The sequence below is a fragment of the Lactuca sativa genome, chromosome 3, assembly GCF_002870075.4.
Source record: "Lactuca sativa cultivar Salinas chromosome 3, Lsat_Salinas_v11, whole genome shotgun sequence".
NCBI classification, from domain to species: Eukaryota; Viridiplantae; Streptophyta; class Magnoliopsida; order Asterales; family Asteraceae; genus Lactuca; species Lactuca sativa.
In genome coordinates, this window is record NC_056625.2 from 183,992,389 (window position 1) to 184,064,477 (window position 72,089).

The window sequence follows — 72,089 nt, forward strand, 5'->3', positions numbered from 1 at the left end:
AGGGGGAGCATGGTGTTTGTGTATAGATCTATACGGGCTTGACAACCCGCGCCCTGACTGTTAGCTGCAGTCCACCGTTTGGGGTGACAAACGTCATAACATTCCAACGCTTGAAGAACGTTGTGTATAGGCATTCAGAGTCAATAGTATGGTTATAAAACTCACAAGGGGTATTAAAAATGCATTGATTTACAAGGTTTTCAAACTCATTGGTTATTTTACATTTACATACATTTTGGAAACAAACATTGGTCTTGAGTGAAGGCTACTTTTATACTAGTAGAAAATATAGGATTTTCTAAACACAAACAAACAAAGATAAAACATTTCATTTCATTCAAACGTTGTCACTTAAATACTTATGAAATTCACCAGCTTAAATGCTTATCTACTCTTTCAAAATTTCTTGTATGTCCCAGGAAATCAGTAAATTTCATGTATTCATTTCGCTTTTGATGAAGGGATGCTGCGGCGCCAGTTTAATCTCGTATTTTTGACATCATATTGTAATTGAGTTTTGAACATGTAACTTTTGACAAATGTAAACTTTCAATTATATATATGATGGTTGTATTGCTTTCTTTACTATGTATTCATTCGTTACGTTACCACATGAAGTCATCCGCCCCCGAACGTTTCCGCCATTCAGGTTTGGGGGTGTGACACCAATGCCCTTGGATAGCAAGGGTATACATCCATGTTCATACGTACCAGTTATATTACTAGTAAGCTACCATATGTGTAGTTTAGGAAGATATTAGAACTATTACTAGAACTATTACTAGAACCCGATATCACACAATGAGTCAGTTCATTCATGAGTCAATACTTGCTAGATAGAGAGAACATACATTACAGCTAGAACATTACAGTACATTACTATACAATTACATTATTACGTTTACATAGAGATTTTATTATAAGCATGCCGATATTTGTATAGTTATAAAAGTAATGTTTAAAAGACTTAGGAAGGCTATCCATCCTATTTCCTTTTCATGCTTGAGATGTGGTCTGGTGGGATATCGGGTACCGTCCGAAGGTCGTTTAAACATTAGTTATATATCATGTATACATATATGGACATAATAGTTCCTTTCAGTCAGTTCAGTGCCTTTGGGTAGCAAAGGCATACATTCATATACTTTTACATGATTACGCTTACATAAGTACATATACATGAATACGTTAACAAAATTATGATCCACTGTATCGGAGCATGCCTTAAATGTCATGGACCGAGTTGTAGCTAGAGTCTCTTGGAGGGAGAGCGTGAGTTTGCATATAGATCTATACTGGATTGACTATCCTACACCTTGCTGCTAGCTACAGCCGGACCTGTAGGTCTGCGGGTGCCAAACGTCATTTCATTTTTACGACCATTCATATGTCGTCGTTACCAGTCAATAGTATGGTGCAATTTATCACATGATACCTTAATATAAATCCGGTTTAAGGTAGTTAGTACAGCAGTAGTTCCTATAATACAACACTACAGTACTACATTAATTTCCCCTTTTCATATATTTAGTGATCATTTCACTTAAACATTTAATGTAAAAACTATATTTTGATAATGATAGTTACACTTGGGAAAATTATACACTTTTACGAGAAACAAACATTTAAAACAGTTAAGTCTTGGTAGAAGACTACATTGAGAACAGTTAAGTCTTGGTAGAAGACACCTTTATATAAAGTAGGAATTATAGGGATTTCTAGGGTTTTTCAAACATTTACAGTTTCTTTACAAACATTTTTATACTTACAGTTCATCTACATTTTTCCATACTTACAGTTCATTTACAAACAATTTCTTACATACAAATTAAGACACTAAAATACTTATGATCTCACCAGCTTCAAAGCTGATACTCGCTTTCAAAATTACTTGTATCCTCAGGTCATCTATAGACAGGTACCGATGCAAGGATTAGGGAAGATGGAGCTTGTTCAAGACTCATCTTCCATTTTGATTTATGCTTTAGTGTTTATCAAAATTTGACAGAACACACTTGTATAATAATTCTATTTTTAATGCAATGGATGATGTTGTTTCTTCTTTACTACTTTACATTGTTGTGATACTGTACATGACGTCCTCCGCCCCAAAACGTTTCCGTCGTTCTTGGTTTTGGGGTGTGACACTAAGGCTCTCGATGAAACAAAGTTTCAATACTTCCTAGGCCGTCTAGGAATGTTAAATCCTGATAACATCCATCCTTAAACTTTTGCTTTTTGCTTGTACAAAAGTGTGTTTACTTACATTCAAAAAGAAAATTCAAAAACATTTGAAAATTGCTTTCTTTTCAAAAATACCAAAAACATTTACATAACCAATATTTCCAAAAACATTCAAAAAAACAAATCATTAAAAGTATAATAAAAGAATTGCCAAAACAAGCATTCATAGAACCTTGTGATTAATCGTCTCTTGACTAAATTTCCAGATGCTTATGCTCGATGAAGATTTTAAGTCATATTGATTCTCAATTAGAACGAAGGTTCAAATCTCCTACTTTTCATAATGTATATAACTTTATTTCCTTCGATTTCATTTCATTATTGAAAATTTTAAACAATCAAGGGACATAAGGTTAGGAGGTTCAGATGTAAACAAAAACCCATGTGAGAATTTGTGCCTCGTCAATCTATATCACTGCAGAATTCATTTCTTGTGAGCTTAGGTGTGTCACTATTTCTTATAAGGTATACCCGATTATACCTTGTCACGGTCTCATTTTTGCTTAGATATCAAAATAACCATGGCCGATACATTCACTTCTTACATACTAGACAAACTGTCTTTTATGCCACCAATCCCTACCTAGATATAAGCCAACCAAAAATGAAGTCTTGAGATCCCATGATCCATCAACAAGAATAGACGAAACGAAAAGGATTTCAATAATCACTTATCAAAGAAAAACAAAGATCTATCCACATTCAATCTTCAAAGACGAATCAAGATAAACACGAATCAACAAAAAGGGCCAAATCATTCACCGAAGGAATACCAAAAGAAAACAAAAATATTCTACATTTGGTATTTTCATACAAACTTTTCAACAAAATGGTTATTTCAAAATGAACATCATAAGATCCCGTGATCTATTTTCAACCATTTTTCACAAAAGAAGATATCTTAATCTCGCAAGATAAATACTCTCAAAAACCCAATTTTCTCAAATGTATCAAGTTCTCAATGCTAAAACAAAATATCTTTTTACAAAAATCGATATTGATCAATAAACAGAATACCATCAAAGAAGAAACTACAACAACATTGGATTTCCCAGGATACTGTAGCCTTCATCACTGAAGATTCATAGTTGCAAACTGCACTATGAAAATTGCTAAACCCCGCTACATGTATTTCCCGACGAAGAGAGAGTGAACTTTAATGGCATGAATGAAGAAACCCTTTGAGTAATGTTGAAACCAGACTTATATGATTTATTATCTAATAATGAGACTAAGTGACTTTCAGGAAAAGCATAGTTGAACACCTCGAATATGAGTGTGAGTCGTCAGAGAGAGATATCACTCATTTTTAGTGATCATTAACTTGTTTTGCTGCCAGAACAACCCAAACACCCAAGTGAAGTGTGAGCTATATCTATTAGCGTTCCTCTGATCGACCTGTTAGACCACTTTTCGTCGTTAATAATGCTATAAAATCTTAGGGAATTTCTTTAGATACATATATGGCTACCCTTTGATAACCAAACCCGAGACTTTGATTCGGAAACAAATTTCTGAAAATCTTTTACATAAGATATGTTAAACCAAGTCACAAACTTTCAATCAATTACTATGGTTTTATATATATCTTATCTATTGACAAATATTTTATTTCAAATCTTCAAAAGTTATACTGTCAATGTGATTATATCATACCTTATTTAAGCAAAGATCACATAGGGGGAAATTGTTGAAAAATGTTTTTGTATGTGACCTTGTATGTGACCGTCACTGAAATAAGACGAATTGTTTTAGCATTATCTAAAAAATATTATCAGTTATTTCAAGTTGCATGAATGCGTGATCAAAACGGAATATACAAAAACACGCGAATGACAGAAAACCCATAGACGAGAAAATTTAGTTGTGTGACTAAACAGTTTCAACAACATATATATATATATATATATATATATATATATATATATATATATATATATATATATATATATATATATATATATGTTTGTGTGAAAAGTCAACAAAGTGGAAAAGTCAAGGAAATGAAGTAGAAAATGAAGACCCACGTTTTTTCTCCTAGCCTCTACCACAACTTGCATCACCAACTATTACTCTTTCACTAATAACTCAAGTGCTACTAGATATTTTTTTCACCTCATTTATGTATACGTGAGTATGTAGTGTGTGAGAGCGTGTTCATTTTGGTGTTTTAGTAACACTTCCTACAACATCACCAAATACTCCCAAGAACATGACAATCCTCATCTTCTTCAAGAAAAAGATAAATCCCTAGAGAAAGTGAAGAACACCAAGATCAAACAACAATGAAGTAAACAACACCAAGATCATCAACAAGTGAAATGAAGAACACCATCAACCATCTTCATCTTCTTTATTGAAACTCAAGGTTCTTCATCCTCAAGATCTTTGTTCATCACACCATTCACCACTAAAACACCTCCCTTACATCAAAACACCAAAACACAACCATGAAACACCCAAAACCTTATGCATCAAGATCAACAACAAAACCCATCACTATTCATCATCATCTTCATAAAACTTTCACCACCTTATATCAACCTCTAAAAAAAACCTAGAAAACATCCTCATAACACCATTACCTTAGCCAAAACATCACAAACAAACCTAATCATCAAACCACAAAAATCCCGAAATTGACTTCTGCGTGAACACAGCCAGTGTTCAGCATGCCTAAAATCAGACACGGCATGTGTACTCATCTGTTTTCCTCTGGTACTTCAACACAGCCTGTGTTAATCCAAGCCTAAATCCAACACGGCCCGTGTTCAGGACCCTGATCAAGAAAACCCTCCTAAACCTTCCTACACAACCCGTGTTAGTTGTGCCTTATCTTACATGACCCGTGTGCATGTTTTTACCAAAAAAATACCTCAAATACAAATACATAAACTCATGTATTTTGTAATTTTATGTAAAAAAGTTGTTTTACATAAAACCAAGCTTCGAATGAACTTTTTGTTACTTATCAAACACCGTATTGATCTTTGAACAAATAGAAACAAAGTCTATTAAGATCCAAGGGTCCAAATATCGACTAGTCGTTCCAAGAGTCCAAATATCGACCAGTCGTTCCATTAGTCCAATTCCGTCAATTTATTGACGAACCTACTTGATATATATTTATATACTTATATACTTTATTATAGCTTTATGTCATTTAAATACAATCATTTATATTATTTATAGCTTTATGTCATTTAAATACAATCATTTATATTATTATAGCTTTCCGTCATTTATATTTTTCATATTTATACTTATTCCACAATTCTTATTCTTTATATATATATATATATATATATATATATATATATCCGCATCTTATCTCTTTAAAACTTATATATATGTCACACAGTAACTGGTATCAGAGCCTTTGTTGTGTTGATCAATTTCTTATATTTCTAATAATCGGTATCTGAGCTGTTATAAAAAGAATAATATCCAACACAATTGGTAGATCTAGACTCAAGTTTGCTGGAAGTCTCTTGTCTAACATAAGCTTCGCATCCCCAAACTTTCATATAAGATAAGGATGGAGGTCTTCCATGCCACATCTCATAAGGTGTTTTCTCTACCTTCTTAATTGGTGCCATATTCAAGATACAGGCTGCGGTGAGTAAAGCATAACTCCAAAATGATAAAGTAAGAGTAGCTTGACTCATCATGGATCGAACCATATCAAGTAAGGTCTGATTTATCCTCTCAGAAACACCATAAAGTTGTGGTGTTCTAGGTGGAGTGAGTTGTGAGATAATCCCACGACTCCTTAGATGGTCTTGGAACTCATGGATCAAGTACTCCTCTATCCGGACAAAGGATTTAGATTGTTTTGTCGAGTTGATTTTCAACTTCACTTTCAAACAATTTAAACTTTTCAAATGCTTCATGTTTATGTTTCATCAAATACATATAACCAAAATGACTGAAGTCACCAGTGAAGGTGATATAATATCTCTCACCATATCTTGACAGTGTTTTGAAAGGTCCACATACATCGGTGTGTATGATGCCTAATAAAACACTTGCCCATTCACTTGTTCCAAAGAAAGGGGATTTTTTCATCTTGCCAGATAAACACGATTCACATATGTCAAAATGACTCAATGTCATTTTCCCCCAAAAGTCCACTCTTTTGGAGTTGAGATATGCGCTTCTTGTTTATATGACCAAGGCGACAATGCCATAGATATGTTTTGTTTGAAATCTAGTTTGGGCCTTTTGGTGTTAACATGATAAAAGGACTTATTTTTTAAGGTATCATCTAGGTTAAATTCATAAATTCCATTTATTGGTCTAGCCTCAAAATAGAATATTCCTTTCAAGAAGGAGTGAATGTTATCATTAACAAATTTGAAATCATAACCATATTTTCTCAAACGCGAAACTGAAATGATATTTCTAGTAATAGAAGTAATTAAACACACATTGTCTAATGTCAAGTACAGACCATATGGTAAACATAAATCAAAATGTCCTAAAGCTTGGACCGCAACACGTTCTCCATTGCCAACATGTAATACCATCTCATATGCTTTCACTTCTTTTCTCTTTCTGAACCCTTACAACAAATTACAAATATGAGTTCCACAACCAGTATCTAATGCCCAAGTGTTAGATGAAAAAGTAAATATTCCCATTTCAATTATGAAAATGGATATACTTGAAGGGCCTTCCCCGTCCTTCTTGTTTTTCAACTATGCAAGGTACTTAGGATAGTTCCTTTTCCAATGCCCCACAACTCCACACTCAAAGCATGTGTCATCTTTGGCAACCTTTTCCTTCTTCTTGGGTGGTAGGTTTTGAGGAGCTTTCTTCCTTTTTCCTTTGCCAACTTGTGTCTTTCCCTTGAAGTTCTTGCCTTTGTTCTTCTTGAATTTTCCCTCCCTAATCATGAGCACTTGGGGAGTTTTACTTGGGATATTCTTCTCTGCATTTTTTAGCATCTCATGCCACTCAGAGATAGGTTTCTACCACCCATTCATGTTGTAGTTCATGATAAAAGCGTTGTGTGACTTTGGCAAAGAGTTCATAATGATATATGTAGCCAAGTCTTGTGGGTATGCAGAGCCCAATCTCTCCAATTCATCTATATAGCTTGTCATCTAGAGAACATGTGTGATCATATTCCCATTCTCCTTCATTTTCATGGCATGAAGTGCTCTAATGTCAAACCTTTCGGTTCAAGCTTGTTTTCCAAACATATCCTTGAGATGTTCAATCATGTCAAAGGAAGTGTAGTGTTCTAGGTCCCGCTGAAGATCGGGAACTGTAGAGGCAAGCATAAGACATGAAACATCAAGTGAATTAACTATATGCTTTATCCATGCATCATGTTTAGCCTTTAGGAGAGCAGGTGGTTCCTCAGGGGTTTGGTTTTCAAGGACATAATCTTTCTTTTCATGCTTCAAAATGATTTTTAGATTTCTATGCCAGTCCAAAAAGTTGGAGTGGTTGAGAATATATTTGTCAAGAATTTACCGAATGTTATTTAGGTGATGTGTTACAGTAATTGGTAGATCCATCTACAAAATTTAACACGGTTTTCATTTACTATTTAATTCTTTAAATAATAATACTGTAACACCAGTCAAATTTAGGTCAAAAATAAATTGTTCAAAAATCTCAATTGGGTTAGATAAAGTGGTAGAGATCATAACTAGGTTTCCAAAAATATAAAGAACACTGAAATCCGAGTTATAACGAAGAAGTTATGACCGATCGAAGATCCGCGACAATATCGGTAAAACACTGTTAAGCGTAAAACGTGAAATTTCAATAAAATGCTTTATATCCTTAGGTATCCAAATGAAAGTCCTAGATAACATTAAACCGTAAACGTACATAAAAAACGTCCAAATCTGACTACGTATAAAGAAGTTATGATTTTCCTAAGTTTCAGATATAGCAGTAGATAGCTAAAAATTCGAAATAGAGATCGAGTGACTTTGAGCCAACAAAACCTAAACGAGAATCGAAGATCTCGACAATAGTAGTACAACGGTGAAAAGAAAGATGAAAACAGACGTCGGATGAAGAAGATATGGATTTTTAACGGACTTTTCCAGTCCCGACCTGTAAAAAATATAACATTGAAAATAAATTCAAAATTAGCCGACAGAGTCTCAACGAAAATTGTAGAGCACAATCTCACCTACGCATGGATATAAAGAACGTCAAAATCGGAGCTCATATGCGAGTGATATGAGTTTATGAATCTCGGGACACGAATTCCCACATTGTTAGAAGACTCACGACGTGAGCCAGAAGCTCACGACTTGAGCTAGTGATGGATGGGTTCCAGAGTCGGGCTGTCAGAAGTCGAGTCAACGGATGGATAACAACCAAGTTCACGACATGAACATCATCATGTTCACGACGTGAACTCCAAAATTACTCACTGATAAATAGAAACTGAAGGTCTCGGGTTTAGGCTGCTCAATTCTACTCTCCTTTCAAATTTTACTCTGTGTTAAGCATCCCGAGACTACCCCAACGCCCTGGTTACGTGTCCAAGCCCTGACGGAAGCCCGAAGTCCCGAAGTTCCCGAGAAACGTGCGTATTTCCAGTCGAAGTACTGCCCGAGTTAAACATCATTTTCATCAAATCGTCACTTCTACCATGTGAGTTCATACCCCTATGACTACGCTTTTAAATTCTTTTTAACCGCTTTTAAACAATTTTCAGGGGGGGGGGGGGGGAATACAAGTAAACACATGACAAAAATCATGTGAAACATTAATCTTTTGCTATACGTTTCATACTATTGTTATAACTATCATATGAAGTTGTTAACATGCAAAACATCACACATCACAACTTTACCCTCATGTGATACAATATGCTTTATAAATAGAAATATGTTTTATTTATATGTTTGCATACTACATCATACCAAGGGTAACCATTTCAACTATAACATTACGTTTATACAAGAAAATACAACTCATTATTATGCCTTTGTCAACACTATAGAAAGGGTAATCATTTTAGAAATCACTCATATACATTTTAAGAATACGTGACTTAATTGAGAATCCATGTGACATTCTTCTTCACTATACATATCAAGGTACCACTAGAAAGCACTGTTTTATAACCAGAGTCTCCCGTCCGGAGAACGTGATAAGTGTGTATAGATTTATACGGGACTGATGATCCCGCACCTTGCGTGTTAGCTACAGCCGGACCGGCAGGTTAAGGGTTACAAGTGTCATAACATTTCGACACCTGAAGAACGTCGCTACAGGAAAATCCATCATAGTACGGTTATGAAAACTCACAGGATAGACAATTATTATCGTATTATGTTTTTATGGGAAAAGTAATATTACAGTTATTTTTAAATGAAAATACAAGCTTCCTATAGTTTTGTTTACTAATAAAACTATACATCATCACTTTAAGTATGACATATTTACTTACAAGTTACACTCTTGGGCATTTAAGACTACTTCTCACTTTTAGGAAAATATAGGTTTTTCTTCGTTGAATACATTCATTTCATACAAACAACGATTCATAGCTCATTTATTAAGAAAATATCGGATTTTTTGGAAAATAAACGTGAACTTTCGAATGGCATACATTTACACAAATATCTACTTATGAACTCACCAACTTAATTGTTGACATTTTTCTTTGAAATAATTTGTATTCTTAGGGAATCGCTAAACACCTGGTTAGCAACGACTTTTGGGGACTAATGCTCTGGCGTTAGTAACATCATTTGGAGCATCACATTGTATTTGACTTTTGAAACTTGTAATACAACAATCATGTAAACTTTTCAAATATATATTATGGTGGTGTGTACTTTCTTTACTATTCAATTGTTATGATATTGTACATGACGTCCTCCGCCCCCCGAATGTTTTTGCCATTCAGGTTTGGGGGTGTGACAGATTGGTATCAGAGCATTGTTTATAGTGAACTAAGTATATCAAAACCATTTTTGATATACAACTATAAACACAAATGGGCAAAAACACTTTGATTAAGAGATATACTTCTAAAAATATAGTTTTATTGAAATTATACATGCATACATTTGATAACAGTAACATTATCATAAGGAAAAAAATATAGATGTATTAAAGATAAGTTGTACACTATATGTATGCCTTTGAATATGTAATCGGGAACTGGGATGAATATAGCCTGATGAACTATATTTATCCGAGAGCCGACTAACGTATGCCAGGGAATAGTTGTAGTGGGCAACAAGTCTAAAACTTACCAAACATATAAACTTTTGAATCAAACATAACATTTAAAATACTATAGGAGTATTTTGTAAATAAAATAGTTTAAACCTCCATGTTTGAATTTAATGCCTTAGTTCTTACACAATTCTCATATACCTATTCTCGCGTAGACACAATGGTCGGATTCCATCTACCAGGGGACTCCTACTACCCGAACCAAGACAATGGAGGATGGATAGAGGATGATCCGGAAGAGGATCCATAAGAAATTATGGACGAATAAGAAAAAGAAGAAGAAGAGGTCAGACCGAAAGAAGAATTCAAGGAAGGAATGCAAGAAGACTCCAACTCAGATCCCGAAGGCAATAACCTACCCTTAGTGGATCCGATCCAAAATCCTATTCCGCGACCGTGATTTCAAGTCCCGACGCCTCTGTGGGCAATGAACCTGAATAGGTGGAGTCGTGAACAGGGTTAACCCCCTTCGTACAGTGGAGACCGAAGCTTCTACAATATGAGCGAGGGACGCTTAGCAGATAGATTTCTTCCTATACTGTTTTGCCGGATAGCATGCAATGATGAGCAAGGAAGGGCAAATATCCAACGAACCGAGGAGAATGATGCGAACACCAAAATCAATACAGTTCACATCCGACAGTTAGAATCGACTCATGGAACAACCATAAATGAAAATGAAGCTTTGAAGAGAGAGCTAACTACAACTCAAACTGAAGTCAAGGAACATCGAGCACGCCAGGCAAGGTATGAATTATGTATGCTCGAGACGGAGCGTTAGTTGGCAGAACCCAAGGCTCATCTGAACAGTTCACGTCGCAAGTAGAGGATAATCAACTCACTTCCCCCTTTGGGTTGTGAAATAACCTTAGTATGTACTCCAAGTAGTACTCTTTTCATGTAAATATTCCTGTCTAGCAAGTACTGATTCACTAGATCTCTATGATGTCAAGTTTCCCCTATGTGGTATATTGTAGACCTACTCTAAGGTCAAAATTTCCAAATTCTATGTTACTCCTATACCGACTATTATAACAGACCTCTTGTTTCCTTTAAAGATCATCACCATCAATTCATACTTTGGCTATGTAAATAGTTCATGTCATAAACTGTTATAGCAACTCACTACACTATCCTTTTTGATCTAATATATTGTAGTTCAATGTTATTGAACTCGACAACACTGTCGAAGTCTTACCACCGTTTCATATTTAACCCTATAGCTGGAAAATACCGCCTCGCTAATCAAACAGACCCAATCCTTCGATAAATCCAACTTTTCTATCACCTACACCCTTTAGAGAAAGGGACAGTTACCATTGGATAATAAATCTCTACAACTTCAACTAGGGCCATCAAAACAATGACGGAGATTCAACATGCCTGAGAAAAATCAAGGACACCCTATATAGATACCAGGAGATAACAAATCGTTACCACCAAAAATAGGAAAGAGAACGGAGCAAACCACTCGTGAAGCATGCGAGGTGGTAGAGAACATGTTGCGTTAAATGTATAATTAATAATTAATATTACCTAGTGAGTTGGTAATTATATTACTCGCGCTATGAGATAAGAATAGGACATCCTTCTTCATAACTAGAAATAGTAAGAGAGATACCCTTTTCCAAAACCCATGAAACTAGATCAACTTAAGATTTCAACATCTATACCCTAATTTGCTAAAACTTAACTTAAATATGATACCTATTCCAACCCTCATTCATAAATACATCATAAGGATGTAAGTCAAAACAATAGAAACCGAATAACAGGATGAGAAAATTATACTTATAGAATCCAACTAACAACGATCATAGTTATCTAACCAACTCCTTCCACATCATGTAAAAGAATCATGTCTTCACATGGAAATAACCGACCAACCAACGAAACACCACTCCTGCATATAGACTCAGCTACTTTTCAAACTACGGTCACAGTCGTCGTGACAGTCATCATGGCACATCTCAACACAAGTAACGCTAGTAAAAATGGGAACGATGTCGACAATTCAAATTTTTGTGACAACCAAGTAAACCAATGAGTGTCTACCAACAAGGATACTTCGAACCACAAACCTAGGAACTCGAAACGAAAGTTCTGGAATGAAAAGGGGCAGTTCGAATAAAGGGTCTACAAAAAGACAACAACATACAACGATCCTTACCCCTACTCCTAAGCTAACAAAAAGGGACGACTATAAGCGAAAGTCATGGAGTAAGAAAGAGAGTAACCAACACAAGAGACCTCAAAAGGAAAACAGAAAGTTGTTGTTCATACTGCCACAACACCTACCACTCCATCACCTACTATTCGGTATGCTGGAAACCTTCCGAAATGTAATAAGTGTAACTTTCATCACACGAGAGCTTGTCGGAAGATGTGTTGCAGGAACTGCAATAGGAAAAGAAACACTACTCGTTTCTGTAGAGCATCGGCACAAACAACCTCTTAGATCCCTGGTTGTTACAAATGTGGTGAAACTAGATAATTCTAGAGGGATTGTCCAATAACAAGAATCTTTGGCGAAGATGGAAGAATACTGATGATCACCGTATGAGAGACTATTATGGAACCCCTGAGAACAACGAAAGGTTATACGAAGCTTAATTTTTTACTGTAGGGATTATATTATGAACTTTCATCATTTTAAATTATCAAAACACCCGTATGATAGTAATCGATAAACGAAGTACAAGGTTCGCAATAGCAATAGCAAGGATAAACTAAAAGCACTGAAAAACATACACATAGAATGTACCATCGCGTTAACGGACACTTTTTCCTAATCGACTTAACACACGCTACGGTGGGACGTTCCGACATCGTCATTCGACATGGATTGGCTTGGTGCTTACTATACCAGATCCATGTGCTACAGAAAGACCCTTCGCGCTAACCACCAACTAATGAAACTCTTCCAATCTATAACGACAAACCCGATACAAACTTCCAAATCGTCTCTTGTTTCAAAATTCCAAAGTACTCATTTGAGGATTACTATATATTTTGCAATCTACCCGAAGTATTCCTGACAGACCACTTTGGAATAAGCACGCGTATAATGAGTCAAGTTCAAACGCAGAGGCTAGGAATGAATATGGTTAACCTATCACTACAAAGTGTGTATGTGACTTGTATACACAAGGCGATGATAGATGCACCAGGTATGAATTAAACCATGAACTCCAAGACAAAGTTGACCTGTATTACGAGTGATCAATGCTAACATTTAGATGAACATAGACAAATAAACCCAAATCCACACGACGTCTACCGATCAAAACAACAGACGGAATAATGAAGGCCCACTGGAACACCCACACTAGGATCCAGATTCACTAGAGAACAAGAAGATCAAATGCAACAGAATTACACTCACCTTTACTCAACCATTGATGTCCCAGTCAAAATGCAAATTTCGGAACAAAATTCTCTTTAACGGGGGGATAATGTAACACCAGTCAAAAATAATTTCTTCAAAAATCTCAATTGGGTTAGATAAAGGGGTAGAGATCATAACTAGGTTTCCAAAAGCATAAAGGACACTGAAATCCAAGTTATAACGAAGAAGTTATGATCGATCGAAGATCCGCGGCAATACCGGTAAAACACTATTAAGCGTAAAACACGAAATTTCAATAAAATCCTTTATATCCTAAGGTATCCAAATGAAAGTCGTAGGTATCATTAAACCGTAAACGTACATAAAGAGAACGACCAAATCTGACTTCGTATGAGGAAGTTATGATTTTCCTAAGTTTTGGATACAGGAGTAGACAGCTAAAAACTCGAAATAGAGATCGAGCAACTTTTAGCCAACACAACCTAAACAAGAATCAAATATCTCAACAATAGTAGTACAACGGTGAAAAGAAAGACGAAAACGGACATCGAATGAAGAAGTTATGCATTTTTAATGGACTTTTCCAATCCCAGCCTGCTAAAAATATAATGTTAAAAATAAATTCAAAATTAGTCGACGGATTCTAAACGAAAGTTTTAGAGCATAATATCACCTACGCATGGATATAAAGAATGTCAAAATCGGAGCTCGTATGCGAATGATATGAATTTTTGAAGTTCGGGACACGAATTCCCACACTGTCAGAGGACTCATGATGTGAGCCTGAAGCTCACGACGTGAGCCAGTGATGGATGGGTTCTAGATCCAGGCTGTCAGAAGTCGAGTCAATGGATGGATAAGAACCAAGTTCACGACATGAACATCATCATGTTCACGACGTGAACTCCAAAATTACTTACAATAAATAGAAACTGAAGGTCTCGGGTTAGGCTGCTCAATTCTACTCTTCTTTTCACTTTTACTCTGTGTTAAGCATTCCAAGGCTACCCTAGCGCCCCGGTTACATGTCCAAACCCTGACTGAAGCCCGAAGTCCCGAAGTTCCCGAGAAACTTGTGTGTTTCCAGTCGAAGTACTGCCCGAGTTAAACATCATTTTCAATAAATCGTCACTTCTACCCAGTGAGTTCATACTCCTATCACTACACTTTTAAATGCTTTGTAACCGCTTTTAAACATTTTTAAGGAGGGAATACAAGTAAACACACGACAAAAATCGTGTGTAACATGAATATTTTGCTATACTTTTCATACTATTGTTATAACTATCATATGAAGTTGTTAAGATGCAAAACATCACACATCACAACTTTACCCTCATGGGATACAATATGTTTTATAAATAGAAATATGTTTTACTTATATGTTTGCATACTACATCATACCAAGGGTAACCATTTCAACTATAACATTACGTTTATACAAGAAAATACAACTCATTATTATGCCTTTGTCAACACTATAGAAAGGGTAATCATTTCAGAAATCACTCATATACATTTTAAGAATACATGACTTAATTCAAAATCCGTGAGACATTCGTCTTCACTATACCTATCAAGGTACCACTATAAAGCCCTGTTTTATAACCAGAGTCTCCCATCCGGAGAACGTGATAAGTGTGTATAGATCTATACGGGACTGATGATCCCGCACCCTGCCTGTTAGCTACAGTCGGACCAGAAGGTTAAGGGTGACAAGTGTGATAACATTTTGATGCCTGAAGAACGTCGCTAAAGGAAAATGCATCATAGTACGGTTATGAAAACTCAAAGGATAGACAATTATTATGGTATTATGTTTTTACGGGAAAAGTAATATTACAATTATTTTTACGTAAAAATACAAGCTTCCTATAGTTTTGTTTACTAATAATACTATACGTCATCATTTTAAGTATTATTTACTTAGAAGTTACAGTCTTGGGCATTTAAGACTCCTTCTCACTTTTAGGAAAATATAGGTTTTTCTTGGTTCAATACATTCATTTCATACAAACAACAATTCATAACTCATTTATTAATAAAATATTGGATTTTCTGGAAAACAAACGTGAACTTTCGAATGGCATACATTTACACTAATATCTACTTATGAACTCTCCAACTTAATTGTTGACAGTTTTTCTTTGAAATAACTTGTATTCTCAGGGAATCGCTAAACATCAGGTTAGCAACTACTTTTTACTAATTCTCTGGTGTTAGTAACATCTTTTGGAGCATCATATTGTATTTGACTTTTGAAACATGTAATACAACAATCACGTAAACTTTTCAAATATATATTTTGGTGGTGTGTACTTTCTTTACTATTCAATTGTTATGATATTGTACATGACATCCTCCACCCCAGAATGTTTTCGCCATTCAGGTTTGGGGGTGTGACAAATACCCCTTTTGTTTCCTAAAACATTATTTATTTAAAGTGTAGTCTCCAAGTTAGAAATCAAATAAATGGTTAGGTATCCTTTATCTCATTTACCCAATTTTAACAAGGTAAATAACTTGTATTAATTACTTCATTTATAATTCCTAGATTTATGAGACATTTAACATCCATTTGTTAATTTGACATGTTTGGTCTCATCTATGCCTTGGAATACTCTTGCTTAGGTGACCTTTATCACAAGAGGTTCCCAATCAAGTAATCCAATTAAAGAAACTTGTACAGTTGGTCCATAACTTGGTTATAGAAACCGCAAAAATACTTTGGCCATATAAAGATAATAATAATGGTTAGGTATCCTTTATCCCACTAGCATGATACTAGTAATGTGCAAATGTTTCTAAAATTGGATGCCATAGACTTGCATTTTGAAAAAAAAAAAAAGGATTTAAATGTTTTATTATTCTATTTAAAAAATATGATATCATGACAATTGCATGCATCCAATATGTCATGGTATCAATTTTTCTAAAAAATCACTTTTAAGGTTCTTATAAAAAAAGCGGTTTTTATATTTCGGCTTGGTTCAATTTTAAAATTAATAACTAGTATTAAGTTTGTGTTTGATCCATGTAGAACCTTTTAAATATTTTTTAATAAAACTTCCTTTAATTAAATAATAGTTGGAGTTTGAATAAGTTATAAAAACATGATTTTTACACCAATAATTCAATATTTCAAAAGTTGTCCTAATTAACAATTTTATTGCTAGAATATGTTAGATCTTATGTCCATATTTTACCTTTTGAAATCCAAACTCCATGTGATGCTTATTTTTGTTAAATATAGTTTGAGTTTGTGGAAAACTAAGTTATCAACCACACAAAATATTTAGTTTAAAAATAAACAACACAAGCATGCATTTGACATAAACAAGCCTGAAACTATATAACACTTTTGTGAGCCAACAGAAAAGTGTTAAGTCTTTCCTAAGGGACAAAGGGACCAAATATTACAACTTTTTCTTCATGTGATCTTAAAGCTCCCACTTGCATTGACAACCACCTTTGTTGCAATTTTATAAAAACTTTATAAAAGTTATGAAAATCTTTATAAAAACTGTGGGTCTCCATTGTTCTTCAAGAAATGGCCTCCATCTTCATCTTGTTACATTTTTCATAAAATAAATCTAGTCTAAAACTAATATATTACATAAAAAATAACATGAATAAAACCTAGCTACTTTTATTACATATTTTATGAATAAAAGAATATTACAAACCATCTTCAACCAAATCATACAAACAACAACACAAATGGTCCAAAGCTTATTTATGCACTCTAAAACATATAAACATAAAACAGCCTTTGTTTTTCTATGAAAACTTTAAGTGACAAAAATGCATGTAAGTTTTATCACATAAAATAACGATTATAAAGTTGCCAAAGAAAATATGTATGAACCTGTTTTTATACAAAATCAAGTTATCCATATTCTCCAAAAATAAGGTTTCCATAAGTAAAAAATCTAACCAAACATACATGGTGGCTCTGATACCAATTGTTGGGTTTTATTTAAAACTTAGTTTTAGAAAACTACAAATAATGGCAAACGGAAGACTTGAGTTTTATAAAATAACATAAACATTTTATCACCCACTAAGGGTCATCTTGCAAGTATAATAAAGATTTAAAACACAACCATAGAAGGAAGAAGTGGTAGCAACCTTTCAAGAACTTTGAGTCCTCAAGAGGAGGCTTGGAATTTGATGGAGTCAGGATGAACCCTTGAGACACCAACAATATCCCAACTTGATTAGAATGCTAGTTCTTATGTTAACACTTAGCATGGAACAAAATACCCAAGTATATATTCCAAGAGAGAAAAACAAGTAATAATTTCTTCAAGAACTCAAAGCTAAAGAAAAGATGGAAAGAGGATGAAGAAGCTCAAGAATTTTAAGGAAAAAATGCAAGCCAGAAGGTGTGTGTGATATAAGTGCAAGCTTCATCCTTTTATATCCACAAAGCATGGTCTTTAACCAAGAGGTGTTTACACTTTTAAGACTACCATGCCCCTAATTCATCAATCATGTCTCCTAGGGTGCTTACTTTTGCATTAAACAAATACAAAACTCATGGTCTCAAAAGAAGACAAATAGTTTAAATTTTGTAAACTTAAAGTTTATAAAATATAAAGTTTGTCTTTAGGTAAAACACAAAAAGACTCAACTAGTCCAAAATGTTGTACATGACTTATTAATTCATACATTATGAAATGATGTGTTACCTATATTGTAAAATAATTAATTCCTTACAATCAATATTCTCCAAATTTATTATAAGAGTTTATGAATATTTATTAATATCAATTTCCAATAAATAATCAATTGTATCAAGTTTTTGTTTGTGTGACCCTTAGGATCATATGTTATTTATCAATATCATTTTAATATGACTCTTGAGAATACTAGATCTTTCACTGATATACTTCGAAGTTCTTGTGCGCTGCATATGCCAAGAAGATGCGAGCTGATTCCAGTCTTGCAACTGGTGCAAATGTTTCTTCGTAATCAATGCCTTTTTCTTCGTAGTACCCCTTAACAATGAGTTGTGCCTTGTTTAGAATCACATTTCCCTCTTTGTCCAACTTGTTATGAAATACCCATTTTAGACCGACAAGAGATGCATCCTTTGGAGTGGGAATTAGTCTCCAGACCTTGTTTCATTCAAATTCATTGATCTCCTCCTGCATTGCTTGCACCCAATCGGAATGATCAAGAGCAATTTGAATATTTTTAGGTTCGATTTTGGAGACAAATGAGTTGAACATGAAATATTCCACTTTAGAGAATAAGGATTGTAATTTGGATCATATGTTGGGGTGATCTTTGGTCCATTTGGTCAAAGGAGGGTAGATTGGATCATATGTTGGCTCCAGTTCAACATTTACATCCTCAAATTCTGACTGTACATCCGAATCATCATTCGTATTTTCATTCTCCCCCTCGAACGATGTATGTTCTTCTTCTTCTGGAATTGGATTCTCCCCCTGGAGTTAACTTTCATGGGTCACCTGAGGAGTTGAATGTTCCCCCTTAAAAGGTGCACTAGGTGTGGAGGTTGACACATAACCCTCCCCCTGAAATGGAGCATTCGCAACTTGTGGATCTTTCGGATTCTGAGGTTCGCTTTCAAGATTCTTTGCAGCTTCATAAATAATTTTCTTCAATGCATCCTCCTTGTTATCTAACGCATTGGATTTAGTGGATATCACTTTCTCTGGCTCATGCAGATAAGTTCATGAACTCCTCGTAGAGAGTGTAGAGTGGACTTGTTGTTGGATTCGGCTTAAGAAAGATCTCCTTTGATTGATTGTCATTCTTCTGATGTTTGTTTAAATAATTGTCATCGAATGTGACATAGTAGGTTTCTTATATATTATTGGAATTTTTGTTGAGAACCCTATACACCGTAGAAGTTAGAGAATACCCTAAGAAAATACCTTCATCAGTTTTGACATCGAATTTGTTCCTTTGCTCTTTGGAATTGAAGATGAAGCACCTGAAACCAAACACATGAAATAAATTGACATTAGGTTTTTGATTATTTATAATCTAATAGGGAGTAAAAGAAAATCGCTTATTACGGATTGATCGATTTTGTGTAAATCAGGTTGTTCCAATAGCATCCGCACAGATGTAAAGTGGCAAATTCGCAAATGACAGCATGGTTCTCACATCTTCTCACCAAGATCACTTTCGTCTTTTCAACGACTCCGTTCTGTTGAGGACTATAAGGAGCCGAAAAGTTGTGAGTTACTCCTTTCGCAGTGAGGAATTCTTCAAACGCTTGGTTTTTGAATTCTAACCGTTGTCACTGTGAATGTTACGAACCATCTTTCATAGTTGAATCACTATCTGCTTTATAAAATCCTTGATCTTGGGAGTGGCTTCTGATTTCTACTTAACAAAATGCTCCCAGGTAAATCTAGAAAAATCATCAACAATTACAAGTATATATTTGTTACCACCAATGCTTTCAATTGTTGAAGGACCACAAAGGTCTATATGCATAAGTTCAAGTGGTTCTTTGACTTTTGTATTCACAACTGTTAGATGAATCTTCCTGCTCTGCTTCACCATTTCGCAGGCTGCACAAAGATGTTGTTTATCAAACATGAAGAGTGGAATTCCTCGCACATGATTACCAATGACGAGTTCATTGATGTCTTTGAAATTGAGGTGCGAGAGTCTACGGTGCCACAGTCAGCTATCATCTAAAGAAGATTTCTCAAGTAGGCAGACGGCAGGCTTCCTTTTGATGGGGTTCAGATTGAGTGGATACATCTCGCCTTTGCGCTTTCACTTTAGAAGGACTGATTTAGTCTTCTTTTCAATAATCTCTGATCCCTCGTCGTCAAACAAAACTTTCAATCTAGTACCTACAATCAACTATGAAACACTTATGAGGTTGTGTTGTAGGCCCTCCATGTATGCTACCTTGCGAATGTAAAATTCACCATTCGTGATCATTTCATAACCCTTGATTTATCCAAGATAATTGTTGCCATACTTCACTCTTCCTCCATCCTTTACTGTTGTAAACTCTCTCATCTCTTCCTTCTTCCATGTCATGAGATGCGAGCAGCCACTGTCAATGTACCTATTATCTTTTAATTTTTTATCTTTTGTGGATATTTTCTTCTCAACTCTCTTTGGTTTAGTTTCGGACCTCTTCAAAGAAATTTTGGGCTCCGAAACCATCTTTCCTTTTCCCTTAACATCTTTCAATGTCTTAGCAGAATGTGAAGCATTCTTGTTAAGACACAAATGAGATTTTGACTTCTCCGAAGGTTTCGCTTGATTTGGAAAAGAGGGTATTTGAAAAACTTTTTGTTTTGAAACCTGTGGAAACTGAGACTAAGTTCATGAAAAACTCCAAGGGTTCGCATGTGAAGAGACTTTCACATTTGGATTAGATGATTTTTCTTTATAAATGAACTTGGGATTTTTTGATCTCCATAAATGCTTTCTTTCCTTTAGTTTTTTGTTATATCTTGCATTTCTTTGACGTTTTTGAGCTGCGAACTGCTCAGAGGATTTATGAACATTAGCCCTAGATTTTGGCTTTCTAATGGGAGTTTTGGTCTGTGTTGATGATGTATCAATTGGAGCATTGTTGATTCCACTTGGACTTCCTGTTTTGTAGCTTGAGTTGACTTTTTTCAGCGGTTATGCTACATATTTGTCATTCGTCTTCCAAGACGTCATTCAGAGAGACCTTTGCTTTCATCTGCATTGTAGATAGGAGATGACCAGAAAAAATCATCAATGCCATCTTTATTGTCTTCTTCGACCAGGGACGTTAGTTCTACAGTGAGATTTTTATTCAGTCCTTTGGTTGCGAAAACCTGATTAGGAACAGTTTGATCCTTTGGGAAAACAGTTGCTTTTTCTTGTAAAACTTTTGATTTATTTTCAGAAAGACGTGCAAACTCAACTGAATTTTCAGAAATTAGAACTTTCACAGGTTCAGGTTCACTTTTAACAAATTCAGAGCAATCAACCTCATCCTCCACAAAGATTTCACTCATATCACTATCATCATCGAATTCAGATGTATTTTCAACATTAAGTTTATTTTCTAAACACAACTTAGTTTTTAATGAGTCAAACTTCCGTACAGTATCAAATTTAATTTTCTCTTTCTCGTTTTCATCCAAAAGTAGTTTCAACATATATTTTTGATCTTTAGACTGTATGTAAGATTCAATTTTGTCCAGTCCTATTTTGTAGGCATCCGAGACTTCGTTAGATGAGACGAGGGATTCGCACCTGTAACAATCTTCATCAATTTCGTCCTCTTTCTATTCAAGAAAAGGAAAAATCATCTTATGAATTTTCATTCCAATTACACAATCAAGATGTAACTGGGTAATATTAAAATTAAGTGTTTTAGAAATTAAACAAAAAAATGTTTCACTGTTTTAAAAGCCCCAAATTATTTCTTTGCAAATAAATCAACTCATCCCTAGACCTAGGCAAATCAGACACTAACATGTCAATCCATATGCGCCGCTCTTCACTTATGTTCGAAATCCTTCCGAGTTGATAGGTTAAGTTAGAATTATTTAAACAGGTTATTTTTAAACTTTCACTGAAACTAGAGACTATATATCTTAAATCATCAAATCGGTTTCATATCAAGACAGAGGAATATTTAGAGATTCAAGAACAGTGTGTACCTTATTAATCACCTTCTCACACTCACCCATATGCTCAGGGACTGGTTTCGCAGTGAAACAACTGCGGAGACACGGCCGCCATCTGTAGCATATCCTTTTAGCTCTGAACATTCATTGCTCACTATTAAGCATCATCCACTAACCTACAAACCATCATCTTTCTCTACAAAGCTTCTCCCGTGAGTTGGTCTATGAACTTCTTCGTCCTCAGAGTCAGTCAACCATACTTTAACTCTGCCAAACTCATATTCATCTTCCTTCACAATTAAAGAAGGCATGGAATTATTAACATTTTTCTTCTTCTTGATCTCCTCCAGCTTTCTAAGATAGTAGGTCTCATCATCCTTCTCCTCTTTCTTCTCGTTTATTCTCCTCAACATGCACTCCTTAGCTAAATGATTTTTACCTTGACAATAATTGCAGTGATATTCGAAGTCACCCATTAGCTTCTTTTCCTTCTTCATATCTTCCTTTTAAGAGTTGTTAGAACTCTCATTCTTCACTTCTCAGAATTGTAGCTTTCCTGCTGGTTTCGGTTCTTATTGCGTCCAAATGTGTTCTTTGCGAATCTTTTAGGATTGGACACCATCATTGCATGCTCATCCTTTCAGAGTTCACAATCGGAGAGATTAGAATCTGAAGCTTCTTCCTCTACAACCTTCTTTCCCTTTGCAACTAGGGCCAACGATCCCATCCCAGACACTACCTTTCCTTCCTTTGTCACTTCATCCTTGTGTGACCTAAGAATACCAACAAGCTTTGCCAAAGAGTAATTTTTGAACTACTCATGCGCTTTAACCATCGACACCACAACTTTCCATTCAGACCTCAACCCATTCATGAACTTGACTTTTTGTTCTATCAATTCCTGTCCAATTTTGTGTTTCATCATCTTACTTAAAAAGATGATTGTAACGGTTGAACGTTTGATCAGGACACTCCTCTGGCTTCTGAACAAAGGATCCAAACTCTGAAAGCATGATTGTTTGAGTAGAGTGCTCAAGATCTGCATCACTTGAGTAGAGTTCTTTGAGCCTATCCCAAATAGCTTTTGTTGTATCAAGGGAACTCACCAGACGAAACGTGTCTGGAGGCAGAGCAAACCTAATAATCCTCATCGCTTTGACGTTGCTGATTAGCTTGTCTTTCTCATCCTATGGAACGTCTTTGACCTGAAGAAGAAGATTATTATAATTAGCTTGAGTTTTTATTTCCTTTCTTGTTCCAGTACGAGAGAACGTCTGCATAGTCATGGCATCCCATATCAAAGAGCCATTATCTTCAAGACCAAGGACATAATCTTCAAAGTGTAGTGCCCACACATCATAATCATTCGGAAGAGTATAGGGATCCTTGTTGTAAATCCAATGCTACTTGAGAGATTGATAGAGTTAACATGAAAGTCGTCAGGCTGCATGTTTGTCGATTCTATAAAACCTGTAAGAACCAGATGTTTAAACCTAAGATCGATTTTAGGGTAAAATAAAGATCAAGATTCAGTGTCTATAAACGATAAAAACGATGAAGACGGAAAACCCAGATTCTATTAAAGCGGAAACCCTAATAGCTCTTTAACAGAAGAGATGTGTATGGATTACATAGTCTCCTGCTCTGATACCAATTGTTAGAATAATGTAAGAGTTGATTGATAGATTCAACAACAGGAATAAGAATCCAAACACGGAAAGAAAATTGATGTTGTGTCGAATGATTAAAATGCATAACCTTAGAAGAGCTCGATGAAGAACTACTACTGTAAAGGTTGTGTATGGTTTACAACCTAGACGATTACAAGATATAGTGCATGCATGCCCTTTAAATAGTAAATCCCTAATAATAAATAACCGTGTGGACAGGCCCAACCCGCTAAACCAAATGGACTAAGTAATAAATGCACAATGACGCAATCTTTATGACCCACCAGGAGTACCCAGGTCAAGGCTTTAGGCGTAGACAGCGCCTATGCGACCCCATGGGAAGAGCTAAAGGAACAAATGATAAGGGATTTTTGTTTAGAGGAAGACATGTCTCGATCTAAACACGATTTTAGTCATCTAAGAACAAGGGAATCGGTTCTAGCCTTCTATACGGTACGCTTTGAGTACTTAGTTACTGTATGCCCTGAATTGGTCTATTCAGAGATCAAGAAAATCAATGCATATCTTCAAGGACTATCTCCCCATGTTAGGAGTGAGGTACGTGCATATCAACCCAAAACCTACGAAGAAGCCAAATACTTATCCTTTAGCCTTAAGGAACTTGCAGTTCAGAACTCAAAAAAGGAGTAAGACGAAGTCTAAAGAACTGAAAAACAAGTGGGAAGGAACTAGAAAGAGCAAATCAAGTCAACTCTTGTGGATGGAAAGATAGGAAAGGAAGCCTCGATAGAGAACAAACACTGTACCAAGAGGATACTTGGGAAGACTCCCCTTGTGCAAAAGTTGCGGACTTCATCATCAGGGAAATTATGAGGAATTTAGGTGTAACATTTGTAGTAGACCAGGACACATCGTGAGTGCTTGCAGGAGTCAACGATACCAGTAATAGGAAATACTGGAAGTGAGGAAGTTAGAATAAAAGGGTTTAGGGAAAAATTCCCATATAAAATATATTGATGTAATGCTTAAATAGGAATTGGAAACCCTTAAATTTATATATCTATATATATATATATATATATATATATATATATATATATATATATATACACACACACACACACTTTTGAATACAAGTAGGAATACACAAATAAACATGGAAATCCTTCCAGAAATCATACCATTATTAAAATAAAAGGTTTATGTTTCCTATTGGTGTAAAATAAGGATTAAATCAAATAGAATATCAAAAGACTAAGGTTAGGATCTAATGATGAAGTTAAAGAATTGTAAGTAGAACAAAAAAAGAAAACTTAGTTGTCCCAACAAAAAGAAAATGGTCGATCCCTGAGTCACAAACCGGTCTCCCCTAATAAGATTACCCTAAGGTATGAATTTCGGGACGAAATTCCTAAAACAAGGGGAAAAAGTGACAGTCGGAAAATTATCCGTCAACAACCATAACTAGAGATTAGTATCGACAAATGGTAAAAATAAAGTTTTTCATATTTCGGAAATATATGATCAGATGTGCCATGATTTTATGTAAGAAAAAGGATAATATGGTCAAAAAAGAGTGACCAAAATGTTATACCGTTAGTAATAACGGTTAGTGTATTTGGAGAGTACACAGTAACATGATCCCAAGGGTAGGAGTTATGATTTTATAAAAAGTAAAAAAAAAAAATCAACTACGTTATTAATGTAATCAATGTCAAAATAGTATAAATAAAAAGATTGAGTTTTGGCTTACGCCATTAAAAGGAAAATCGTAGTACTCCGAAAGATAAGAACTTTGAAAAGAAAAAAAGTCAAAAATGCAGACCGTATAAAGAAGACATCATTTTTGGAAAAATATAAAATACGAGTTAAAAATAAATGTTCAAATTTGACAACGTAACCTTAAGGAAAAGTGTAGTTGTAACATCCGAAAAACACAACCAATTTAAAATTTTCAAAACAACCCGATTTTCATTAAAATGTTCACAAAAAGGTTTTCAATATAATTCATTTAAGTATTCCCAGAATCACGTTGTTACAAAATCATGAGGAACGGTACGATCGCGCCTTCGCCTTGCCACAGTCTCCTGAAGAACCTGAAAAACATTAAACCACAACTGTAAGCCCGAAAGCTTAGTGAGATACCCCCAAAATACCAACCACGCATACGCCTTTCCAGGCCGTGACCTTCCGGTCCAAAACATATAAATCATACATAACAAAACAGATCATAGAACAATCATGCATATCGGGTCTATCGTGACTGGTCCGCCTTATCAGGCCTTCAGTCCGTCGGATCCATCCTCCGGGTCTAGTCATGTCCTCCGAGTCTACAGTGGGGTTGGTCCGCCCGCATTGGGCCTTCAACCCACCTGGTCCACTCTCCGAGTCTACAGTGTGACTGGTCCGCCCGCATCGGGCCTTCAGTCATCCTGGTCCACTCTCCGAGCCTCGGCACGTCTGGTCCGCCCTCGTGGGGCCTACAGCCTATCCGGACCGCTCGCTGGGCCTTCGGAACAACCGGTCCGCCCTGGGTATCTTGGCCTACAGCACAAAGCAGGACCCGCCTCAACCCATCTCTAGTCCAAACAACCACGTGCACAAAACATACAGTCATATAACAGTCATAATCAACAAACCGAGTAAACAGATCACATAGCATATCATTACCCTAACCGGGCTACCGCCCTATTCGATCACTAGCATAGCATTACTCAGCATATCGAGAACTGACCTTTACAAGGTCCCCTAGCATGTACCATCCTAACTACCAGGATGCAGACACAACCAGCACTAACATGATAAACGTAACTGAATCTCAATACAATAAAGGGCCGGCCTTGGTGCCTTAGACCCTGTTGATATAGTGAGGATAACTCACCTCGAACTGACGGCTGAAAAGATAAGATCCCGCTGCTCCGAACTCTGACACAACTCCTCCACTGAACATCAAACAATAACCCAATAAACTCCCATGATTACCAAAATACCCCAGGAAGACAACTGGTCAACCCTGGACAGGACAAAGTCAACCCCTGACAGACCCTACTCGCCGAGTCAACCCGATGACTCGCCGAGTCCTTATACTCAGAACTTCCCTCACTTAGCGACCCTACTCGCCGAGTCACCCCAAGACTCGTCGAGTGCAACAACTCTGAGTCCACTCGCACCCAATTCACCGAGTCGTCCCTCGACTCACCGATTCATCGACTCAACCAGAAATATTGGGACTTCCTCGACAAGACTCGCCGAGTCCAACTGAACTCGTCGAGTCCAAGGCCATCTTCAACCTACTCGCCGAGTTGTTCTTCCAACTCGTCGAGTTCATGGCCATCTTCAACCTACTCGCCGAGTTGTTCTTCCAACTCGTCGAGTTCAAGGCCATCTTCAAGCAACTCGTCGAGTCCACCCATGTGACTCGCCGAGTTCCACCAGTCTGAATCCATACAGAAGCATCTCAGGCCATGCAATTGATCCAAAACATAGATCCAACCTCCTACAATCCAACCATCACGTAAAGTAGCAACCTTTACGTGAATCAAACGAGATCTAGGCCATTTCCACCTTAAAACCAAGGTTTGGGACATGATAGCTTCATTCATAGCACAAAGGTTGGGACTTTAATGCACTCAATGACTCCTCCATTCCAGATCTGAGGTAGCAACCTCAGATCCATCCTCCAACACCAAAATGTCACACAACCAAGCATCCCACACAACCCCAAATGATGAAACTAGGAATGCACAGCTTAAGGACGAAGATATTACCTCCAAAAGATGCCTCAATAACAGCTAAACACGAATCCAAGCAAAGCCCTTTGATCCAACCCACTTCTCCTTCAAGATTTCTTCAATCAACACCTCTCCAAGCCTTAACTTGCTCCACAAAAGATTTCTCCACGAACTTAGGGCCTCTGGAACTCAAGGGGGGAACAAGGGAGGCTGTGGAGGGGTGCAAGGTTCTTTATATAGGGCTCAACCCCGGAAATTAGGGTTTTCCTCATACAGCACCTACTCGCCGAGTCCATACTTGGACTCGCCGAGTAGGCCACTCGGCACGCGACCATGACCGCGACCGGACTCGCCGAGTCTATCCATGGACTCGCCGAGTCACCCTCTAAAACTTACACTTTCAGCCCTTCAACTCTACTCTTGCGATTCCGGGATGTTACAACTCTCCCCCACTTAAATTAGGCTTCGCCCACGAAGCCTTCGGCATCTCATCTTCAATCTACTTCCCACTCTGCGCCACTTGACCTTGACCGAACCAAGCCCCTCAAAGTACAACCATAGAACCAGAAGCTCACTTTCTCATCCCATACGGTGTTCCCACCACCTACTCAAACCGGCACCCACTGTACCCTCCGATAACCACACTCAACAACCGAGAATTACCCATGATGCCTTACTGCTCCTATTCTCATCTTCCACTTGACTCACATGGCTATAAAGCCACACACCCTCGGATTCCCGATCCAAATTCCACTCTACCCTTATCATAACGACCGAAAGACTCATTCTTCCATTTCGGAGCAACTCCCCCGAGTTCTCCTATCGCAATCACACCTACATGCCGATCTAGCTCTAGCACCCTCAGGTGCGGATAACCTGATATATAGACGATATCCTCAACATCCTTCCAGGATAAACCACTGATACATACCCAGAACCCTGATCATGATCTCACTGAGAGTCCAAGACTCTTGCTCTGCATCCCTTCCTAACTCCTCTCCCTGACTCCACGTCGCGATATTCCCTCTGCGCCCAAAGCAACATATCGAGTCGAATAAACTCATATTCCGCCGCCGCAACACACTACTCAAAGATCTTCGACGGACCACTGCGATCGCAACTCTGCACTGCCGCTTTCACCTCCGTGAAACCCCACTTGTCTGCCCAGCCACCATGACAGGCACCATGGTGCTCATCCTACGCCACATTACCACTTTAGGGCGTACCCAATATCCATGCATTACCGCTACTCTGGCTCTTAGCACAAGGACTCTCAAGCCCATGCACTACCTCCACTGCTCAAGATCGCTAGCCGGGGCCAGACCTCCCAATGTAATCCCATCGCGACATACGCAACCCATAGCCTCTAACCGATTCAATATTACCCGCAGAGTCTTCAGCATGACTGGACCGCCTCCCCGGGCCTTCAGCCAATCTGGACCACTCTCAGAACCTTCAGCCAATCTGACTGGACCGTCCTCCGAGCCTTCGGCCTGACTGGTACGCCTACCGGCCTTCAGTCTATCCGGACCGCTCCACAATCACTCATCATTCCAACTATCTCTTCGGGAAATCCTCCCGTGCATACCGTTCTAGCCCTCTAGGGGTTCCGAACTCTACCTCCATCATACATACTCGATCCCGGCCTGCACCCATGCCTTCCTCAATCAACTGCTCTAGGTCTGTATTTCGCCCCGCACGCCTACTGCTCACCCATCCGAGCCTGCTCTCATCTGATAGAAATACCGCTGAATTCCCAAGCGGCTAAACAACCTTCCATGCCCAACGACCATCCAGAGAATTTCCAATTCTCCCCCACTTAAGACGCTGACAGATAATCACCGGTCGCCATCACCGATCTCCCAAAGCACCTCGTAGGAATCAGCACATGCACTCCAAGTGCGTTTCACCAGTACCGACAACTTTCATACAAATCATGCTCCTACGCTGTACAACCCGCTCGAAAGCGACTCAATCTTCATCTTTCCATTCCTCAGATTGCAGAATCCAACTAGCCTCCAAACTAACACCGCATCTGCCACCAATCTTCTCAAAGATAATCAATGATGGCTCGAAGTACAATCCCAAAACCATAACGATCCCTCAAGGGACACAAGATACTAAAACCAAAATTCCGATCACAACTCGCCAATCCCTCAAGGAACAACGAATACCACAAGAAACCCGAAACGCAATTTCCATAGCCAACCAACGAAACTAGCAGATAACAATACTCCACAACAAGCATAAATAATCAAAACATCAGAAAGAAACATACCCGCAACATCAAGCTGAAAAACACGACCCTAAGCCCTTGGGGGCTCCGCTCCACCCTGACCTCCACCTGTGATCCTCAACGTAGCCGGTGCTGGAGCCTGCACCGATCCTGCAGCAATCTGTGGACAGTTGACCTTCAAATGTCCAACCTGATGACAATGATAGCATATCCTCAAATCCCGAACCGGCACCGACTGCCGACAATCCCTCGCATAGTGTCCCTCCTTCCCGCACTTGCGGCATGCTCCACCGGACCGACAAACCCCGGCATGACCCCTTCCACACTTACCACAGACGTGGCCACCCTGATCTCCCATCCTGAAATCAACGGTCTTAGACCGTTTCGTCGCCGGCTGCGACTGAACCGGAGCTTGCCTCAGCTCACGCATCTGTAACTCAATCTCCAACTCACGCCGCCTGGCGGCCTCCTGCAACTCCAGCAAAGTCTCGCACCTCTGCGCAGACACAAACTGTCTGATATCCCTCTTTAGCATACTCAGATATCGGGACATCTGAGCCTGCTCCAAAGCGAACTCAGGACAAAACATCGCCCTCTCAGTAAACATCCTGGTGATTTCCGTCACCGATTCCGAATCCTGCTTTAGCTCCAAGAACTCCTGAGCCAACCTCTCCCTCTCGACCTGTGGAACATAGCGAGTACTGAACATCTCCCTAAACCGATCCCATGAAATCGCAGCCCTCTGCGCATCCGAATACGATCCCGTGGTCAATCTCCACCAATCCTTTGCTCCGAGCCTCAACAGGTTCAAAGCACACCTCACCCTCTGATCAGCAGGGCATGAACAAGTGAAGAAACATCCTTCCACATCTGATAACCACCTCATAGCAACGATCGGATCCTGAACTCCATCAAAAGTGGGAGGCTTCGTATTATCGAAGTCCCGATACTGAAAACCTCTACTGGCTCCTCCTCCTGCCGCCGCTACTGCTGCGGTAGCCGCCGCGGCAGCCGTCTCCGTGAGAGCCGCATAACGCTCATCAAAATACTCCACCATGGCGGTCTTGATCGACCCAAACAACTCTGGCAGCTCAGCCCGAATCAATGCGGCAACCTCATCATGCAGAATCTCGCGAATCCTCGCATCCAACTCGTGCGTACTCATCTGACTGACAACCTCTGGCTGTGCAGACCCACTTGGAGCTCCCTCTCCTGCTCCTGATCCTGACCCGGATCCACCCCCAGCGTGCCCTGGAATCTCCATACTGAAAATAAAACACCAATCTTAGACATATTCCACTAACCGGGAACCAGCTCTCATCCCAACCCTAGAGGTCATGATTTCCCTGATACGCGTATGAGTCCGTGCTTTCAGTAGTACGGGCCCATACTACCTTCCGCACCAACCCATATTTGTATGAAGTACTCCCACAACACCCTAGCGACACATATAACAACGCTCTATCCTCACCACTAGAGGAACACTAGAAATCTCTCGCAAGGAACCCTAGGCTAGCAGGCATCATAAATCAGGCAACTCATCAATAAATCCTGAAGATCCCTAGCCTAACTCTAGCATGCTGTTCTATCAAAGCTCAATAAAACAATTGCCATGTATGATATTTTGGGGTTACTTACTGGCTCCGGCTGATCGTACCTCCGCGTCCTCCTTTACTTGTTTTGAAAACCATTTTAATTTCTCTTTTTGAAAACTCTCCTCGATTTGAGACTGGAGTCACACAAGTGTTCCTCCAATTCACTCAAACCAAGGCTCTGATACCAACTTGTAACATCCGAAAAACACAACCAATTTAAAATTTTCAAAACAACCCGATTTTCATTAAAATGTTCACAAAAAGGTTTTCAATATAATTCATTTAAGTATTCCCAGAATCACGTTGTTACAAAATCATGAGGAACGGTACGATCACGCCTTCGCCTTGCCACAGTCTCCTGAAGAACCTGAAAAACATTAAACCACAACTGTAAGCCCGAAAGCTTAGTGAGATACCCCCAAAATACCAACCACGCATACGCCTTTCCAGGCCGTGACCTTCCGGTCCAAAACATATAAATCATACATAACAAAACAGATCATAGAACAATCATGCATATCGGGTCTATCGTGACTGGTCCGCCTTATCAGGCCTTCAGTCCGTCGGATCCATCCTCCGGGTCTAGTCATGTCCTCCGAGTCTACAGTGCGGTTGGTCCGCCCGCATTGGGCCTTCAACCCACCTGGTCCACTCTCCGAGTCTACAGTGTGACTGGTCCGCCCGCATCGGGCCTTCAGTCATCCTGGTCCACTCTCCGAGCCTCGGCACGTCTGGTCCGCCCTCGTGGGGCCTACAGCCTATCCGGACCGCTCGCTGGGCCTTCGGAACAACCGGTCCGCCCTGGGTATCTTGGCCTACAGCACAAAGCAGGACCCGCCTCAACCCATCTCTAGTCCAAACAACCACGTGCACAAAACATACAGTCATATAACAGTCATAATCAACAAACCGAGTAAACAGATCACATAGCATATCATTAACCTAACCGGGCTACCGCCCTATTCGATCACTAGCATAGCATTACTCAGCATATCGAGAACTGACCTTTACAAGGTCCCCTAGCATGTACCATCCTAACTACCAGGATGCAGACACAACCAGTACTAACATGATAAACGTAACTGAATCTCAATACAATAAAGGGCCGGCCTTAGTGCCTTAGACCCTGTTGATATAGTGAGGATAACTCACCTCGAACTGACGGCTGAAAAGATAAGATCCCGCTGCTCCGAACTCTGACACAACTCCTCCATTGAACATCAAACAATAACCCAATAAACTCCCATGATTACCAAAATACCCCAGGAAGACAACTGGTCAACCCTGGGCAGGACAAAGTCAACCCCTGACAGACCCTACTCGCCGAGTCAACCCGATGACTCGCCGAGTCCTTATACTCAGAACTTCCCTCACTTAGCGACCCTACTCGCCGAGTCACCCCAAGACTCGTCGAGTGCAACAACTCTGAGTCCACTCGCACCCAATTCACCGAGTCGTCCCTCGACTCACCGATTCATCGACTCAACCAGAAATATTGGGACTTCCTCAACAAGACTCGCCGAGTCCAACTGAACTCGTCGAGTCCAAGGCCATCTTCAACCTACTCGCCGAGTTGTTCTTCCAACTCGTCGAGTTCATGGCCATCTTCAACCTACTCGCCGAGTTGTTCTTCCAACTCGTCGAGTTCAAGGCCATCTTCAAGCAACTCGTCGAGTCCACCCATGTGACTCGCCGAGTTCCACCAGTCTGAATCCATACAGAAGCATCTCAGGCCATGCAATTGATCCAAAACATAGATCCAACCTCCTACAATCCAACCATCACGTAAAGTAGCAACCTTTACGTGAATCAAACGAGATCTAGGCCATTTCCACCTTAAAACCAAGGTTTGGGATATGATAGCTTCATTCATAGCACAAAGGTTGGGACTTTAATGCACTCAATGACTCCTCCATTCCAGATCTGAGGTAGCAACCTCAGATCCATCCTCCAACACCAAAATGTCACACAACCAAGCATCCCACACAACCCCAAATGATGAAACTAGGAATGCACAGCTTAAGGACGAAGATATTACCTCCAAAAGATGCCTCAATAACAGCTAAACACGAATCTAAGCAAAGCCCTTTGATCCAACCCACTTCTCCTTCAAGATTTCTTCAATCAACACCTCTCCAAGCCTTAACTTGCTCCACAAAAGATTTCTCCACGAACTTAGGGCCTCTGGAACTCAAGGGGGGAACAAGGGAGGCTGTGGAGGGGTGCAAGGTTCTTTATATAGGGCTCAACCCCGGAAATTAGGGTTTTCCTCATACAGCACCTACTCGCCGAGTCCATACTTGGACTCGCCGAGTAGGCCACTCGGCACGCGACCATGACCGCGACCGGACTCGCCGAGTCTATCCATGGACTCGCCGAGTCACCCTCTAAAACTTACACTTTCAGCCCTTCAACTCTACTCTTGCGATTCCGGGATGTTACAGTAGTACTAATAGAAAACTACATACAAATATAAAGAGGGTAAGAAAAAAGATGCATATAATGAAAATATGATTTTTTATATAAAATTTAATGTTGCATGCCAAGTGCGCTCCATGCTCGATGAGCACGTGTGCCACCCAGATTCTTCAAGATTAGAGAAACGTGGACCACCAGAAGTGTGACACGTGGAAAGCCTTAGATGGAGCCAAGAGTTGTGTGCACGGCGCGCATGAAGTGTCGCGCATACATAAGCACTATAAATAGAGGTGCCCAGTTTTTGAATCCTTCACACCCAAAAATCTCTTTCTTTCTTACTCTGTCTCGATAGTCCTCTCAATGGCACGAAGCTTTAGGTACAGTAGCAAGGATAACCCCGATCTTGCTACTAAGGTGAGTTTACGGCCCATTTTACTATTTTAATGGTTTTAAGGGGGGGAATACATGTTTATCACACTGCTTTATCAAAATATTATATATATATATATATATATATATATATATATATATATATATATATATATACATTAGTAATTATATAAAGCATGAAAACACTGGGATAATATACCCACAGATACTCTACCTAGTTATAAGTTATGATATTATGCCTAAGAGCTATGATGCCCAATAGTCTTGGAAAAGATTTTACCTATAGGTTATACTAGCTAATTCCCTAGGAAAACATAGTGGCTAAAAGTAATGGTGGTTAATTTTATGGATATGAATTGTACCCAGTTTTGTAAAACTCGCTGAGTTAGCTGATTACTCGGCCGAGTACTCCCTACTCGGCCCCTTACCGAGGTGAGTTATAGAATTTGAGTACTCCCCGATCGGCCCCTTACTGAAGCGACCCGTGTTGTAAAACTCGTACATTGTGTGTTTTTCAGTTTTTGCATATTCACATGTATCTAATTTTGTTATATATTTCAATTAACTTATTATTTTAACTTATGATTTTGACATATATAATTTCACTAAAAATATTTCTATTTGAATTACCAAATTTGAGTACTCCCAAGTACTCTCTACTCTATTGTTGGCTGAACAGGTATGAGTAGCGAGTTCTACAACCATGATTGTACCTAGTCGTTACTCTGCCGAAATATCTTGTTTTCAATATATATATATATATATATATATATATATATATATATATATATATATATATATATATATATAAGATAATTATGAGATCCGTACATTATAATTATCAAATATAAACTAAAAGAATTATATAGCGATAATTATAGGAGTTATTATCAAAAAGAATTTAAGAGAAGATAAAACATCTAAGCTTACATGTATTAGTGAGTTGTTATTATTCATCCAATAGATTTGATTGAATTCGGCTACGCCAAAATTATAACGTTAATCTTGTGAGAGCCAAAAAGATATGCATCGATCTATACGGGCTTTGACACTCCTACCTGTGAATGCTAGCTACAATCTCAAAAGAATAACTTTATTTATATATGGTATCATTATTCGGCGTCCTATGAAGCATCGTGCCCGGGTAAATTATAGTCTACAACATCGATTATGCGGGCTCACGGTAATACTTCCCGAAAGACTTAGAGATCCAACTACCTAGAGGGACACCTTTGAGTAGTTAATAAAATAAGTTAGGATTATTAAAATATCCTAAAATATAAATATAGTAAGATATGATTGATCAAATATCCTATAAAGATTGTAAGATAGGTTCGACAAAATAATCGTATAAAGATAGTAAGATAGGATTGATAAAATATCCTAAAATATAAATATAGTAAGATATGATTGATAAAATAAATGTATTATAAATTAGGAAATAATATAGAATCTTAAAGGACAAAGTATTCAGAAGACCCATAAGATTCAAGATACAAGGAACTTTAATACATTCAACATAGTAAAATCTAGGAAACAAAAAATATAAGAAAAATGATCATAATCATTGTAAAAATTCTTAAAAGGTTTTCAAAAGAGTTTATTGAATCTATATCTATCTATATCTATATATCTATCTATCTATCTATCTATCTATAGCTATATCTATATTTATCTATATCTATATCTATATCTATATCTATATATCTTATAAAGCTAGCATTTTTCCTTTCACCACATTCATTTGAAACTCTCGTGCATTTTTTTCTTTCATCACATTCATTTGAAACTCTCATGACTTTTCAATTTCTTTCTAATAATGATTATAAGTTGGTTGATAAGATTAAATAAATATCAAACCTAATTTTTAATCATATATAAATTAAATTTCAATATTAGAAAAACATCTTACTTCTACTTATAAAGTTGTGTTTTTTTTTTATTTTAACATATTATACCTAATTTATCAGCTTTAATATATTGTTCGATGTAAACCATTATCATTTTAAAGCTAAAACTTTTCAACAGTTTATATAAAACACTTAAATCATTAATTTAAATATATAATTACAGAGTCAACTTAAATATAAATTTTTAGTTTAACTTAAACAACCCAAAGAATATTCTGTAAATAGTTAAAAGTGATAAATTGTAGTGTCTTTCTAATAATGATTATAATTTTGTTAATAAGATTAAATAAATATCAAACCTAAAGTGTAACCATAAATAAAATAAATTTCAATATTAAAATAATATATTTACTTCTAATTATAATGTTAAGACTTTAACTTTTAACATATTATACTTAATATATTTGATTTAATATGTTGTTGTATGTAAACCATTATCAGGTTAAAACTACAACTATTGAACAGTTTGGACAAGATACTTAAATTGTTAATTTAAATATAACATTATAGTGTCAACTTAAATATAAATTCAGTTCCGCTTAGAAAACCCGATGAATATTTTGTGTAAAGTTAAAAGTGATAAATTGTAGTGCTAAATGCAAAAACTAAATTGTAATCTCAATTTAACTAAAATATTTCCTAAAGATATTTTTATAATCATTAAAGTTTTGAAATAAGTAATTTAAAATAACTTACAATAACAATAGTTAAAAATAACTCTATATAAATGATTATATTTTTACCTTTAAAATCGAAATAACATTGTTTCATATTTTAAATAATTATAGTTATAGAAATTAAAACGTTAAGCACTTAAATTTTAAAAAATTAATTAACAATAACAACAACTATAAATAAATTTAAAACATATATTATATTTAATTTTATTCATGAGTAACTCACGGGTAGAGGTCGTTCAAACGGTTGAGATTATGCAATTATAATAGATGTATTTATTATCATAGTATATATTAGCATATAATTCAAAATAATCAATATATTATATTAATATAGTATACAAATTATTATATCAAATTTAACAACGTTATTATTATATTTTTAAAAAACATATATTTGTAAGATTTCAACTATATAGACTTTTCTGCGCAACTTAAATATAAATTTTAGTTTCACTTAAAAAACCAAAGAATATTTTGTAAATAGTTAAAAATGATAAATTCTAGTGATAAATGCAAAAACTAAATTGTAATATCAATTTAACTAAAATATATGTTTTTAGATATATCAATGACATTGTTATTAGCTTTTATATAATAAATCTTATAATACGTTGGTATAAACATTGTTTGTTTTGAATTATATGATAATGTAGATATCTTTAAAAATTGTATAATCTTAAGTGTCGTAAGGACGTCTACCTCCGGGTTACTTATGAATATAATTAAATATAATATATGATTTAATGATATTTATAGTTGTTGTTATGATTAATTAATTTTAAAAAGTTTATTTGCTTAAGATTTTAATTTGTATAATTGTAACTATTTGAAACATCAAACATTTTTTTTGTTTTTAAAGACAACGATATAACTTTTTATATATAATTTACTTTTAACTATTATTATTGTAAGTTATTTAAAATAACGTATTTCGAAACTCTTAATTATTTTAATTTGGTTTCAGAAATTTAATGTTTTTAAAAATTATTTGATGAATATTGTTAGTTTCTATGATTGTAGTTATTTAAAACAAAAGAAAATTGTTTTTGTTTTTCAAAAAAATATTATAGTGTTTTATACTTTTAACTCTTCTTATTGTAACTTATTTTTAAGTTATTTATTTGAAAATTGTAAATTATTATAAAAAATAGTTTCATATTTTTTTGTTAATTTCGGATTGCAATTTAGGTTTAACAATATAAATTATAATTTGTAATTGTTTATAAAACAATCTCTCAATTTTTTTCAAGTTTAACTTAAGTTTTGGCTTAAGTTTATCACTTAATATTATATTGAAATTAATAATTTAACTATTTTGCATCAACTCATAAATTATACAAATGTTGTGACTTTAAAATGATAATTGGTCATATATGACAACATATTTAAACTAATAAGTTAACTATAATATGTTAAAAAGTTAAAGTCATAATTTTATAAATAGAAATATAATATGATATTTTAATATTGTAGTTTAGTCAATCATTTGAATGACTTTTACCGGTGAGTTATACATGAATAAAATTAAAAATAACATATGGTTTAATGTTATTTATAGTTGTTGTTATTGTTAAATAACTTTTTAAAATTTATTTGCTTAATGTTTTAATTTCAATCATTATGATTTTTGAAAACACCAAATATTGTTTTTTTATTTTAAAGGTAACAATATAATCATTTATATAGAGTTATTTTTAACTATTGTTATTGTAAGTTATTTTAAGCTACTTATTTGAAAAAAATTAACGTTTATAAAAATATCTTTAGGAAATATTTTAGTTAAATTGATATTACAATTTAGTTTTTGCATTTATCACTACAATTTATCATTTTTAACTATTTACAAAATGTTCTTTGGTTATTTAAGTGAAACTGAAATTTATATTTAAGTTGATATTGTTGTGTTATATTTAAATTAATAATTTAAGTATTTTGTCCAAAGTTGCACATAAATACCTATATAATTGAAATCTTTATAAATATATGTTTTTTAAATATAACAATAACATTGTTGTTAAATTTGATATAATAATTCATTTACTAAATATATCTTGCATAAAAAAATATATAACAAAAAGTAAATTACTGAAGGTCAAAGTTGAACAAAAGAGACTAAAAAAGTCAAACGTGGACAATAATTTTGGGATGGAGGGAGTATAAAAAACTATAATATTTTTTCAAAAAACAAAAACAATTTTTTTTAAATAACTACAATCATAGAAACTAACAATATTCATCAAATAAGTTTTAAAAATATTAAATTTCTGAAACCAAGTTAAAATAATTAAGAGTTTCGAAATACATTAATTTAAATAACTTACAACAACAATAGTTAAAAGTAAATTATATATAAAAATTATATTATTGTCTTTAAAAAACAAAAATAATGTTTGATGTTTTAAATAATTAGAATGACAGAAATTAAAATCTGAAGGAAATAAATTTTTTAAAATTAATTAATCATAACAACAACTATAAATATCATTAAATCATATACTATATTTAATTATATTCATAAGTAACCCGCAGGTAGACGTCCTTAAGACACTTAAGATTATACAATTTTAAAAGATATCTACATTATCATATAATTCAAAACAAACAATGTTTATACCAACTTATTATAAGATTTATTATATAAAAACTAATAACAATATCATTGATATATTTAAAAACATATATTTGTAAACATTTCAAAAATATTGTTGTATCTTGCGCAACGCATGAGTATTCGCCTAGTATTTATTTAAACCTGTGATCTCACCAACATCAAGTTGATGTTTTCAAAACTACATATATTTCTAGGATAGATGAAGGATCAACATAAGGAAGGACAAGCCGCTTGAAGATAGATATTTTCTTTTATTGATCCTATGTAATAGACATCATTATTAATCAAAGGTGTTTAAAGTTTGCGCTCTATGATTTGGGTAATCTATGTATCGCCATCACCCCTTGGCATTTCTGCCGACGGCCAGGGGAGGTGTGACACACATCCAATCTAGCAGCTCTGAGCCTCCGACCAATGATAGATAATTAGTTCCGAAAAACTCATCGTTTGATATAGTTGCCAATACACCACATCTCGTAAAAGGAAACTTGGTTTTTAACCCTTACTTCTTGAGAAGCTTATCATAACATATAACGATCCTATTGCAAAACATTCTCAAAACAAAGAGTAAGTTAATTGTGCAATGTTAAATGCATCATTTACTCTTAAACAAATAAAAATCACTGCCAGATTGATATAAAGGATATCACCAATAAAGCTAAAAGAAAATATGCATAAAATGGTATTTAAACCTTACTTGCTCTCACATAATAAAAGATTTTAACATTATAAATAAAACAGAATGATGTAGATGACATAAAAATGAACTTTGAAAGAAAAAACTAAAATAACCATAAGAAAAGTTGAAACTGGAAAACATGAAACTATAATAACTAAAAACACTTCACACTATTTTTTCATGATCAGAATTCACATCGAGGAAGCTCTAATAGCATCATGAACGTAAACACTAATCTCATTACCTCTTATGTAATCACAGAACCCATAGTCATAAAAATGTTTAACGGTGTAGACTGATACAACAATAATAAACTTAAATAAACAATATACCTTAATTTATTGTTCACAAAATAACATATTTCATAATTTTATTTCTTTTTAACATCACCACAATTACCCTCGACCCATCATTATAGACTCTGACATGGAAAATTAGCTTTGATTGAAACACACTGCCCACTCGAATGGCCCTACAACTATGATTTCTCTATTTTGAAAATATCATATATCACATCACACTGATTCTTCTCGTACGCCAGATTTCACTTTTTTGCGGCACATAACTTGATGGAAACTTGACTTTGACTTTTTTCCTTAAACTTTAATTTGTTCAATTGCTTTTATGAATTTATTGAGGATTTATTTGATTAAGTGCTTGAAATCTCATTTAGGTACCATGTTTTGACAATCGGTACCTCTATGAGATTGGATATGGCAGTTTTGTTGTGACACCCCGTTTCCACTTTTCGAGATAAAAATATATAAACCATTGTTTATAAAATTGAAAGTGAAAATACATTGCAGTTAATGTTGGATTACTGTCTAAGTCAATAACTATTTTGGTATGTACTTGACCCGATAGTGCATGGTCCTTTTGGGTTGCCTTCACCAAAGCAACTTGATAGGATAAATTATGGAGAGAAAGGATTAAATATGATTTATTAATATATTATGAGAATAATATATTAAAGGAGAAATCATATTGTTTAATTAATCTTAGTCAAGAATTAATAAAAAATAAGTTTGTGACTAAAAGAGATTAACTAAACTTAAGGGAGTGGAATTGTAATTATAAGATAAATGAAATTGGGCTATGGATTACCTTATATTATAAGGTTGGACGAATTCTATCGGGAAACCCATTAAAAATCGTCCAAGGCCTTTAAGGAAAGGAGTCCATGGGTTGCTTAGGGCTTAAGCATCCAAATTAGGGTTTCCTTGTTAGATAACCCTAATAGCCTTACTATATATAGAACCCTTATGCTCCAAAAACGTGGTGAACTTGTTCTCTAGGGTTTCCACACGTTTTTGAGAGCCTCCTTCTCTTCTCCTCTTCATCCTCTTGCTCTTGGTGTTTGTGAACCATTAGAGGAGTGACATTTGTGACTCTAAGCTTTCTAAAGTCATTACAAGGAGGATTTGAGATTGTTATTGCTACATAACAATCAAGGGATGATCTAAACCCTAATTATATGTTGTATTGATTATCGTATGCTAGATCTAGGGTTTATAGTCTTGGATGACTTGCATGTACAATCGAGAAACCTAGATCCAAGCATTAGGGTTTGTATGAGCACATAGGATGTTCTTATAGCCAAAACCCATCAGTGGTATCAGAGCCATGATTGGTTTCTATTGTATTGATGCATTATGTAGCTGAAAATCAAAATCTGGCTTACTGTTCGACCTGACTCGGTGAGTCAGCCCTACTCGGCAAGTTCCAGAGTGTGACTCGGCAAGTCGGAGCGTCAGATAGAGGAATTTTCAGATTTTGTTGTTGTTTTGCTTAAGGATAATTACCATATTCGTTTTAAACCTATAAAATACGAATTTTATTGTTTCTTAAAGAATATCCTTGCCAAAACACAAGATAATTACCAATTGATTAGATAATAACTTCCTTATATGATAAAGATTGGATTATTTGTATTAATTGGGCAACTTATTTTGCAAGAAATTGAAATTAGGTCAAATATAGATAATGATGAAATTAATTGTTTAATTTATATTATTTGTTATTTGATCCTTGTGTTATGAAAAGTTTCAATTTTCCCCTTTAGGTTTTATAGTTTAAATTTAAACTCAAAAGTTTAGTTTTGAAATTTAAATAGTTGAAACCCTAATGTTTTGAAAAGGTTTCAAAACTTGCCCTCAATTTTTGGAATTTAAATTTTGATTAAAAGTTAATTTTGATATATATATATATATATATATATATATATATATATATATATATATATATATATATATATATATTTAAATTCTAAATCCTAATGCTTTGAAATGTTTCAAAACTTGCCCTCAAGTTTTGGAATTTAAAAGTTGATTAAAAGTTTAATCTAGGAATGTTAAATTCTAAAACCCTAGTAGTGTTTTGAAAAGTTCATATCACACCCTTATGGTTTTATTAATTAATTAAGGTGTATAATTAAAAGAGATTTAATAAATCCATAAAAGTTTTGGTTTACAATTTAATTGAATTAAAAGTATAATTGTTAAATTTGACAACCTAGTATTTTAAAAGTGAAAAATACACCCTATACTATATATATCATTAAAAGTCTAACATTATATATATATATATATATATATATATATATATATATATATATATATATATGAGTAAAAGTCAGTCTTACCATTTGTAGGCCTCATTCACGAAGCTGGTCTATAAGGGGTGTTTAAGGAAATTGCCTATGAAATAGCGATTGAATGGGTGTCCACTCTTACCCACCGCACTCTTGACTAGTGGAGGGTCGTTAGCCGAATGAGTAGGATAGGACAAAACCTTCCATTATAAGTATAATGAAGTACAAAAGTAACTAAATGTTTTATAAATTCCCAATATTAGTTACTTAGGAAAAACTGAATTGATGCAATTCCATGAAATTACACTTTGTGCCCTTGTGAAGACGTTAGTGGAGTGTGAGTGGTTTACCGGCACACTAAATGGTTCTAAGCAAAGGTAGCAAAGGGTGACTCAATGTTTGTCATAGTTCGGTGGAGCGTGTGTGGTTTACCGGCACATCGAATAGGTGACCGTAACATGTGTGGGCACCATGTAAGTTTGCATGGTTATTCACACCCGCTTTATGATCCTCGGCATCCCACTCACAAACTAGAGGGGCATATCGAGATTTAAACATGCCATTGAAATGTTCAATGAGTATCAAAGGATCTAGGAGTTTTCATAGATTTAAAACTTAAATTTCTTTTCCGTTTTTCATGGTGGAAATTAGTGAATCGTCATTCACACACCTTCAAATATTCTACAACTAGATTACGGCATCCCTTTTCTAGGTTGTAGCGTATTGTGTTGGGTCCTAGCCTTAGTATCTCATTTGGGTGATTTACTAAGGACTCAATCAATCAACTAACTTGAATTTGTTTTCTCCCGTTTTGTAGATGTCAAAGTACGACAACTATGGTCTTCCCAAATCCCGTGGAACAAGCATTCCACATGAAGATGATATTCCACGATTAGATCGAGGAACAAGAAATCATGCTTCTCTTCCTCCACCTCCTCCAATTATTCTCCCTAACCCACAAGTTCGAAGGCTTGAAAAGTTCAAGCTCACTCAATCCCTTTTGGCAAGTAAACATAAAGAAGGAAAGTCGGTGTGTGCACACGTCCTAGGGATGAAGTCACACATTGATAGGTTAAGAATATTGGGATCTGTTGTCTGTGAGGAGATGGTTGTTGACTGGGTTCTTCAGTCACTTCCTATCTCATATAGTGAGTTCGTAAGAGAGTACTATATGATGAACTGTAATGTGACCCTTATAGATGTCACTTATATGATTATTGCTGCTGAATCAGCAATGGTTTGGCGCAATAGAAAAAGCAAAGTTGATTGGTCAATCTGCCTTCAAGACCTCTATGGATATAGACAATGGAAACGAAAGACATGCTATGATCGAAAAGTTTGATCATAAGAGAAAGGCAATGTCTGAACTAGTTCCATGTCTGTTCCAAAAGAGTCAATTTGCTTTTATTGCCAAGAGAAGGGGTATTGGAGACGAAGTTTCCCTATTTACCTAAGAGATCTAAGAGATGGGAGAGTCAAAACATATGGCTCTGATTTAGGTAAAATCCATTGACTAACTCTTTTAAGCTTCTATTCTAGATTCTTAATACATAATGTGATAAGATTACAATTGATGTTTTATAGGATCGAAGAAAAGAAAGGGAGCTTAAAGGAAGAAGTGAGCAGAATCTAACCGTGAAGGAATGGATTTCGATCACATTTCTCGAAGATTAGATTCTTGAGGTACTACTTAGAGTTAGAATAAGATTGCTAAGAAATATGTATAAGCATAGTTTTAAAGAATTGCATTGTAAGGACAAAATTTTTCCGCAATAAAATAAATTTTGATTTTATATTATTTATTTATCCTTGCAATGGCATGTATGAAAAATTGATGTTTGAATGTTTCTATTATTAGCAATAATGGGTTTGATTCTTAATTATGGAAATGTCGATAATTTACCAAATAAGGAAAGTTTCTCTTCGCCCAAGTTTCAGTTGGACAGAAACTTGGAATCATGCAACTTGGTTGCACGATGAATGAGAAATTTCATATTTGGAAATTAGACTAATTCATTGACAAAGTGTCAAGTGAAGGACTAGGAGATCGAGTACACAAAGTTGCGTGTTGATCAAGTCCACCGTAAGAGTAACAAAGATATTCTTCATGATTTACTAAAGGTTTAGTAAATATGATTATACTTATAAGATTAAGTGTAATTCTGATTTGATTGAAAAAGTTTAAATCAATAGCAGTGTAACACCGTGAATTTCAAAATAATTTTTCGCATAATATAAAAAGTACTTTTTCATTTAATTTTCATAAAACATCAAGTTTAAAACTCCAATCCATATCATACAAATCCCAAGATCACATATCATAAAAATCCCATGCGTGTGTACAGATCAAGTCGGCGCCTTCCCACGGTCATCACTAGTACCTGAAACAAACAACACTAACACTGTAAGCACAAAGCTTAGTAAGTTCCCCAAAATACCACACGTAACACATATTAGCCACTCGAGGCTATAACTTTGTGGGTCCGTAGACCCTACTCTGTGAACCCACTGGTTCTAACTCTGGGAACCTTCCGGTTCCAACTCTGTAAACATGCACAGCATAAATCACATAGAAATAATGCAGTACAACACATAACATACATATAGCATACAAGTACTCTGTCACATAACTCTGATTACCTACTCAGAGTAAAGTATAGTGAGAAGACTCACCTCGCGTATCTTGATAACTCACAAATCCCGGAAATCACTCGTGCTCGATCCTCCGAGCTATAATCCTCCTATAACACAATATACCTCTAATTAACATTTTCTCAACTAAGGTTGACTACCCCCATCAAGTCAACACTGGTCAACTTTGGTCAACGGTCAACTTTGACCGGACTCGGCGAGTGCACTAGAGCGACTCGGCGAGTCTATGCGTGTTCACTGACTCCCTAGGATCCTCTTTTAACACGTTGAGTACTCCACTGACTCGACAAGTTCCACCTGGCATGAATCGCGGGGCCACCACGACTCAACTCGTCGAGTCTCAAGAACAACACAGCGAGTTCCAGCTCGACTCAGTCCACCTGTCAACCCTCTCTAACTCTCCCTGACTCACTGAGTCAACCCTTAACTCGGCAAGACCACTTGCTGAGTGGTTAAGGACGATCTTCATGCTACTCGTCGAGTCTGTTCTTCGGACTCGGCGAGTCCATGCCATGCATCAACTCAATCTCGCTTCTGAGGTCAGATCCGCTCCAACAACTCATAGATCTGGCCCTCCCAAGCACATTCATCGCGTAGAGTCACAGTCTTGGCTACCATGCAACGCCTACAAGGCTTCTTTTGAAGAAATGACCTCTAAAATGGCAACCTAAGTCTCCAACTCAAAAGGAAAGGCATAAAGCATGGCATTTGGGACTCTCTCGACCTACTAAGGTCCAGATCTAGGTACCATATCCCCATGGGACCTCTCACACTCCAAATACAAGGCAAACAAGGCATGAAGAAACCCTAGATTTGACCATATCAAGAAAAACACGAGAATAAGCTCTGAATGTTACCTCAAATAGCTTCTTCTTCCGAAATGAGAGTAGATCCAAGCTCCCCAACTCTTCTAGTTTGGCCTTCCTCTTCCTTTCTTGCAATTACATGCAAAAATGGTGAATAATGGCCTCTTATCTCACTCACAAGAACTCTCAGCTGCTCTGGTGCTCTCAAGGTCGAAGGTAGCCGCAATGGAGGGGTTTAAGGTCCTTTAAATAGGGCTCAAGGCCAGAAAATTAGGGTTTCATTAAACAGTGCAGACTCGCCGAGTCCATTCCTTGGACTCGTCGAGTCCAGGCGCGAACCCGCGTCCAAATCCGCGATCATACTCGGCGAGTCTAGGCTCCAACTCGCCGAGTCTCCTCACAAATTAACAAAATAAATAAATGAATAATACCTGGGAATCCGGGCTGTTACAATTCTCCCCCACTAGAACTAGACTTCGCCCTCGAAGTCTCGCTCTGCAAATAACTCTGGATGCTACTCACGCATCTCACGCTCCGGTTCCCAAGTCATCTCGGACCCCTTCCGATGCTGCCACTGAACCAAAACCAGGGGTACCTCCTTGTTCCTCAGAACCTTGATTTTCCGATCTCTGATGGCCACTGGTCTCTCAGCATAATTCAGGCTTGCATCCACCTGAATATCCTCTAATGGAACCACTGCCGACTCGTCGGCTATACACTTCCTCAGCTGCGACACATGAAAAGTGTCGTGAATCTGCCCCAACTCTGTTGGCAAATCCAAACGATAGGCTACCCAGCCTACCCTCGCGATCACACGGAAAGGACCATTATATCGGGGTCCCAACTTGCCCCTCTTCCTGAATCGAATCACTCTTTTTCAAGGAGAGACCTTCAGGAGTACAAGGTCGCCGACCTGAAACTCAAGCTCGGACCGGCGTCTGTCAGCATAACTCTTCTGTCGGCACTGAGTGGTCAACAACCTCTGTCTGACCTGCTGGATCTGCTCTGACGTCTGAAGCACGATCTCTGTACTGCCCATCACCCGCTGTCCAACCTCTCCCCAACAAATGGGGGTCCGACACCTCCTCCCATACAACAGCTCAAAGGGTGGCATACCAATGCTCGAATGATGGCTGTTGTTGTAGGAAAACTCTGCCAAGGGCAAATATGCATCCCAGCTACCCCCAAAATCCAACACACATGCCCGGAGCATGTCCTCGAGCGTCTGAATCCTCCGCTCACTCTGACCGTCTTTCTGGGGATGATATGCGGTACTAAAATGCAGTCTAGTACCCAACTCCTCATGAAACTTCTTCCAAAATCTGGAAGTGAAGCGCACATCACGGTCTGAAACAATCGAGATCGGCACCCCATGCCGAGATACCACTTCCCTCACATACACCTCCGCCAATTTCTCTGCTGAAGAACTCTCGCTGATAGCAAGGAAGTGAGCGCTCTTCGTCAACCTGTCCACAATCACCCAAATCGCATCAACTCCTCTGGCAGTCCTCGGCAATTTGGTGATGAAATCCATAGTGATTTGTTCCCACTTCCATTCGGGAACCTCCAATGGCTGCAACTTACCATGCGGCCTCTGGTGCTCAGCCTTAACCCTACGGCAGGTCAAGCACCTCTCAACAAACCACGCGACATCCCTCTTCATACAGGGCCACCAATACTCCTTTCTCGGATCCAAATACATCTTAGTGGCCCCCGGATGGATCGAACATTTCGACCGATGAGCCTCCTCCATCAAAATGGTACGCGTTCCTCCCACAAACGGCACCCAGATTCGCCCCTGAAATGTCATAAGCCCCCGACCATCGGTAACGAACTCTGAAACCAAACCAACAACCCGTTCCCTCTTTTGCATCTTAGGTTGCACAGCCTCGGCCTGTGCCCCACGAATGGCGTCCAACACTAGAGTAATCACGGTCAATCTCAAACATACATCCCACAACGGGGTGCTCTCCGCCCTACGCCTCAATGCATCGGCTACCACATTCGCCTCGCCAGGGTGGTACAGGATCTCACATTCATAATCATTGACCACATCCAACCACCTTCTCTGACACATATTTAGATTGGGCTGATACATCAAATACTTCAAGCTCTTATGGTCCGTGTATATCGTACACCGAACCCCATACAAGTAGTGACACCAAATCTTGAGGGCGAACACCACTGCCCCCAACTCTAGATCATGGGTGGGATATCTCATCTCATGAGGCTTCAGCTGCCTCGATGCATATGCTATCACATGCCCTCTCTGCATCAGCACCGCTCCCAACCCCAAAATCGATGCATCACAGTATACCACAAAGTCCTCCATCCCTTCCGGGAGGGCTAACACCGGGGCTTCGCACAACCTTTGGCGAAGTGTCTCAAAGGAGGCCTGCTGCTCGAGGCCCCATGAAAAAGCAACACCCTTCCGGGTCAATCTGGTGAGTGGCACTGCGATCTTAGAGAAATCCTTGATAAACCTCCGATAATACCCTGCCAACCCTAGGAAACTCCTGATCTCGGAGGGTGACCTCGGCACCTCCCAACTCATCACCGCCTCAACCTTGGCCGGATCGACCAATATCCCTTCCTGGTTAACGAGATGTCCTCAAAACTGGACCTCCCGCAACCAGAAATCACACTTGGAGAATTTGGCATAAAGCCTCTTCGATCTCAAAACTCCGAGAACCTCTCTCAAATGCTCCTCATGCTGCTCTCTAGATCTCGAATATACCAGAATGTCGTCGATAAACACAATCACCGACCGATCCAGCATCGGCCTACACACTCGGTTCATGAGATCCATGAACACTGCCGGGGCATTGGTGAGCCCGAAAGGCATCACCACAAACTCGTAATGCCCATAACGCGTCCTGAATGCTGTCTTCTGGACGTCCTCATCCCGTACTCTCACCTGATGATATCCAGACCTCAAATCGATCTTGGAGAACCAAGATGCTCCCTGCAACTGATCGAACAAATCGTCGATCCTCGGCAACGGGTAACGGTTCTTGACCGTCAGCTTGTTCAACTCCCGGTAATCAATGCCCATCCGGTGTGAACCATCCTTCTTCTTGACGAACAGGATAGGCGCTCCCCACGGCGAGTTGCTCGGCCGAATAAACCCCTTCCCCAGCAGCTTCGGAAGCTGCGAGGATAACTCTTGCATCTCTGGAGGTGCAAGGCGATAAGGCACCTTAGCGATAGGCGCGGCCCCCGGAACCAAATCGATACTGAACTCCACTTGCCTCACAGGAGGCACACCTGGCAACTCCTTGGGAAATACATCCGGAAACTCACGAACCACCAGAACCTCCTCAACTGAACTCGGCCTCTTAGAATCCACCCGCGCATCCATCACATACGCCACAAAACCCTTACAGCCCTGTTGTAGACACTGCCTCGCCCTAGCGGCCGAACAAAATGTTGATCCTGAACGTGTACCCTCGGCGTACACCGAAAGAACTCCCCCACTACGGTCTCGTATGGTCACCAGCTGTCGCTCGCAGTCGATAACCACACCGAATCTGCTCAACCAGTCCATGCCCACAATGACACAGACATCACCCATCGCAATAGGAACCAGATCAATCGGGAACTCAACACCGAAAATCTCGACTACGCACCCTCGGAGAACCTCTGGGGCATATATCACCCTCTCATCAGCTATGGACACTCTCAGAGGCCGACTCAATGCCTCACGACTAACACTGATATGCTGACTAAAGGCCAAAGATACAAAAGACCGACTCGCACCCGAGTCAAATAACACCAAGGCAGGTACAGAATTCACAAGAAAAGTAACTACGCACAACATAATATAAGCATAATATCTCAACATCAAAATAAATACACGAAAGAATACATACCAGCCACGACATCGGGCGCTGCACGGACCTCCTCCGCGGTCAGCTGAAAAGCTCTCCCTCGTGCCCTCGGCGCCTCGGCCTTCACTGGCCGACTCTCGGTAGCTCTGATAGCAGCAGGGGCAAATCCCTGAGGTGCTCCCTGAGATGATCCTCGCAACTGCAGGCACTCTGCCTTCCGGTGTCCGGTTTGATTGCAGTGAAAACACACCGCAAACCCCTTGGGGCAGTCCTTGGCCATGTGCCCCTCCTTGCCACACTTGTAGCAAGATCCCGCTCTACAAACTCCATCATGACCCTTGTCACACTTCCCACAAGTGCGGCCCTTCTGGATCCCTGGTTTGGGATCAGCGGGCTTGGCCCGCTTGGCTGCCGGCTGAGACTGTGTCGGTCGCCGATCCCTCCCCTGAGAATCCGCCTCCTCCCTGGCCTGAGTCTCTAGCTCAATCTCCCTCTTCCGGGCATTTGCCTGAAGCTCAGCAAATGACCGGTACGAGGAGTTCGCCGCGAACTCCCGAATGTCTCGCCTCAAGATACTCAGATATCGGCTCATACGTGCCTGCTCGGAGGACACGTGCTCAGGGCAGAACATCGCCCTCTCATGGAACATCCTAGTAATCGCTGTAACCGACTCAGTACCCTGCTTGAGGGTCAGAAACTCCTGGCCCAAACGCTCCCTCTCCACCTAGGGAACGTACTCATCTCGGAACATGGTAGTGAACCTCTCCCAGGTCATTGCCGCAAGCTCAGCAGGCGTAAACTGCGCAGTCACAAACTTCCACCAGTCCTTCACTCCCAAGCGAAGTTGGTTCAGCGCGAACCGAACCTTCAAATGCTCAGGAGATGAGCAAGTGAAGAAACACCCCTCTATGTCAGAAATCCACCTCATAGATGCCACCGGGTCCTGGGTCCCATCAAACTCTGGCGGTTTTGTGTTGCTGAACTCCCGGAATAGCAACGCATCAACACCTTGCGGCCTCGCGGCAGCAATAGCCACGGTGGCCGCTGCAACAGCAGTCTCAGAAAGAGAGGCATAACGCTTGTCAAAGGTCTCAATCAGTGTGGTCTTAATAGACCCGAACATCTTTGGTATCTCTGCCCTGATGGCTGCAGCCACCTCCTCATGGATGATCCGGCGGATCTCCTCATCACTGGTATCACTGCTCTCAGGCATCAAACGTGTCCTCACCATGATCTACCTCTGAAATACAACATACGATAAATTAGAACCCATTCGAGCATACTCACACTCGACAACTCATCCCTCCTTGATCCTTGTTATTCCGAAGATTCTTACTTGGGCTGAACACCGCTCCGGTGCTTTCAGTAGTACGGGCCCAATACTACTGTCCACACCGTATCAGAATACACCCCGAGTCCTCCTCTTCGGATCCCAAATTCCAAGTACTCTATCATGCATAAGCCACTCTCCAATAGATCTCTCATAAGCCCCTCGCTGCTACCTACTCACTCTCAAGCATCTCATAGCAGCTCACCCCTTCCTAAGCTAAGGCATCACAAATCAGACCACTCTAGTCCTAATAGGAATACCTAGCCTAGTCTAGCATGCGAATACATCATATCAATATCAATATCACATAACATGAGGGTATTTTGGGAAATCACCGTTTGGGCGCGGACCGATCATACACACACTCTGCTCTGCGTTTTTTTCCAAAATCTTTTACTCTTTTTGAAAATACTTCTCAAATCCTCAGTTTGAGTTCAAATACGCCCAAAGGTGTACTCGAATCCCTCAAACCAAGGCTCTGATACCAAATTGTAACACCATGAATTTCAAAATAATTTTTCGCATAATATAAAAACTTTTTCATTTAATTTTCATAAAACATCAAGTTTAAAACTCCAATCCATATCATACAAATCCCAAGATCACATATCATAAAAATCTCATGCGTGTGTACAGATCAAGCCGGCGCCTTCCCACGGTCATCACTAGTACCTGAAACAAACAACACTAACACTGTAAGCACAAAGCTTAGTGAGTTCCCCAAAATACCACACGTAACACATATTAGCCACTCGAGGCTATAACTCTGTGGATCCGTAGACCCTACTCTGTGAACCCACTGGTTCTAACTCTGGGAACCTTCCGGTTCCAACTCTATAAACATGCACAGCATAAATCACATAGAAATAATGCAGTACAACACATAACATACATATAGCATACAAGTACTCTGTCACATAACTCTGATTACCTACTCAGGGTAAACTATAGTGAGAAGACTCACCTCGCGTATCTCGATAACTCGCAAATCCCGAAAATCACTCGCGCTCGATCCTCCGAGCTATAATCCTCCTATAACACAATATACCTCTAATTAACATTTTCTCAACTAAGGTTGACTACCCCCATCAAGTCAACACTGGTCAACTTTGGTCAACGGTCAACGGTCAACTTTGACCGGACTCGGCGAGTGCACTAGAGCGACTCGGCGAGTCTATGCGTGTTCACTGACTCCCTAGGATCCTCTTTTGACACGTCGAGTACTCTACTGACTCGACAAGTTCCACCTGGCATGAATCGCGGGGCCACCACGACTCAACTCGCCGAGTCTCAAGAACAACTCAGCGAGTTCCAGCTTGACTCAGTCCACCTGTCAACCCTCTCTAACTGTCCCTGACTCACTGAGTCAACCCTTAACTCGGCAAGACCACTTGCTGAGTGGTTAAGGACGATCTTCATGCTACTCGTCGAGTCTGTTCTTCGGACTCGGCGAGTCCATGCCATGCATCAACTCAATCTCGCTTCTGAGGTCAGATCCGCTCCAACAACTCATAGATCTGGCCCTCCCAAGCATACTCATCACGTAAAGTCACAGTCTTGGCTACCATGCAACGCCTACAAGGCTTCTTTTGAAGAAATGACCTCTAAAATGGCAACCTAAGTCTCCAATTCAAAAGGAAAGGCATAAAGCATGGCATTTGGGACTCTCTGGACCTACTAAGCTCCAGATCTAGGTACCATATCCCCATGGGACCTCTCACACTCCAAATACAAGGCAAACAAGGCATTAAGAAACCCTAGATTTGACAATATCAAGAAAAACATGAGAATAAGCTCTGAATGTTACCTCAAATAGCTTCTTCTGCCGAAATGAGAGTAGATCCAAGCTCCCCAACTCTTCTAGTTTGGCCTTCCTCTTCCCTTCTTGCAATTACACACAAAAATGGTGAATAATGGCCTCTTATCTCACTCACAAGAACCCTCAGCTGCTCTGGTGCTCTCAAGGTCGAAGGTAGCCGCAATGGAGGGGTTTAAGGTCCTTTAAATAGGGCTCAACACCGGGAAATTAGGGTTTCATTAAACAGCACGGACTCGGCGAGTCCATTCCTTGGACTCGCCGAGTCCAGGCGCGAACCCGCGTCCAAATTCGCGATCATACTTGGCGAGTCTAGGCTCCAACTCGCCGAGTCTCCTCACAAACTAACAAAATAAATAAATGAATAATACCTGGGAATCCGGGCTATTACAAGCAGAACGAATAAGAAGAATCAAATAGGCAGAAAGATAAAAGTTTCTCCATTCTAAGAAGAAGGGAGAGTACCTTTTATGCTTCATGATAGGTCTTAATGATTAAGAACCATATCTCAATTGATCCTCTAAGTGAGTCTTAGTACAATTCTATGTCTAAGAAGAGGAATCAAGAATTGAAGAAATGGTTAAATTAAGAAGTCAATCATACTTCGTTCCAAAACAAGTCTTAGAGTTAAGATTGTGACATTGAGTGTAAAGTATTCATCAAATGTGGAAAGTTATGATGTCTTGGATAAGACAAAGACCAACTAGGACCAATTTATGAAGTGTTTTGATAAAAACTACACTAACTCTTGAATATTTGTTTGTCAAGAAATGTTTATTGGAAAAAGAATCTTATATGTCAAGGAGTCAGTGGGAGTCTTAATGGTCTTGAAAGGTTTCAAGAACGAATCAAAATAAACCTTATCGATCATCACTAGCACACGAGTTGAGGTTTACAACCTATCGTGTTGACACTATATTGCTTCTGTGTCATTCCAATTGAGTTAATTGTGCATGTGAGCCTTATGTGTTCTCATTTGAATGCATAAAAGGCAAGGACCTTGATCAATGAAAGGTACATTGATAGGAAAGGGTGAGATGCTTAACTACTTGGAAGACATGTGGGCAGCTGTGCTACCATAAGGCAAGAAATCAAGATTAAGAAAGTTCAGTCCATATGAGTTTGAATTTGTCGTAAACTTTGGTTTTGACAAATTCACATGGATAGGAACACATACACCATTAAAATCTAAGTGTCATAAGATTCCCTCCTTCATGAGAATGACTGTGAGGAAATACTTTCACTAAGAGAGATTTTAAGAAGATAGTGATTGTGAAATTGAATTCTCGAATTCGATTATGGTTACGGTATCCCTTTCGATGATTTAAATTGTGAGATTTGGCAATTAGTCTAAATTGTTTAGACACACATATGAGCTATCTAAAGGAAAGGTGTATAAGCTTAGATAAAGGATTATCAAAGCATTAGGTATTAGAAACATGAACTTAAGAAATTCAATAGGTATTGTTTTTCTAAAAGTTAAGTTGTTTCTGAATACATGTCAAAGCTAGTGGGAGCATAGGTGTTATGTTTTATAATACTAATCATGATAGTGGGAGCATAAATCTTATGATTGTATGATTATTATGGAAAGTATTGCAAGTTAGAAATATTAATTATAGAAAACAATAGTTATACTTTGCAAACTTGCAAGAGTTGAAAAGTTGTTTTGCTATAATTAAGGGAGAGAATATTATGCTTCATTTCAAAATTTAAAGGCTTAGGTTGTGGAATGTTAATAAATTTAGTCAAGGAAACATAGTGTGTTCACAAATTTCGATTATGATTACGACATTCCTCATCATAGTTCGAATTTTGAGAACGTAACACATAAAATATTATGGCAAAAGATTGATAAAGTATCAAATCTTTATGTAAGACATTATGCATCGTGTCCCATACGCTTCGAGTTTAGGATCGATTGCAAATGCTATAATATTTGATCATTCTAAAATTTTTCAAATGTCTAGCGCATTTAGAGGGAAAAGGACAAGAATCGGTTTTGACTGAGATAATTAAACAACTATCAAAGGACAATCCAAAGTTCACCGAAGATTGGTCTCTTGTGAGTAGTTGGAAGTATAGTATTGGATGGAACATATCGACATTATTATAAATAGATAAGATTCTATTAAGAATGAGTTGTCTTATGGAAAATATGGAAACGTGTCCATATTGGGAATTGAATATTGAAAATCTATGTCTAGATTAGAAACTTTTATGCAAAAGGATGTTCAAAGGAATGGACTTTGAGTGAGAGACATCATATCTAAGGAATTGTATTGTAACAATCTCCGATAGAGGACTTTGTAATATCATTGGCAATAGTCATTGTGACTTTTGTGCTATGACATTACGAAAGGATCATTACATAAAATGTTAGAATCTAGCATATTCCACAAGTGGCATGAATTTGATATTCTTTCACTTGTGAGAAGAAATGGGAGTTGTGAAATGAGTATGATTGGAAATGTTTTCATTTGAGTCGTTTCACAAAGTAAGAACCATAGATAAACATTATGTGCATGCTAGGAGCATGGGACAAGTGTAGTAATAATTCAAGTAAAAGGTTGATTACCCGAAACAACAAATAATGAGTAATCGATATGGTGATAAATAAAAGGTATTTTATTTATGCTCAAAGGTTTGAGACCATATGGGATTAGTATTATGCTTGTGTTTCACTTTGCATGTTTTTACTTCCTGAATAATTTAACTGGTTTAGAACAGTCAAATTATTCGAACGGGCCACAGTCGTTCATATTTTGGAAGTAGGTATGAATAAAGACTGTCGTGAATTGGTGTGTGGATTGTCTAAAGAGTATTAGACATAAGTAAATGTTTGCTGCAACGTTCATGAGTGCTTATGAATGTGATTTGAGCATTGGATTAAACCCACGCTCACTTGGATCACTCCATGAATTGTATCACAAGTGATTGGTGAGACGATAATATCTTATATTCTTGAAACCGAGATGTGTGAGTTGTATCTTGCAAATCAGTTGCACATTGATAATATGTAAACGCACCAGTAACTTGGTGTCATAAAATATATTGTTGTGTGTGATTCGGTGAGTGAGTGCAAGCGAGCATTGAATCAAAGTTTATCCATTCCTTTTATCCAAAGTAGGATAAAAGCGATATCTTTGGGCCCCTCGATGATTTAGTGATGACAAACGTAAATGCTCGGCCGAGCTAGGGCTAATTTGATTTGTTCAATTAGTCAGTCGTCATAAATTGGAAGTCGAGAAATAGTACAGAGAGAATGACTAGAAATCATGTCTTTTACGATATCTAGAATGGAGGAATATATGATCCCTTATCTAAAGGACACGCGTATCTGATAGGATCAGAGTTGACAGCGGCTTTGGAAAGCTACGATTGCAAATCAGGATCTGAAGTCATACGCAGAATAGTTATTAGACTTATCCAAGTGGGAGACTGTTGGATTAGTGTCTAAGTCAATAACTATTTTGGTATTTACTTGACCCGATGGTGCATGGTCCTTTTTGATTGCCTTCACCAAAGCAACTTGATAAGATGAATTATGGACAGAAAGGATTAAATATGATTTATTAATATATTATGAGAATAATATATTAAAGGAGAAATCATATTGTTTAATTAATATTAGTCAAGAAATAAAAAGAATTAAGTTTGTGACTAAAAGAGATTAATTAAACTTAAGGGACTGGAATTATAATTATAAGATAATTGCAATTGGGCTATGGATTACCTTATATTATAAGGTTGGACGAATTCTATGGGGAAACCCATTATAATTTGTCCAAGGCCTTTAAGGAAAGGAGTCCATGGGTTGCTTAGGGCTTAAGCATCCAAATTAGGGTTTCCTTGTTAGATAACCCTAATAGTCTCACTATATATAGAACCCTTATGCTCCAAAAACATGGTGAACTTTTTCTCTAGGGTTTCCACACGTTTTTAAGAGCCTCCTTCTCTTCTCCTCTTCATCCTCTTGCTCTTGGTGTTTGTGAACCATTAGAGGAGTGACATTTGTGACTCTAAGCTTTCTAAATTCATTACAAGGAGGATTTGAGATTGTTATTGCTACATAACAATCAAGGTATGATCTAAACCCTAATTATATTTTGTATTGATTATCATATGCTAGATCTAGGGTTTATAGTCTTGGATGACTTACATGTACAATAGAGAAACCTAGATCCGAGCATTAGGGTTTGTATGAGCACATAGGATGTTCTTATAGCCAAAACCCATCAGTTAAGCGAAAATGATCAACATGAAAGTTAAAGTGGCTGTCAAGATGAACCCGTGGATATAAAAAACATCGAAAGTCTAGTTTGTATGAAGAAGTTATGATTTTTATAAGTTTTGGGTGAATTTATACAAATCACCGTGGTGCGGTCCTACATGTGTCGCAAATTCGTTCATTAAATGCACCTGAATCCACACTTTCAAGCTTGTGTGCATTAAAGAAAACCCTGACTGAGCAAGGACGCAACATGACACACTATAGGCCGCGACATGGTCTCGGTTTTTCACCACTATAAAAGGAGGGTCATCCATCCTCATTTCTTTACAACATTCTCTCTTCTAGAGTCTCTATCTTTATCTGTAACACCCGAGTTTCAAGGCTAGGCATTAATGTTGATTTAATAGTCTAGGTTAATCCTTGTAAATCATTTTGAAATAATAGAAATCTATTATTTGAGTATTGTGTGTTTGTTGCTTAATTGTGTGACTTAAATGAATTAAGAACATGAATAACCATAATAATAAAATATTAGATAAGCCCAATATCTATGAGGGAATTTGTAGTCATCATGACTCGGGTTCCGGATATATAAAGAATGCTGAAATCCAAGTTATAACGAAGAAGTTATGACCTGTCGAAGTTTCGCGACAAAACTGGTATGACACTACATGCCGTAAATAGTGAGTTTACGATAGATCAATATTTAGCTTTAGTGATCTAAACGAAAGTCGTAGAATACGTTAAACCGAGAGTGCATAAGAAGAACGTCTAAATCTGACTTCGTATGAGGAAGTTATGATTTTTCGAAGTTTCGACTTAGCAATATGTAGCCCAAAGTTCGAATATGAGATCAAGTGATTTCTAGCCGAAAAAATCTAAACGAGAATCGAATATCTCGTCGATAGTAATGCAACGGTAAAAAGACAGATGAAAACAGACATCAGATGAAGAAGTTATGAATTTCTAATGGAGTTTTCCTGTCCCAACCTACTAAAAATATTATAATAAAAGTTAAAGTCAAAATTAGCTGACAGAGTCTAAACGAGAGTTGTAGAGCATAATCTCACCTATGCGAGGATATAAAGAACGTCAAAAACGGAGCATGTATGAGAAAGATATGAATTTCTGAATTTCGGGGCACGAACTTCCACTTGTGTCAGAGCTCACGACGTGAGCATAGTGTTCACCAAGTGAGCAGGTGATGGACGTATTCCAAGGCAAGTGGCCATAACAAACGCAGTGACGTATTCGAGCTCACGACGCGAGCATTAGTGGATTACGAGGTGAGCATAGTTTCTCAACACTATAAATAGAAGTTGAAGGGAACCCGGCCATGGTTGCTAATTCCCCACTGTCTCACTCCCGATACTCTCTCTAGCCGTCTTGAAGTACCCCCGAATCCCCGGTATCATCCCTAGACCCGAAGTAAGTCCCAAAGCTCTGAAGATCCCGAGAAGAAAAGACTTTTCGAGCCGAAGATCTGCCCGCAAGAAGCCCGGTGTGTGAAGAGATCACAGTTTCACCGAAGAATACCGCTTTAAGAGTCGTAGTGTTGTCCGATAATCATCTTATCAAGTGAGTGCATAGTCCCTTTCATATACACGATTTTAATGCAAGTATTGATGAATGTATTAGATATATGATATGAGTAACTATGTAGTTCCTTTCTGATAATACACATATATGAATTATACTCTATGAAATACGTGCTATGTGATTATATACTATTTGTTATGTGGTATGAGTATTGAAAGAATACATTATACAGGTTTTATGTTGTATATAAACAAGTATATTTTATCTATAAATATGTTTGGTAAAACATGGGTAGATAGTGATGTGTGATGAAATAAAAATGATGAGAGGCCTCAATGTTGTTGTTGATCTACTCATCTAGCGGAGTATGGATGACGACCACGGACTCTTTCTAGACAGTCCAGCGGAACGCTGGCAGGTTCATAACCTGTAGGTGTTGTGAACAATGTGTTCACCGATGTACTCTATCCCCCTCATGGTTGCCTTTAGGACATCTATTGTCGAGGAAACCCCTTTGCAGTAATGTCCACCCCGATGAAAAATCCTAGACTAGGTCCCTTGTGATAGTTGTTGTTTTAGGGACGTAAAGTGAGGATAACGAGAATGGGTAATCAGGTTATTGTTGGTTGGTGAAATTAAATATAATTATTTATTGTGGGTTGAAAATCCTATATGATCACCAGGCTCTCAAGCCTGACCCACTCAGTTTCTTTGTATTACAGGTAGTGACGCGGGAGCATAAGTTGGAGAACTTGTGAAGATGTTTTTGTTTATAGACCAGTAGTTGTATATAACTGTGTAAGGTTTATGTTTTATTGTTTATATGTTTGTGTCTGTATGGGAACATGACATCTCGAGTTTTGATATATAATGAAAATACATTTTTGAAGAAATGCTTTGATAAACCTTATTTTATCATGTATTGTTTTGGGGACAAATTCTGCAACTCTTTTAAATCAATGGATTTACTCTGAAATTATTTTAAAAGAAAAAATGAAACAGGTCTTTTCTAGACGTGATTTTGGGGATGTCACAGTTGGTATCAGAGCATTAGTTTAAGCGAATTAGGAAATTGCAGGATTTCAAGACTTAAACTTAGAATGCTAAGTGAAGATTATGAAATAAGTGTCTGTTATCTTTTAGACATGAGCACTAGTCTATTTTAGGAAAGATGCGTAAAATACTTTTATGTGCTAAATGTTATATGCATGCCATATATGATATTATTTGTTCAGATATACGCTTTGTTGCCAACCGGATCTGGAGACCTTATATGTTTAGGATTCTAAGCGTATGATTACGGTATTAGGACAAGCATGTATACATTTCGGAGTGACAACGATGATTTATTTATCTATCATGGATGAGGATCTAATTTCACCTTATTCGGTGTATAGATAAAAAATAGTAAGAACCAGAAGTGGCGTTGGAAACGCAGATGAAAACAGGAATCAACCACCAGTGATTGAGTGAGTACCTATTGTAGCAACAGCACCTGAGACAATGATAGTGGCTGGGGTACATGCGATGATCCAAATGATGTTGGATCGTCAAATGGAAGAAGTTATACGTTTGCTTCAGTAGAATCGTGAAGAACCTTCAATGCCGATTAAAATGAAGGGAATTCGGAAGGAGGAAACTTCAGTGGGACTGTTGGTCAAGCCAACCCACTGATTGTAAGGCAAGTCAACCAGGATGGAGAACATGATGGGCGTGGGAACAAGTATAAGGATTTCATGATATCCAAGCCACCATGTCTATCCGGAAGCCCGACGCCGATGGAAGTTATAAACATGATCTCTGAAATGGAGACAATGTTCGAGAGTTACGAATGCAGCAACAGACAAAAAGACCACTCTAGCGATCCCTATGTTAAAATTAGGTGTGATGAGTTAGTGGAAGCTGTTAGTTGACTCGATGCCTAAGGGGGAAGCGAGCAAGATGTCTTGGGAATACTTTGTGGTGCAACTCAAAGTGAAATACTGCTCCGATCAGGACCTTCTGGAAATCAATAATGAGTTTCTGAATTTTAAGAAAGGAAATTGAGCATTACTAAATATGCTGCTAGTTTCACAGAAAAGATGAAACTTATCCCATATTTAGTTCCAACTTAACTCTCTAAGGTCAACAAGTTTGCCCTCGCACTACCAGCGGACTATGGTCCAATGGTTACGCAAGCAACCACATTGAAGGTCGTCATCTGGGTTGCTATAAATGTTGAGACCCAGATCAGGGAGAAGGGTCTAGAAAGGTCATAGCTTGGTGAGAAGAGGAAGTTCGACGGACCCTTAGGGTCCAGCAAAAAGGGTAAATTCTTGATGTCTAGTTCGAGAGGAGGTGGAATAAGTGAAGCGAAATGGTGCGACAAATGCAAGAAGAAGCATCATGGGAAATGTGGTGGGGAAACCACATGCTTCAAATATGGAAAGCTAGGGCACTATGCCAAAAAATGCACCCTTACCAAGAAAGTCTGATATGGGTGTGGTGAGGAGGGGCACATCTCGAGGGATTGTCCAAAAAAGAAGGAGGCAGCAAAGCCCAACATTACAACAAAACCGAAGGCGAGAGCCTTCCAGATAACACTGAAAGTTGTAAAAGATGAAGTTGATGTGGCTTCAGATACCTTTCTCGTAAACGAATTGCCTGCCCAAATTTTATTTGATTATGGAGACAACTACTCCTTTATTTCGCATGAATTTTGTAGAAAACTAGCTTTGCCTGTCTATAGACTAGATAATGCTTTAATAGTCGAGGTTGGTAGTGGCAAGTTTATACCTATTAGCCATCGCATGAAAAACATCTTCATTGATTTGAATGGGAATAAGTTCCATGAGAAATTATTGCCTATTGAACTAAATGGTTTCGAAATCATGCTGGGAATGAATTGGCTTAGCGCCAATGATGCTGAGATATTATGCAAGAAGAAGATAGTAAAAGTAAACCTGCCAGGGAAAGATTCTTTTATGGTGTATGGGGACAAACGCAGAGTAAATTCTGGAATCATTTCTCTAATGAAAGCCAGAAAGTATTTGGCCAAAGGATGTACATCATATTTGGCATTCGTAATCGATGCAAAGAAGGAGAAACAGGAGATGCAGAGCATTCCTATCATGTGTGATTATCCGGAAGTATATCCCGAAGATCTTCCTGGATTACCGCCTGATAGAAAAGTGGAGTTCAGAATAGACTTGTTAGCAGGGACGATGCCAATAGCAAAAGCACCTTAACGATTAGCACCGATGGAGATGAAGGAGCTGATGATGCAACTTCAGGAGTTATTGGACAAAGGTTTCATAAGACCTAGTTCATCACCCTGGGGAGCTCCGGTGTTATTCGTAAAGAAAAAGGACAGGAGTATGAGGATATGCATTGATTATAGAGAGCTGAATAAGGGAACAATAAAGAATAGATATCCATTGCCGAGGATTGATGACATGTTCGATCAACTGCAAGGGTCAAGTTATTTTCAAAACATCGACCTAAGGTTAGGATTTCATCAGCTGAAGGTGAGAGAGCAGGATATCGAAAAGACTGCATTCAAAACACGATATGGACACTACGAGTTTTTGGTTATATCGTTTGGACTAAACAATGCTCCAGCAGCATTCTTGGATTTAATGAACATGGTTTGTAAATCGTTCCTTGATAAATATGTGATAGTGTTCATAGATGACATTCTGATTTACTTGAAAATCCAAGAGGAGCATGGCAGACACTTTCCAGAAGTGTTGGAAGTCTTGAAGAAGGAGAATTTGTACGCAAAGTTCTCCAAATGTGATTTTTGGATTCGAGAAGTCCAATTCTTGGGTCACGTGGTCAACTAAGAAGGGATAATGGTTGATCCATCAAAGATTGAAGCTGTGATGAAATGGGAACAACCGAAAAGTCCCACAGAGATCCGAAGCTTTTTTGGATTAGCCGGATATTACCGAAGGTTTATCCAAGGCTTTTCTTCGATCGCTACTCCATTGATAGCTTTGACCCACAAAGGAGCTACTTATACTTGGAGTGATAAGAACAAAGAAGCATTCGAGTTGCTAAAGAAAAAGTTATGTTAGGCACCAATTCTTTCTCTACCAGATGGAGTTAAGGACTTTGTTGTCTATAGCGATGTGTCTGATGTTGGGTTGGGTTATGTTTTGATCCAAAGAGAAAAGGTGATAGCATATGCGTCTCGACAGCTGAAAGAGCATGAGAAGAACTACCCCACTCATGATCTGGAATTGGCAGTGGTAGTTTTCACTCTAAAGATATGGAGGCATTAGCTCTATGGCACGAAATGAAAAGTTTTCACTGATCATAAGAGTCTCCAATATCTCTTTAGTCAGAAAGAATTGAATATGAGGCAACGACGTTGGCTAGAGTTACTTAAGGACTACGACTGTGAGATACTTTACCACCCTGGTAAAGCAAATGTTTTCGCTGATGCTCTCAATCGGAAAGTCAATCTTGAAAAAAAAAAGGCCAAGAGCGTTGAGAATAGAAGTTGTCTCGGCCATTGTGGAAAGTATAAGAAAGCTCAAGAGGAAGCATCTAAAAAAATGACCGGAAGGAGGAACGTTTGGGAAAAAACGTTGGTGTTTGGTACAAACGGTAATGGACTGAAGGTATTCCAAGATCGTATTTGGGTACCTAAGTCTAGAGGAATAAGAGATCTTCTGATGGAAGAAGCTCACAAAACGATGTACTCATTTCATCCTGGCAGCACTAAAATCTATAGGGACCTGAAACCCAATTACTGGTGGTTGATGATGAAGCTTGATATTGCAAAGTACGTGGTGGAGTGTGTGACATGTGCACGGGTCAAGACACAACATCAAAAACCATACGGCAGTTTAGAACCTTTACATATTCCTATGGGTAAATGGGAAGACATTGTTATGGACTTTGTCACTAAACTGCCCAGAACAAAGAATGGTCATGACATGATTTGGGAGGTCGTTGATCGCTTCACCAAGAGTGCGCATTTCATAGCAGCCAATGAGAAATTGTCAATGGATAAGCTTGTGAAATCTTACGTGGAGGAAATTATGAGGCTTCACAGCGTTCCGTTAACGATTGTGTCAGATCGTGACAGTCGTTTCACCTCGCGATTTTGGAGAAGTCTACAAGAGGAATTGGGTACCAAGTTGTGTTTTAGTACAGCTTATCATCCAAAGACTGATGGTCAAAGCGAACGAACGATACAAACGCTTGAAGATATGCTGAGAGCATGTACCCTGGAATTCCAAGGTAATTGGGATGAACATTTAGCTTTGGTAGAATTTTCCTACAATAATAGTTTCCACTCGAGCATTAAGATAGCAACTTATCAAGCTTTGTACGGACATAAGTGTTGTACGCCATCTTGTTGAATTGAGGCTGGGGAAAAGCAGTTTATGGGACCTGAAATAGTCCATCAGACTGCTGAAAAGTTGAAAGTGATTAGGGAGAGAATGTTAGCAGCTCAGGATCGTCAAAAGAGCTATGCTGACAAGAAAAGACGACCGATGACTTTTGAAGTTGGGGATTCGGTTTTGCTTAAAGTCTCGCCGTTGAAGGGATTTATAAGATTTGGTAAAAGGGGAAAGTTAAGTCCAAGGTTTATTGGACCGTTTAAAGTTCTTTAGAGGATTTGGGAACCAAGCTTACAAGCTCGAATTACCCGAAGAACTGAATAGAATACATAACACTTTCCATGTGTGTTATCTGAGGAAGTTCACGGGAGAAGTTCCCAACATGATTCAAATTTCTAAATTAAGGATTGATGATAACAAAAGGTTAATTGAAGAACCAAAGGCAATCGTTTACTTTAAGACTAAGAAGTTGCGATGCAAGATAGTCAAATTAGTGCTTTTCTGTTGGAAACATATGAATGGGCCAAATCTCACCTGGGAGACGGAGAGTGACACGATAAGTCGCCATCCGCATTTGTTTGTTGATGTGTGATTATGGGGACGGAATCATCCTAAGGGGGAGAGAAATGTAACGCCCGTGTTTCTAGGTTAAGCATTAATGTTGATGTAATAGTCTGGGTTAACCTTTGTAACTCATTTTGAAATAATAGAAATGTATTAATTGAGTATTATGTGTTTATTGCTTAATTTTGTGACTTAAATGAATTAAGAACATGAATAATTGTATTAATAAAATATTAGATAAGCCCAATATCTATGAAAGAAGTTGTAGTGGTCGTGACCAGGGTTGCGGATATATAAAGAATGCCGAAATCCGAGTTATAACGAAGAAGTTATGACCTGTCGAAGTTTCGCGACAGAACCGGTACGACAATACATGACGTAAATAGTGAGTTTACGATAGAGCGATATTTAGCCTTAGTGGTTTAAACGAGAGTCGTAGAATATGTTAAACCGATGGCATGCACACGAAGAACGTCTAAATCTGACTTCATATGAGGAAGTTATGACTTTTCGATGTTTCGACTTAGCAATATGCAACCCAAAGTTCGAATACGAGATCAAGTGATTTCTAGCCAAAACAATCTAAACGAGAATTGAAGATCTCGTCGATAGAAATGTAACGGTAAAAAGACAGACGAAAACGGACATCAGATGAAAAAGTTATGAATTTCTAACGGATTTTTCCTGTCCCGGCCTACTAAAAATAATATAATAAAAGTTAAATTCGAAATTAGCCGACAGAGTCTAAACGAGAGATGTAGAGCATAATCTCACCTATGCGAGGATATAAAGAACGTCAAAAACAGAGCTCGTATGCAAAAGATATGAATTTCTGAAGTTCGGGGCTCGAACTTCCACCTATGTAAGAGCTCACGACATGAGCACAGTGTTCACGACGTGAGTAGGTGATGGACGTCTTCTTGGGCAAGTGGCCATGACAAACGCAGTGACATATTCGAGCTCACGACGTGCGCATTAGTGGCTCACGACGTGAGCATATATTCTCAGCCCTATAAATAGAAGTTGAAGGGCAGCTGGCCATGGTCGCTAATTCCCCACTCTATCACTCCCAATACTCTCTCTAGCCATCTTGAAGTACCCCCGAAGCCCCAGTATAATCCCGAGACCCGAAGCGAATCCTAAAGCTCCAAAGATCCTGAGAAGAAAAAAGTTTCCGAGCCAAAGCACTGCCCACAAGAAGCCCGGTGTGTGAAGAGATCACAACTTCACCGAAAAATACCACTTTAAGAGCTGTAGTGTTGTCCGATAATCATCTTATCAAGTGATTGCATAGTCCCTTTCATATACACGATTTTAATACAAGTATTAATGAATGTATTAGATATATGATATGACTAAGTGTGTAGTTGCTTTCTGATAATACACATATATGAATTATACTCTATGAAATATGTGCTATGTATTTGTTATGTGGTATGGGTATTGAATGAATATGTTATACAGGTTTTAAGCAATATATAAAAAAGTATATTTTATCTACAAATATGTTGGGTAGAACATGGGTAGATAGTGATGTGTGATGAAATAAAAATGATGAGAGGCCTCGATGTTGTTGTTGATCTACTCATCTACTGGAGTATGGATGACGACCACGGACTCTTTCTAGACAGTCCAGTGGAATGCTGGTAGGTTCATAACATGCACGTGTTGTGAACGATGTGTTCACCGGTGTACTCTATCCCCCTCATGGTTGCCTTTAGTATATCTATTGTTGATGAAACCTTTTTGCAGTAATGTCCATCCCGATGAAAAATCCTTGACTATGTCCCTTGTGATAGTTGTTGTCTTAGGGACGTAAAGTGAGGATAACAGGAATGGGTAATCGGGCTATTGTTGGTTGGTAAAATTAAATATAATTATTTATTGTGGGTTGAAAACCCTATATGCTCACCAGGCTCCTAAGCCTGACCTACTCAGTTTCTTTGTATTACAGGTAGTGACGCGAGAGCATAAGTTGGAGAACTTATGAAGATGTTTTTGTTTATAGACCACTAGGTGTATATAACTGTGTAAGGTCTATGTTTTATTGTTTATGCTTTTGTGTCTATATCGGAACATGACATCCCGAGTTTTGATATATAATGAAAATTCATTTCTTTAAGAAATGCTTTGATAAACCTTATTTTATCATGTATTGTTTTAGGGACAAATTCCGCAACTCTTTTAAATCAATGGATTTACTTTGAAATTATTTTAAAAGCATAAATGAAACGGGTCTTTTATGGCCGTGATTTTGGGGATGTCACATTATCTCCCTTTAGCATTTCGGTTCCTCGTGATTCAACTTCTCTTTGTAGTATCAGTAGTGAAGCTCTAGAGGTTTTGGAAGGACATAAGAAGTAGGCATCGAAGTTCTGCTCGCGAATGTTTAGATTTCGTCAATCGAGTAATTTACACTTTTCCTTAAGTGTAAGTTGATATGGATTAATCTACTTACGAGAGCGGTGTATTAGATTAATCATTAATCCCATTTATTAGTGATTGATCTACATGCAGAAGTGGTGTCTAGGATAGGCACATTAACCTCGTTGTTGAATTTCAAAAAAAGCTACATGTCAAAATGGTCCTGCCTCTCGACTGTCTTTACTGGCTAATCCTTATTTGATATTCCTTATTTTGTATTCATTTCAATGTAGTTAGGATAAGTGAAAGATCTATTTAATTATTATCAGTTTTCCTTAGTTTCTTTTTAGTTATAGTTGATGAGATAAAAACTCTAAGATCATTTGGATCTTTTACAGGTTAAACAATGAAGCACAAACAATTATAATAAAAAGAATGAACACAAGATGGAATCAAGATAATACTGAATGATTCAAATGTATTCATGCCTCAGCAGAGCTCTATTAAGAACTTCCACTGTAGAGGCGAGCTAGGGTTTACAATACGATGATGAAATATATTAAAAGTCGTGATTAATAGGGATGCATGCATGCACCTTAAATACTAAAACGCTAGAATCAAACAAAACACGGTTGGATAGGCCCAAACCGGTTACAAAACTGGGCTAACTATAACTGAGCCCAAAGACGCAACATTCAGAACTCAACAATCTCCCCCTTTGCGTCAATTGGGGCGAGACCTTTACTTCGGATAGCAAGGGGTGAGACCCTTACTTCGGTTGATTAACAGTTTCTCGCTTCACTACCTTGAACAAGCTTGGAATTACAGCAAGAAGAACTTGGTGAAAATCAATATACCATCTTATCATATCTGTGAAGTACTTCTTATCGCTTTCACTGTTTTGCTTACATCCATGAATGATTCCCAAAACATACTCCAAGCACGAAGTAGTAAAGAGATGTTTATCAGTAAGAGCGAACAGGCATTTCTTACCTTCATGCTTAGTGAACATCACCAAGTTCAACTTCGGGTCAATCTTTCCCATTTTCATCTTGTTGACATCGCTTGCAGAACCAATAGGCAAAATGGTAGGCTTCTTTCTGAGAACCGAAGCGATCTCTTGATCCATCTTGGCTACCTCCAGAATGTAGCAGACTAACATTCTTTTCTAAGCACTCCAAGTAAGATATTGAGGTTGAGCGAACTCCAAATAGTTGTCAATTAGCTCACGATCAACCTTCGGGTCTGGATGAGGTACTTCTTCGATAGGAAGAAAGCAGTGAAAAACAAATGCCTTCCGGGTGATTGGCATATCAAACTGAGAGTCCCGTGTATTTTTACAATCCAAAGACACTACTGGATCAAGCCAATGAGTGCTAGGGGATTCGATGGCTTCTTTGATAAGCTTCTCCAGAGTCCAGAGGGGAAAGCAGGTTTTCTTGCTTTCAAGGAGATCATGAGCCTCCTTTAATCTTCTTTCATTCTCTTCAGCTTCCTTTACAATCTTGGCATTGAGATCATGTTCCCTTTCCCTTTCATTTCGCTTCAGAGCATCAACTATTGTCTCCTCTTCCTCATCATTGTCATCCACAGTACCCTTTCCTTTATCCTTAAAGCGCGAACCCGAAGCATGCTCAGTCTTCTGTTGTTCCATTTGGGTAGTAAGAGGAGGTTTAAACTTAGGAGGAGGTTGAGACGAAGATGTTAGTTCTTCTCCTCCTTGTTTTAGAGGTACCACAATCTCTAAAAAACCTTCGACGTGACTCAACACCCAAAGTGCAGGACGGAATTTTTCAGCAAGATGTCGTCTAACTGATATGGTCAAGATAGGATCGTGAGCCTCTAGAACGGTCGATAAAATGGCATGTACGTCTGAGACACAGCTCTTGACGACATTCCTTTCAGAGCAAAGGTGATCTACCTCCTTGTTTGCCTGAGAGAGTTGGAGATTTTTGGTTTTCAGCTAAGTAGTCTTGAGAGCGAGTTCATCCATGATCGAGCTTTCCATGGCCAGATCAGCTTGGAGCTTTGTGAGACACTCATTAAGAGAGGACAGAAGGGCAACATTATCCTTTTGAATGTTCTGGCGAATGGAGGCAAAGTGTTGCTTCTCAGCAGTAAAGGATTCTTCAAGTTTGGCAATGGAGTTGTTCACTTTAGAAGCGTTCAACTCAACTGCTCCCTGTAAAGACTCAAGAAAAATATTAGCGTTGTGAATTAGATTATCGACTTTTTTGGTCGCGTCTGTGCAGACTTTGGTTGAGGCTGCAATTGCATCTGTTGCTTTAGAAATTGATGCTTCATGAGCTTTGACAAAAGTGTCAACCATGCTTTGAAAAGCAGCTTCAGAGTAGGGATGGTGAGAGGAGGAAGAGGCCATGAGATTGTCGATTTGTCATTCAGCTCCTTGATGTGCTTTTTGGTAACTGGAGCATCATCATCTTCATCACTCTCAACACGGTAGGGGTTGTAGTAGAAAAAATCAAAATTCATTTCTTCACCACCAAGGACAGTATTGGTTTTGGTTGAAGGTGTGGGAGATAGCGGTTTGGATGTTTCACGGACTAAAGACCGAACCCCCGTATCAGATATGTCGGTCTAAACTTCAGTGGTTGTGGTGATTGTAGCAGCAGAAAAAATAGGAGGAGGAATTGGAATTGTAGAAGTGGGTTGTGATGTGATAATTGGGAAAGTGGGAGGTAAGGAAATAGGCATGGAAACAAGTGGAGGAGAAGGTGCGTTTGAGAGAACTAGCACCACTGGTGTAGGCGATCGAGGTGGGGTATCACCACAAACCAAAACTTCCTCATCAGAGCTTTGGCTCTCAGATGCGCTAGGAGTGGGTTGTTTATGTCCATTAGGGAGATACTCGGAGTCAGTGTCGCTTGATGACTGAAGGATAAGCTTCCGAGCAGGATTCTTGGTCTTCTTCTACTTAGGCTGGGAAGGTGCTGCCTTCTTAGACTTTCGCTTCCTTGGAGTTTGCCCTTTAGCTCCTTTGATAACCCTTTATTGTTTCTTCTTTTCTTGTTTCTTTCCCCTCTTTGACGGCTTATCTGCTTCCTCAATGGAACGAATCATTGCGGGTGTGAGTTCCCTTGGGCCCGAAGATGGAAGCTTATTGTACTCTTGTATGACATTACTCGCCTCAGACACACAGGCATACATGGATGCCGGAATCAATCCAATGAACGAATACTTGGACGGATCAGTGACTATAATCTTCGTTGTGTGGAATGTTGCGATGGAAGAGAGAAGTGAGTTCGCCATGATTGGGACATGAAGACGATCCATCTCCCATTTGATGAAAACAGACCAGAACGTGCCACATGAAACTTCTAAATGGCAAGAATAGGAGGATAAGCTTTGAACAAGTTGTTGCCATAGGACCAAACCAAAGTCAAGATGTACCCCATTGTACAACCCATAAAGCATGGTCATAAACGACTTGCTCGCCCCATCTGATCCAGCACTTCGCTCTGAGAGACCTTTGAATAGGAGAGTGAAGAGGCCATTCCATTGTGGAGGAAGGCATGATTTCTTGAACTTCGTCACGGTGGTTAGGGTTTCAGTATACCCCATGTTGTAGAACATTGAGAACAGTTGACCAGTTGAGATTGAATCAGGGTTTACCATGGTAGGTTCGTGAGCAAGACCTAGCAATGCGCATAATCGATTCTTGGAAATCGAGGTTTTCTCATTGTGAATATTGAAGTGGATTCTCTCAGCGACTTTGTCATAGTAAGCGGTTGAGTAGATATGAGAGAGGCAAGACATGGGAACAACCTCCACCTGTGAGAGAGCGATGACAAGCGGAGAGTATTTGAGGCATTCCACAACTTGCAGCATGTAGCGTTCATAGGTGGACGGTGTAAGGTCGATTATGAGGTTTTGGTGAGGCTTGATGGTCAGAAGGGTGGAACTAACAGAGGTATCTTGAACAGATGAAGATTCATCCATTGATGTAGCTTGAGAAGAAGATGATGAACAGTGAAAGAAATCATCTTTTTGCTTTAGGAGATTAGAAAGCGGTAAAAGAGTAAAGGTGATTTGGAGAAACATTTTATAGGTGTGATCAGGAGAGAGAAAAATCCACCCAAAATCTTGTCTATTGTGAAACGGTTCTTGATACAGTGGGGATTAGACAGTTGGCAACCCCTATGATTACGCAGGATAGAGAAAATGTTTCAGTTTTACGTGCCTGTCCATACAAATCGCCTTTTTCAAATCGTCAAACGTTTGGATAACTGTTGACTCACCCCTTTTGCTTTATTTGAAACGTCACCAACATAAATGACATGAATCTTTGTCAACTTGATCATTTCGTTTGAGAATCACCATGGCACTTTTAGAACCCAAGCTATATAATGAAAAATATCTTATACAAAATAGAACCGGACTTTTGGCAAATCAAAGATTTTTGTGCATAGAGTGTGAAAGATAAAGAAATAAATCAAACATTTTGTGGGATAGTGTGATGTCAATTAAGACATAAAGCAGTGGATCCGGGCACGAATCTCTTCCTTCAAAGTCAAGAAAGACTTCAAAGTGTCTGTGTGGTTTCCCGTTGAAATACGATCACGTACTTATTAAGAAGCAATGAAAGGCATCTTTTATATACAAGGCTTGTAAGGGTGGATTTCTCTCCAATTCAAGTTTCGGTTCTTGATATAAGACCGAAAGAGAATGAGGTACTTGTGAGACCAATAT